The following is a 72,089-nucleotide window of genomic DNA, read 5'->3' as shown; positions in this document are numbered from 1 at the left end:
ACCTTTGTTTCAAAGGTTTCCTACATATCCTGGGCTAAACAGGAATCAGGTCAATGTAGTTCGGAAAATTTTGGTAGCTGGGACTACCGTGGGACTGCATTGTCACTGTTGTTGCATGTTATTACTACTGCTTACCGATCTCCTTGTTACACCGTGCTTAAAAAGAACAAGAAGCTAGGCTAGAGTACAATTTGTTTTTGTTGCCTTGCTTCCTTGTCTGCTTGCATTTCTTCCGGTGCTTTTCTTCTTTTGACACATGTACTTGAGTTTGTACTGTGACCTCTTGTTGCAACCTTCTGTTTCCCGGTGTTGGGGATTTTTATTGTTTCCTGCTGGGGATTCCTATTGTAACCCTCTGTTTTATTGTCCTCTGACTTGATCTTGAAATGTATGCCTCTGTTGTCTGGGCGGGCTCCCAACTTCAATACTTGAAAATTAAAGACTTGAAATGTAAAGACTGGAATGTATGCCTCTGTTGTCTGGGCGGGCTCCCAACTTCGACGCTTGAAATATAAAGACTGAAATGTATGCCTCTGTTATCTGGGCGGGCTCCCAATATCAATAACAACTTTAGAAATAAACGCCATTCCTCTCTTCAGGCGGGCTCCTGACTTCAACCAATACATTGTCATTCCTTTCTTTAGGTTGGCAAGATTTCAACAACTTTTATAAATGCCTTTCCTCTCTTCAGGCGGGCTCCTGACAACAACTTTGAAAATAATCGCCATTCCTCTCTTCAGGCGATCTCCTGACTTCAAACCATACATCGCCATTCCTTTCTTTAGGTTGGCAAGATTTCAACAACTTTTTTTTTTAAAAAAAACTCCTTTCCTCTCTTCAGGCGGGCTCCTGACTTCAACAACAACTTGAAAATAATCGCCATTCCTCTCTTCAGGCGGGCTCCTGATTTCAACCAATAAATCGCCATTCCTTTCTTTAGGTTGGCAAGATTTCAACAACTTTTAAAAATGCCTTTCCTCTCTTCAGGCGGGCTCCTGACTTCCATCAATAAATCGCCATTCTATTCTTCAGGGGGGCTCCTGACTTCAACAATAAATCGCCATTCTATTCTTTAGGGGGGCTCCTGATTTCAACCTCTTTTTTTCAATTCAATTCTTTTCAAATTATCCTAGGAGAAAATTCATCAGACTAGGATTTGATATCCTATCTTAGGAGAAAGATTCATCGGACTAAGATTTGATATCTTATCTTGGGAGAAAAATTTCATCAGACCAAGATTTTGACTCTAGGAGATAAATCGTCAGACTAGGTCCATTTTGTTGTGATCTTAGGAGAAAGATTCATCCGACTAAGATTTTATCTTGGGAGAACAATTTCATCAGACCAAGATTTTGACTCTAGGAGATAAATCGTCAGACTAGGTCCATTTTGTTGTGATCTTAGGAGAAAGATTCATCCGACTAAGATTTTATCTTGGGAGAACAATTTCATCAGACCAAGATTTTGACTCTAGGAGATAAATCGTCAGACTAGGTCCATTTTGTTGTGATCTTAGGAGAAAGATTCATCTGACTAAGATTTTATCTTGGGAGAACAATTTCATCAGACCAAGATTTTGACTCTAGGAGATAAATCGTCAGACTAGGTCCATTTGTTGTGATCTTAGGAGAAAGATTCATCCGACTAAGATTTTATCTTGGGAGAACAATTTCATCAGACCAAGATTTTGACTCTAGGAGATAAATCGTCAGACTAGGTCCATTTGTTGTGATCTTAGGAGAAAGATTCATCCGACTAAGATTTTATCTTGGGAGAACAATTTCATCAGACCAAGATTTTGACTCTAGGAGATAAATCGTCAGACTAGGTCCATTTGTTGTGATCTTAGGAAAAAGATTCATCCGACTAAGATTTTATCTTGGGAGAACAATTTCATCAGACCAAGATTTTGACTCTAGGAGATAAATCGTCAGACTAGGTCCATTTGTTGTGATCTTAGGAGAAAGATTCATCCGACTAAGATTTTATCTTGGGAGAACAATTTCATCAGACCAAGATTTTGACTCTAGGAGATAAATCGTCAGACTAGGTCCATTTTGTTGTGATCTTAGGAGAAAGATTCATCCGACTAAGATTTTATCTTGGGAGAACAATTTCATCATACCAAGATTTTGACTCTAGGAGATAAATCGTCAGACTAGGTCCATTTGTTGTGATCTTAGGAGAAAGATTCATCCGACTAAGATTTTATCTTGGGAGAACAATTTCATCATACCAAGATTTTGACTCTAGGAGATAAATCGTCAGACTAGGTCCATTTGTTGTGATCTTAGGAGAAAGATTCATCCGACTAAGATTTTATCTTGGGAGAACAATTTCATCAGACCAAGATTATGACTCTAGGAGATAAATCGTCAGACTAGGTCCATTTTGTTGTGATCTTAGGAGAAAGATTCATCCGACTAAGATTTGATATCTTATCTTGGGAGAAAAATTTCATCGGACCAAGATTGTATCGGGAGGTAAATTCATCAGACTAGGACTTTTTATCCTAGGAGAAAAATGTAGTAAAGATCAATGATTTGAGAAACTTACCTTCGTAATTTCTTCTTTTCTTTTCTCCTTCCTTTGCGCTGCTTTGTTCTTGCTTGCTGGGGATAATACCACTGCGGTAGTTTTCTTTCTTCCCCTCCTTCAAATTCAATTTTTTATTTTCAGAATTTATTTTCTCTCAACACTGCTGGGGATAAAAGTGTTATCTTCTTGGGATAACGTCGTTGAGGATAACGTTGCTGGGGAATTTTATCCCTTCAAATCGATGCTTCATTCTTCTGGAAGCTCCTAGGGATGATAATGGCTTTTGTTTTTCTGAGCACAAATGTCATCCCTTTGTTCTGTCTGCTGGGGATCAATTTCCTCCATTGGAAACTTATTATAATGGGGCAACACTGGTTCAAAGACCACTTCCCTTGAGACTGGTGTTATTTTTTATTCTTCCTCAAATGGGTACCTGACTTCCAGAAAATTTTCCAAATGAAAGGAAAATTTTCTGCCCCAGTTTTACAGTCTCCCTTATGGCATGCATTTCTGTCATCAATGCCATTTCTTTTACCCGTTTTAAACAAAATTTGTTAGTTTAAAACGCGGTGGTTGGTTGTGATACTCCTACTTGGGATGGCTTTCCCCTTTCTCCTTCCTTGCTCTGCATTCCACAAGGGACGATATTATTTGCTGAGGATAATCCTTTTCTGCTAGGGATATCCCTCTTCTTTCGTGGCATGGCTCGGAGACTTGCATTTTTCCGACCTTTTAGTCTCGCATGAATTTTCCAAGTCATGCTTATTGCTCTCCTTGATTTGTCCACGGGCTTTGAGGTTTAATAACCTTTGATTTCGGCAAGGATATCCCTCTTGACACTCGTCAATCCTTTTGTCAATTCCCTTTTGCTGGGGATATCTTTCTTGACACTGGCCTTGTGCTTGTTCCTTGCTGACTATACCACTTGGATGTACTAGCCAGATCTTATCTTGGAAAGCTGATGGCCTATTTTGAAGTCATTTCCCACTGGTTCTGACCAAACAGACTCTACTGGGGAAATTTCTATGAAAGGAAAATATAAAAGGAAACAGAATAAAAGACAACGGAAAAAGATGACTCTTTAATAAAAGAAACTATAAATAAAAACCTATCAAACGCAAATACCGACTCTAATGGTCATGACATGCATATGTGGCCTATCCTCTGCCATCAATCATTTTTCAAGACCTTCAATTGGCAATTCCCCATCTGATTCTCAATCTTATTCAACTTGTAGTGCCCAAAAGGTTTTCACTATCAAGTCTCTCTCATTTTGGTTTTTCTCTCAGCTTTCATCGCCTTATGGTGCCTGTGAAGGTTTTCACCGATAAGACTCTCTCATTTATATCACTTTCCAGCTGGGGATTTGGAATGTTGCCGGTATGACTCTCTCTGCTGGAGATTAGAGTCCTTTCTGCTGTGGAACAGAATGTTATGTTCGCCGGTAAGACTCTCATTTGTCTGACTTGGCATCTTTTGCAGACTGGTCAGAAGATCTTTCTTTGGACCGTAATGTGGGTTTTCTGGATAGGTTTAGAAAGAAAGGGTATTAAAGGCTCAAAAAACAAAATAAATTTGGGGTTTTAAAATTACAACCTTCGGAACCAATTTTGCTTACCACGAGCGCAACCCTTGCCCCAGTTTCTTGCTTGGGGATTATTTATTTATAATTTTTTTTTTACTTTTTAACACCATGCACACTATGCATACTATGCACCCTATGACCGAGCCGTGAAGCGCCTACGTATCCTCTTTGAGGAATCAGGTCAAACGTAGTTCCCAATTCCTCTTTTTGACTTTCTTTTGTTTTTTTTTCATTTTTTTGTTTTTGATTTTTTCTTTACCTTCCAGGCTCGTATTTCCTAGTCATTGCTATTGATTCCGAACGAGGGGTATGAAAGAAAATAAATAAGGCTCAAAAGGGGTAACGAAGGATAAAGTGTTTAGGTAGCAGAATAAAATGCCTTCGTCATTCCAGTCTTCAAAACATGCCAAGTGCAAACAACACAATTGAACATAGATTTATAGTCTCTTCCGATGGTGCTGGACTTGACAATTATGTTAAACACTTGCGTTTTCATTTGTCATTTCTAAAGCACTGCTGGGCGACACTCTCACTCTCATGCACGACCCTCATGCCAATTTGGTGAATCTTGCATTTAACGGTTTTCTTTATGTTTTACTTGCCCCAGTTCCACATGACTCGGGCTTCAAATAATCTCAAACCGTTCTTATTTCCTTTAAATGCTTTGATCACCTTCCTAGGGTTTTATGATTAACTTTATAGACTAGGCCCAAACTGTGTGCGCATGTCATGTCCCTAGAATCGGCATTGAACGAAAATGACAAAAGGACTAAATAAAAATATGACTGCAAATAATAAAAGATCGGCTTTTGTATTAGACTTCCGGCGAGATGGTTAGAAAAACAAATAAAACAACCAGAATAAAATCTTAACACACCCTTAAAAAAACTTAAACAAACTGATATGACAAACTGGAAAGATAAGAAGGTTTGACACAAGACAATATTCGAACTACAACCCTAAGGATAATCCGGACAACAGAAATGACAACAAAATAAGCCACCAAAAGCTTCTCTCTTGCTAACCAAGGAACGGAGCGTCCTCCCACTTTATCAAAATTGGCATCTTAGCCACTGAGCTTTGCATTAATATTGTCGAGACCATTGCCAACTTCAATATCATCAACCTCAGTCAACAAGTCCTAATAGGATTTGAGTGCTTCTGTTATCAGGCTTGATCCCCGCAAAGTGTGCTTCTGGGTCTTGTATTTACGGCTTACCACAAACCAACCACCTTAACTTTCTTTGTGATTCAAAGCGAAACAGGTTAGAATGGACTCCGTCGGTCCCCCATTATTAATAACATCTTTTTTTTTTCTTTTCTTTCTTTTTTTTCGATTTTTTTCTTCTTCTTTTTTTTTTATCATTTTTTTTTGTTGTGGTCGAATCTTATGGAGATTGCCTACGTATCATGACCCCGCATGAATCAGACCTTGCGTAGTTCGGACCAATAAAAGATAAACAATACTAATCATTTTTTTTTTCAATTTTTAAAATAAACTGGGTTTCAAAGGTTTGAAGATGACCTACGAACTCGAAAATCAAACAACCCACATATTCTAATTAAAGATCTATAACCTTGAAACAAAAAGGCCAGCTTCCTTTCCCCGTTTGACAAAATGCAACCAAACGACTATTTTTGCAAATGTGGCCCCTTCCAAATTTCACATGAATTTTGAGGTCGGGGAGGATTATTTTATGACACTTTACAAACTTGTCCGTTCTTTTACGAAAATAGCCTTTCGACAACTGAAAGATACTCTGAGGCTATTTCGGCAAGAACGGTTTAAGACGCAGCCAAAGCTGGCTCGGCTTATTTTGACCAAAAATCTAAACGGTATTCACCTGACCGTTGACTCTTTGTTTTTTTCTTCAAATTACAATAAAAACCAGGTGTTGCAACATGTCCCTTCAGTGCCTCGGGAACGAAGATTTTTAAGGCTGTGTGGGTCAACTGGACCAAAAATCCTAAATATGACCCAAAAGGTGGTTGTTTATGCAAAGTCAGCCTTCCGACGTCCTTTTCGGGAACATTCGGCTATGTCTTGATAAAACAGCGTCACACGACTTCTTAAAAATTTGACATATATATATATATTTGTTTTTTTTTTTTGCTATTTTTGCAAAAGGGGAGGTTAGACATCACCCGATTTATTTATGACAAAATTAAAATTTTGACATGTTTTTATTTATTTATTGGTTTTTGGCTATTTTAGCAATAAAGGGGGGTTGGACCCGATGAGGGTTGCCTACGTATCTCACATCCGGTGAGAATCAAACCCGCGTAGTTCGGGCAGGTCATGAATAAAGTAAGTAAACTAATTTTAAATTATTATTATTTTGAATTTGTAAAAGAACTGCTTTGAAAGAAGAAATGAAGTATATATATTTTTTTTGAATTTTTGATTGATTTTCTTTTTGAAAGATTCTAAGAATTCCTTTTCTTTTGATTTGAACTTTGACAATTTCAAAAGTAAAAGGAAGATTTTTTTTTGTTTTTTCTTATTCTAAGAAGAAAGAAAATATTTTTTTGGAATTTTACCTTTAATAAATGAAATGCTTTCTAAAAAAAATATTTTTTTTTTGAATTTTGAATTTTCTTTTCAATTTTTAAAGAAGAAGGAAAATATTTTCGAATTTGTTTTATTTTATTATATATATATATATATATATATATATATATTTAATAATTAAAAAGACTTTCTTAAAGAAGTCAATAATGGAAAATATTTTTGGATTTTTTGTTTTGAAAATTGGGAGTCTAAAAAAAACTTTTCTAGACTTTTTGGCAGGACAAATATTTTTGCAACAAATAAAGATATATATACATTTTTGGAAATAAAGAAAAACTTTTTGGATTTATATATATATATATATATATATATATATATATTTGCAACAAATAATAAAACCACTTTCAACGCGACTCTTTTTATTTTATTATTTTGAATTTTTCAGAAACGAATATAAAAAAACTATTTTAAAAGTAAGACTCTTTTTCATTGTCATTTTCAGGGGAAGATAAACTATTTTCCTTTATATATATTTATTTATTTTTTATTTTTTTGAAAAATAAGACAAAACAACGATTTTTTTTTTCTATTTTTTCTTTGGTTTTAATAAAACAAACTAATAAGACATTTTTTTTCATTTTCTCAAAATTTCGGCAGAGTTTTGACAGTATTTGGGCATTGGTTTTTTTTTCAAAAATAAACAGTCAATTCCCTAACCGCTATTTCTTTTTTTCAATTTTAAAATATTATTCATGATATTCAAAAGTCAGTCAACACACAAATCCGGATCAAATAAATGCGCAAGTAGCAGCAAGTAAGATGCATCAGGATGGTCATTTTATTTTGGTACACCTGTCCTAGACAGACCCAACCCCTGTATTGAGTCTCCAAAGTCAAATGTACGTGATGCAAACAATCGCTCCTACTAGGGATCCGGCATGAAGCTGAGTTATTCTAAGTGAAAAAACCTGAGGCATATTGATCTAGCCCTGGCTTACCCAAACGGACAGTTTGAGCCGAAGCGGGGGCAACATTCCGGGAGCACGAAAGTCTACCCGGCCTAGTTACTTGTCCCAACTTCGTCTTATTTGGTATGACTTTAACAGAAAGGTGGGCCACGCGCACGTGTGCACCATAAATTTAGAAGACTCAGAAAGAAGGGGGTTTCGTAGCAGTTGTATATATTCATAATTCAAATAATATTAAAGCGGTAAAAGTGTCATTTAGCACATTGGGCATATATCATGTAAAAAAATCAGATAATAAATAAAGCCAACTATAACAATTATTTTAAGCTCGAATTCTTGAACCCTGAACCAGTGGTTCTGGGTTAAGTCCCCAGCAGAGTCGCCAGAGCTGTCACACCTCCTTTTTCCGCGCCCGCGAGGGTGTGTGGGGAGTTTTTCCAATTAAAGGACAGTCGAAACGGGATTTATTTCTTTATTTCAGAGTCGCCACTTGGGAGATTTAGGGTGTCCCAAGTCACCTATTTTAATCCCGAATCGAGGAAAAAAATGACTCTGTATTACAGTCTGCGCACCAGAAATCCGGATGAGGAATTCTGTTAACCCGGGAGAAGGTGTTAGGCATTCCCGAGTTCCGTGGTTCTAGAACGGTCGCTCAACTATTATATTTGGCTTGATTATCTGATTTTATACAAATATGGACTCATGTGCAAGTTTTATCTTTTTACCGCTTTCATTATTATATTTTTTAAAGAATGTGAACATCGTTTAAAAACATGTCTTTGGATTGGGTCACATAAAATGTATCCACGATCCGGAACGTATTTTTATTCAATGTTTTGGGATTTGGATTTGGGTCGCATAAATGCATACCCGTGTTTAAGAATGTATTATTATTATATCGCGCCTAAAGCAATTAGCGATTTATTACTTTGGGGTAGGGCCGTGAAATTTGCTAAAACGACTCCTCCTTAATTCTAAGAAATTAAATGTACATTTATTGAGGGCCCCGCAATCTATACATTTTATTAAGCGAGGCTCATCTCATTTATTTTCCTAAATGGATAAATCTTAAAGCGACTACATTTTGCTATTTAAAAATAGTCTCTAAAATGAATAAAGAAAATCCTAATTAATTACGTTTTTTTTTATTATTATTTACGAAAACATGACACGCTAATTGCTTGATTCATACAAATATTGATGAAAAAGGAATTTTATTCTTAATTTCGAAAATTATAAGTTAAATAAAAATTCAACAACTAATATTTAAAATAAACAAATATAGCTAGATTAAAACTCAGCATTGTTATTTTTTTAAAAAAATATTATTGACATTAATTATTCACAATCATTTGAAACTAAATTTAACCATAATTACTAAAGCTTATTAGAAAGTTTATTAGACTTAAACGTTCTTCTAATCTTGCTTAAGCTCAAGTCATGCCTTAATGCCTAATTTACGATGTTTAATTTAAATTCGTGTCTTAGCTAAATTTAGCTACTTGTTCATGATCAACCTATAATCTTGAAGCCTTCATAACTAGTGAATTAACCTATTTTGCCGAACCAATTTATTACAGACTAACTTATGATATTATTTTCTTATTCCAGTTATTATTTAGTAATTCATGAAATAGCTTAAATACAATCAACAAAAGGAACAAAGAAAAAAAACGAAATTAAAACTTCAAATTTTCATTCTTCATATGTATTCACGCTTCATATTTCGGATTACAATAACCAGCTTTTCAGTTGTGTACCTGATATTGGAAGCAAAAGAAAATGAATATGAGAATCAGCAGCAGCAGTAAAATCAGTACAACACAGCAACAATAGCCCAGCAACAGTAACAACCCAGTAACAGACCGGTGGAGTAGTAATCCCAAAAAACAAAAGCTTCCAGCTTTGATGAAACAACAATTAATTCTAATTTCAAACAACAAAAGAAAGCAGAATGTTTTTTCTTAGGTTTTTTTTTATTTGAAAGCTTAAATATTTTTCGGAATTTTCTATCTCTTAAATGCTCAGCCTTTTTCTCTTTCTTATTTTCAGATTTGTTTCTCTCTCTCGTATCTGTGTATTTTTCTCTCTGTCTTTCTCTATTTTTTCTCTCTGTATTGTCTTGTGTTCAAGACTTCTTCTTATAACCCATCCGATAAACCTTTCAATTAATTAAAATTCATACTTTTTCTCTACCCAACCCATTATCTTTCCATTCATCCCCATTACATTAAATAAACATATCACACCACCCCATTATATTTTGTCCCCCATGCTTCATTTAAAATAATGCAAGATTCCCCCTTTAAATTAAATCTTGTCCCCCCTTTATATTAAACAACTATATCACAACCCACCCCATTTCATTTTGTCCCTCATGCTTCAAATAAACAATTTCAAAATGTACAATTCCTAAACTACCCCTCACGACCTTACTGAAATTACCAAACTACCCCTGAACGTACTACAAATTTACCAAACTACCCATCAGCTTTAACACATCAATTAATCAAACTTAACCAAAATATAGACAATATGATCAATTTTTAACAATGTTCAAACAACAATATGAACACGGATGAACATCATAACAACAATATCACATGAACACGATTTTAACAACATTTCAACAACAAATCACATGAACACAAATTGAACAACAAAGAACAACTAAAATTTGATAGAACAATATATTAGCAACAAACAATTCTATTTTCGGATTCAACAACTACAACAAACAAGTATATTTAGATTTCTAACTTCAATCATATTGAACTTAAAATCAATCCTAACAACATTACAACCAACAATTCCTATATTAAACTTTATGAGACAAATTCAAGAAATAATCACAAATGGTAAACAAGAAATCAAGCTATACAAATTTCGGATTCAAGAACAATCAAACAAAGTATGAACATGAATTAAATCTATTTTAAACAATAAACATGATGGATTTAAACGATTAAACCAACATATTTCTCTAACACAACTAAATTCTTTAAACAAATAACAAGATCGACGAAGAAACAATTATGAACTTAAACTTGAACTTAACAATATTAACAATTTCTAACAATACATAAACACATGAAACAAATTGAAGAAATAGTTAATTAAATTTCAATTTGAATCTAACAAACATCAAACTAACAAATACTTACTTAAACAATAATACAAACATGAAATAAACATGAAAACAACTAATTAAACTTCTATTTTGAAATCTGAAAATTAATTTAACAAACAACATGAACACACTAGAAAATTATTTCAACGACGAACAAATCAAACAAGAATTAAATTACTTCTTTATTTTGGATCTGAAAAATACCAAACAAAATATGGACAAAATTTGAAACATAAACCAACTAACCGATTCAAATACAACGACGAAGACGAAGATGATGGAGAGGCATGAAGCAGTAGGGAGCTGCTGCGACGAGCAGCAACAACATCACGGCAGCAGCTGGTCGAGGAGATGGAAGATGCAGCAGTGGAGTAGAAGAAGAAGCCGCGACAGCAGCGGCGTGGGCAGCGATGGGGTTTGTTTGCTCGATGATGGGGTGTTTGGCGATAATAGAAGCTTGACGAAGCATCACTAGCAACGTCCATGGTGGGTTGTGAAACTTCACGAGATGGAGAGCTGCTGGACATCAAGCAGCAGCATGAGGTGAAGGAAGAAGAAAAAAAAACAGCAACGTTTGGAGCTTTGACGAGGAAGAAGAAGGCGCAACGTTGTAACCATGGGAGCTCGAGTGACCGGAGGAGCTTGGGCGTTCATGGCTTGGGTAGGCGGACTGGAGGGTGGTCGATGTTGGGCAGCCATGGTTGGAAAGTTTGGAGCTTTGGGGAAGAAGAAGATAGGGAGGGGGGGTGGATGGGTTAGTATAATTTTAGGGTTTTCTTCTTCTTCTTTTTTTTGTTTTTGTTTTGTTTTTTTGTTTTGTAAAAAATGAAAGACAAAGGGGGTTTGGGTCTTTTGGGTTATGGACTGGGTCGACCCAGTTCGAAATGGACTGGGTCATAGGGAAGATTGGACCATTTTTTGGGCTTGTGGCTTAAATTTGAAGAAGAGGCCCAATTCCGACTTTCTTTATATTTCCGCTCTCTTTTCTTCTTTTATTTCTCTAAAACTAAATTATAAAAATACTTAAACTATTATTAAGAATTAAATTAAGTTATAAAAGCGCAAATTAACTCCCAATAACAATTAATGCACAATTAAATAATAATTAAGCATAAAATTGTATATTTGGTCATAAAATGCTAAAAATGCAAACGATGCCTATTTTTGTAATTTTTAAATTTTTGTAAAACAAATTTAATTACTAACAATTGTAGAATTAAATCCTACATGCAAAATGCGACATATTTTTGTATTTTTTATTAATTTAGCAAATAAACATGCACATACAAATACAAATAATTATTCAAAATATCACAAAATTGCACACCAAAGAAAAATTATTTTATTTTTGAATTTTTTGGGAGTAATTCTCATATAGGGCAAAACTCACGTGCTTACACTTCTCTGCTAGTTGCCATAATAACTTGCCCACAAATGCAATATTCCACTTGTTGCACTCTTTGATATTGAGCCCGCCATATTTCTTTGGAATACATAGTTTGTCCCATGCTATTAGAGGTATCTTCCTTTTCTCTACAGAACTTCCCCAAAGATAATCTCTACACTTTCTATCAATTTCCTTTAGTACACTTTGAGGTAGTATGAAAACAGTTCCCCAAAAGTTGTATATAGAGAAGAGTACTATATTAATCACCTGTAACCTCCCAGCATATGATAGTTGTTTTGAGCAGAGCACATTTATTCTATTGGTAATCTTGTTCACTAGTTGATGACACTTAATTTTGCTCCATTTCCTTGAGCTTAATGGTAGTACCAAGTATCTTATAGGAAGTTGTCGAGCAAAGAACCCTGTTCTGGCCAATAATGCATTTTTTGTTTCTTCATCCACACCAGCAATAAAAATATTAGATCTCTCCAGATTAGCCTCCAACCCCGTAGTGCCACTAAAATGGTGTAAAGCATCCATAGCCTTTCTCACAGATTCTATGTCGCCTTTACAGAATATCATAAGGTCGTCAGCAAAAATTAAGTGAGTGAGCTTTAATATTTTGCACATAGGATGAAATTTAAACTCCGGCAAGTTGTTCATACACTTCAAAATTATTGATAGGTATTCCATTACTAGGACAAACAATAGGGGTGAAATCGGATCCCCTTGTCTCAAACCTTTCTTTCCAGCAAAATAACCATGTCTTTCTCCATTTACTTTGACTGTAAACATAGTAGAAGAAATGCAGGTCATCACCAGTTGAACAAATTTTCCAGGAAATCCAAAACCACTGAGAGCTTCTTCAATGAACTCCCAATGCACCATGTCATAAGCCTTCCTTATATCAATCTTCATAAGACATCTAGGAGAGGTTTTCCTATCATAATGTCTTAATAAGTCATAGCAGATCAGTATATTATATATCATGGACCAACCTTACACTATGTAGCTTTCTTATTAGGTTGGAAATTGAAGAACCTTTAGATTCTTGCTACTAAAATAAGAAGGATTATTATAAAACGCAATCTTTAAGAATCCAAGACTCATAAATACGATAATATTCCGACAATATATCCGTAAAAGAAAATAATTGGGCAAATCTAAATATCACAAAAAACTTAAAAGTATGACACGAAATACATGTAAAGGAATACTTTATGCAATATGATATAGATCTAATTTTTAGTAAATCACATTTGATTGGTTGGAGTCAAATTAAGTATATGAAAGGAACTTCTTTTTCTCGGTGAAATACATAGGTAACCGCCAATTGTTTTTGTATAAAAAATTCTTTATAGACTAAAAATAGAATCAGTCAATACAACTGGTTCACAAAAATAAGCACAATAACGGAAAAATTGAAGAAATTAGTGTCAAGCATCTAGGGTTTAAACATATACACGAAAATTAATCAAACATGAAATGAAGCCATTAGTTTAACACTAAAAGGTTTAGAAAAAATCTTTGAAGAAAGGTCTGGTATGAACCCTAATTTCAGAAAGAGTAAACGAAGTCGAAACAATTAATTAAACTAAGAGATTTTTAAAGGAAAACACCCAATGATACTTGAATAACTTCAGATCTACAAAGATCTGAGAAGATTCGAATAGTAGTGAAACTAAGGTTTTAAGAAATAGTAGAAATGAAGAAATATCAGTCAGGAACCAAAGATTCGAACTAAAAATAGAAGGAGATTAGTACTCACAAATGAGAGTGGCCCTAGACAGGCCTGTAAACAAGTTTCAGGCAAGAACATGTTGGATTTCCATGAGATTTTCTCAAGGATCCATGTAATCAAACAACCAGGAGGCATAGCAGGCTAGTAATGATAGAAAAATGCACGAAAACTTCATAGATAGGAGCTTCTGGCTGATGACGGCAATTAGGGTTAGTAGCGAGTTGAGAGAGAGTTGGAGAGGTCAGGGAACGAAGGCCGGTGGAGCGTAACAAATTAATTAGGGTAGGGGGTCGTTTAGGTTAAAATGGTAAGAATGAATAGGGGTCGTTGATCTCAGAGATCAACGGCCAGGATGAGAAGGGGTCTGGATCGTGTAGGATTTAAATTGGGTTAGGGTTGTTTCGAATTGGGCTTGGGTTAATTAAATTGGATTGGGGGGGTCCGATTTTGGGTGTAAATTAGGGGCTATTTGTTAAATATCCATTTTACTAAATAAAATAATTTTAAAAATAGATAATTAAATGATAAAAAATAATTTTCAAGCATGAAGGTGATTTAAAATAATTATTCAATATTATAAAAATATAAAAAATTATTTTCTGTATAGATAATGTAGTTATGCACGTGTAGGGACTAATTTTGCAAAACATGCAATTATAGTCTAAAAATGAAAATATGATTATAAAAAATACCATTAAAATATTTGAACACTCATATGAACAAAAATGATGAATTTAGATGATTAAACCATCATAAAATAATATGAGCAATAGTTTTAAATATTTATGTAATTAAAAATGCAGAAATAAATGGATTTAGAGTCTTGAAAAATTGTAGAGAAATTGAAATACACCTGTGCATGTGTAAAATGCATGTACAATATTTTGAAGATATTTATGCGTATTTAAAATATATGAGGGAAAAGTTGGGTATCAACAATGATTTCCCCAATTGTCGGAATCTTTCCCGCTATGTTTTCTATAAATTTACCTAAGTATTTTCTACTGATCATGAGCGCTCTAACTGTCGTAACTCTCTCCCGAGTAATTACCACAATTTACTAAATATATTCTCCTGAATTACGCTAGTTGGCATTAAGTACGACTCACTCAGATCGCACCCAAGGTTTCGTTATCCCTAATCGCACCCTTCGTATTGATCTCTCATATACGTTAGGAGTGATGTTGTTCAACAACTACCTAAATATCTATTCTCTTCCGAGTAATACACACTAAATAGGCACAGTCGATTGAGAGCTCTTCAACCAACCACAATATAAACGTAGTTGAACAAATAGAGAAAAGCTACGGCTCAATTATATAAAAACATAGCAAGAAATTATCCTACAAAAGGTTCTATCAAAACTCTAGATAACAAATTAGCTATTCATAATAGTATGCATAACTACAATACTAGAATTCATAACCAATAATGAAAATAGGAAGAAGAAAGTGAAAAACTAGTAGAAGAATTCTCCGCCTTGCTCCTAGTGTGATCTTGCCTCCTTAGGTCGAATCTCCGGTCTCCTTAGCCTCCTTAGGTCTAAATTATATCAAAAGTATGCCCCTCTTTCTCAAAATAGCATTTTTACATGTATTTATACCAAATAGGGTCAAGTCCAGACGAAATACCTTTTCTTGCACGAAATAGGACTCTGGCTCTATAAAATTTGCACGGGCATGCCGCACGCTGCGCCGCATTGTGCGGTGTGCTTGTGGGGAAGTTCAGAGAGCTGATTCTGACAAACTGCAGGAAAATTCCAAAGGCGCGGCGCACATTGCGCCGTACTGTGCGGCGCAGTAGTAAGAATTTGAGAAAATTCAAAACTTGAAAGTTGTATCCCTTTCAAATAGCTTTCCAACGATATATTGTGGTGCCCAAACGGAGTTCTGAGAAAAACGTTATGTATATTTTACTAGACAATGCACCGTATACCCGCTCGATTCTCCGTTTCGTTCTTACTATCATCCGTTGATCCTCGAACACAATCCCGGTTTGATTCCTTGGACTTTTACTCATACTTTAAAGCTCCAAATCATTTGAATTCATTCCATAATATCTACATAGCTCAGAATCACTCCTACAAGGCATAAAATACACAATTAGTGCAAAACACTAGCGCTTAAAGCTCAAACTCAATTAAAGTGCAGTAAATTAGAGTGTAATAAGCGACTAAAATACGTAATTATAGCCTATCATCAACACTCCACACTTAAACTATTGCTCGTCCTCGAGCAATCAAACTACACTTTATGTAGACACGACCTTTTTAAACAATTCTCCTAACTCATCACACCAAGAATACTTAAAATAGACTAAACACAAAAGCGTAACATCTTCACCTCAAGATTGACTTACAAGTACCGTGCATTATTCATAACTCACCCACTTACTCTAACATAGAGGTCACTGACATTACCTTTCCTTCATGAATCAAGTACCCTCACACAACAAAAACGAGTAGTTCCACACAATAAAATTTAAGAGCACTTAGGAACTCAAGATAGAAAGAATTCACTCACTCTCAGAATATCATTCATATGCCACAAAAAATGTACCATAGGTTTTCCCGTAGTGTACTACTCTACTAATCGAGCTCATTCAGTGTAAGATCAAGTAGGACTTTATTTGGTTGTAATATAGGCTGCGGGACGGGTATGATACGTTTAGATATAAGAGTGAGTACACCTCCCTAAGCACTTTAATACATACACTTTAACATTTAAAACACCATACTTATGTCAAACCATAACTCCACCTTAATATCAATATATATTAAATCCATATTTTTTTAAGCACAATTACATCAAGAGTCACCACTACAAGGAATATTCTTCACAACAATACAACTATCTTTTTTCTTTATTTTTTTCCGCTTCAAGTGGCTCTTATTTATTTTCAACACAATGCACCTTTCTCATTATTTCATTAGTTCCACTCAATAGCCAAACCAACCACCCCACACTTTAACTTTTACACAGTTCATAACAATTCAAGTACTCATGAGAGGTGAAAAGATTCAAATATATGGTTAATTCAAACACATGGGTAAGGCTTGTAATGTGGTTGCCAAAGAAACAAAATTACAGGCTCAAAAGGTTAACTACGATGCATAACAATTAGGCGGGTAAAATATGCATATCTAGCTTAACAAAAAAACGCTTATATCACTTCCAAGACTGAACAAAACTACTATTTCGCTTTGCAAACACACTAGGCAAGTTCTAGATATCAAATGCAATGCACTGAATACATACAAACCTTACACACACATGGCATATAACTCACTCGAGATTGGACTCATCAATACACTCTAGTCAAAGCAGTTAAACAAAGTTAAGATCATACAAATTAAGGTACTTCTACAAGAGTCAAAAACTGAGCCTAAGTGTTACAGCCAAAGTACTCACTGTTCTCAAGGCATAACAAAGTCAAGAGATATTGCTTCAATTCAAAACCAACACAATGGATCCTATTCCTAAAAAAACTAATTACACCCGGTTCAACAAAACCCTTGAAAAAGAACCGCGACACAAGGAAAAATCAAGGGGTAATTGCTACACTACCTAACAAAAGAAAATCTTTTTGTCTTTTTTTCCTTAGATTTAAATCCCTCAAGAAAATTTTCTAATAGATCCATCGTCGGAAAAATTCCAATCTTTTTTAAAAAAAATATTATTTAATTAAACTAACACAGCTAAAGTAGCATGAAAGTCATCCAGGTAATCTCCTCACTCCACATTTAAAACTGTGCACATCATAAATATAAGAAGGTAAAAGAAACTCCTTGGTAGGCCAAAGGTCTAAGCACTAGAAGCTCATGGGGAACTAAGACTTCTCCCAGGCTTGGTCATTCGTGCGGGTACCTCACACTTAGTTCAAACCGTCTGGTTTGTTGTTGCATCCTTCCAATAGCTTTGCTTTCCATGCTCCTAGAAAATAAAAAATTGACACTACAAAAATAATATAATTAAAAAAATAATAATGAAAAATAAAAAAACAATAAAGTTGGGTTGCCTCCCAACAAGCGCTTGATTTAACGTCGCGGCACGACGCGAATCACTTTTTGCCTCCAACTCGAGCTTATGAATTGAACCCCCAATTTGGCATCAAGTTTCCGGCTATGCTCCAGGGGTAGAGTAACAAATCTAATTGGCCCAAGCAACCATTGTACTATTCTACACTTCTTAGCTTTTAGATGAGGTATATAGTCCTGTCTTTCTGGCAAGAAAAATTCCAGAATGTAGGCATCTTGTTCCTCATTCCTTGACTTCTTAATCGGCTCGGATGACTTTGTTTCCATATCGTCATCCCAGCACAATGTAGAAAAATATTTGGAGTGAGGACCAATGCGCTCACACATATGAACTTCAGGACTTTCAGTATCCTCAACGTCAATGATACTAGAGTCAACAAGATTTATATCCTCAATGTCCTTGGCTGACTCTAGTCTCACTTCTACAACATCGACATCCTCAAATTGTAGTTGGCTAGGTTGTTGATGTTCTACTCTGACCTCCTCAATTAGCAAGTCAAATTCACGCTCTTCTTGGCTCCTATCCTCAAAATTGGCTTGCTGAGCATTAAAAGCTTCAACCACTTGACTCACTTGAGCCTCCAAGTTGCGAATAGTTGCCTCTTGCCTTTCTATCTGCAATTGTTTCCCATTGTTTTGTTCCAGAAGGCACTTTAGCATATCCTTGATCTCCTTCAGGTCTGCATTCCCAGATTCTTTGTTCCTATTAACTTCACAAGAAAATATAGAACCATCATAGTAAGGGGTTGGAGGAAGATAAGAAATAAAAGCACAACCATGAAAGTGACCATTTTTATCACCACACACATCACACACATTCCACAAATAAAATTGAGTTGATGCACATAACTCGCTCTCGGGAATATTTTAATAATTTGATACGGGTGGTTTCCTTTACAATATTTATGAGGATTAATAGTAGAATTATCTACACCTAAATTTTCATAATTCAAAAATTTCATGTTTCTCAAATTAACGGTTATAATAAAAAATACAAAAAACAAAACAAAACAAAATAAAATAAACGTTCAAACTCGAAACCTAGCAATATATATAGCTACAACTACACCATAAGTTCCCCAGCTACGACGCCAAAATTTGATCACGCCCAATTATGCCTTATAAAAAGGACTAAGCGGTCGTTGCAAATATAATCCGGTTTACAAGTCCGGAGTCGAATTCCATAGAGAACTAAGGCTTAGCTACAGCTGTTCACTATCACCAAGAAAACAAGCTTGCATAATTCCTAACTTATAGATATTAATATTCCTATGTTTAACTAATTAAATAACAAATTAAAATAGTAAATACAACTAAATATACTAAGGGTTAGAGACAAGATTAAGGAGGTCTAGAGTTATGATTTTCCTAATTGTCGGAATCTTTTCCACTACATTTTCTATAAATTCACCTAAGTATTCTCTATCGATCATGAGCACTCTGACTGTTGTAACTCTCTTCCGAGTAATTACCATAATTTACTAGATATATTCTCCCGAATTACGCTTGCTGGCATTAAGTGCGGCTCATTCGGATCACACCCAAGGTTTCGTTATCCCTAATCCCACCTTTAAACCCTCCGTATTGATCCCTCATTTACGTTAGGAGTGATGTTGTTCAACAACTACCTAAATATGCACTCTCTCTCGAGTAATACACACTAAATAGGCACAGTCGATTGAGAGCTCTTCAACCAACCACAATATAAATGCAGTTGAAAAATAGAGAAAAGCTACGGCTCAATTATATAAAAACATAACAAGAATTTATCCTACAAAAGGTTCTATCAAAACTCTAGATAACAAATTAGCTATTCATAATAGTATGCATAACTACAATACTAATTCATAACCAATAATGGAAATAGGAAGAAGGAATTGAAAAACTCGTAGAAGAATTCTCCGCCTTGCTCCTAGTGTGTTCTTGCCTCCTTAGGTCGAGACTCCGGTCTCCTTAGCCTCCTTAGGTCTAAATTATGTCAAAAGTATGTCCCTCTTTCTCAAAATAGCATTTTTACATGTATTTATACCAAATAGGGTCGGGCCTAGATGAAACACCTTTTCCTGCACCAAATAGGACTCTGGCTCTGTAAAATTTGTACAGGCGTGTCGTACGCTGTGCCGCACTATGCGGTGTGCTTGTGGGGAAGTTCAGAGAGCTGATTCTGACAGACTGCAGGAAAATTCCAAAGGCACGGCGCATATTGCGCCGCACTGTGCAGCACAATAGTGAGAATTTGCGGAAATGCAAAACATAAAAGTTGTATCCCTTTCAAATAGCCTTCCAATGATATATTGTGGAGCCCAAACGGAGTTCTGAGCGAAAAGTTATGTACATTTTACTAGACAATGCGTCGTATGCCCGCTCGATTCTCCGTTTCGTTCTTACTATCATCTGTTGATCCCCGAACACGATCCCGACTTGATTTCTTAGGATTTTACTCAGACTTTAAAGCTCCAAATCACTTGAATTTATTCCATAATATCTACATAGCTCGGAATCACTCCTACAAGACATAAAATACACAATTAGTGCAAAACACTAGCGCTTAAAGCTCAAACTCAATTAAAGTGCAGTAAATTAGAGTGTAATAAGTGACTAAAATACGTAATATAGCCTATCATCAGGGATCAAACCCTTTGAGGGACAAAAAGGGCACTTAATCACCAATGCACCATAACAATCACTTTAACATGGGTGGCCACAAATATATTTAAGTACATAATTTGAAAAATAGTATGCAAAACTAGGGAGGGGAGCATCGGTGCATGTACCCCATCCCCTTCCACATAAATACGCCCATGTTTCAGACATAAGTTTTACAGCTTGATTGGAAGGTTTTTATATATATATATATATTTCATAATATATGGTTGTATTGTATTGTATTGCTTTGATGTATATAATGTTTGGATAGATTGTATTGTTTGTAGGGGTTGAGCTAGAGGTCGAAGTGCGGGTTCGATTGAATCCAGTAACTTTGGTCCAAATATTTGTCTTAGAAATTTATTTAATATGTACAAATTATTAATTTAGAATCCAGTAACTTAAAAGTTCTAAAATTCTAATCCCATAAGTTTCAAATCATGACTTCGCCGCTAATTGTTTGATATTGTTTTATGATGTCATGCACCAACAATATGCAGAATAAACTTCCAATATTACAAAGAAGAAATAAGTTACGAGGTAAAATTATTATATAAAAGTGTAGGATAAAACATAAAATATAATTATTTAATAATAATGAAGGGCAAGATGAGAGAAAAAAATAAGATAACGACACGACCACATCAAATCAATCATTACATATATAAAATGGCATTTTTCATTGTTACGTAACGGATGGTTTTAATGATACGATACAATAAACATTTTGTAACAATCAAAACAAATATTATATTCAAAGTACAAAATAAGTTGTTAAACAATTGGTTGTTGCTTTTCATATATTAATATGAAGTATGGAAATTCCAACTGAATAGTAGTATATGAAAATGGTCGCGATTTAACTTAGCGAAATTTCAATTATTTTTGGATTTCCTAAAACTAGACCCAATCTTTATTTTCGTATAGAGGAATCAGGGTTCAACTTTAACCATGAAAACGACCGCAAATAATAGATTGATATTGCAATTGAATGAAATATTCTTTATTGATAAGCACAAATTACCCATAGGGTAGTGGAAAATAGGCTAACAACTGGAATAGTATTTCGTTTTCTTAAAGAGGAAGGCTTTTCAAATACAAAAGGATGTTTGTTGAGCTGATACATTACTACTATTATAGAAGCCGCTAAGGAGAGGAGCTTGGGGTCGTTCATGGGTATTTTGGTAAATTTGATGGTAAATTTTGTTTGGGCACGTGCTACTTCTTTTGACACGTTTAGGAACAAAAAGTAAAATTGCTGGGTTCTTTTAAATATTCATATCCACGAACGCCTTCGTCTAAAGTGTTCTTTGTCCAGATTTTGATACTTTCTTCAGTTTTACTCTTCTCTCTCGGTGATATTGCCTCTACAGTTATTAGGTGAGGTCTGTCTTCTTTTTTCCCCTCTGTTTATCCAACCTTTTCTGACTATAAATTTTATTTAGAGTTAAGAATTAAGATAGTATTCTTATGATGTTTTGAATCTTTCATGGAAGATTAAGCTTGCTTTCGCCTAAAATTCTAACCTAATTGATGATATATTGTTGCGCCTCTGTTTTTGTGCACTTCATTTCGCGCTTTTCTGGATTTAATCCTACTTTTCATCTCTTTCAACTCTTTCAACTCTTTTAAAGTGCAGTTTGACGTTTGTGGACTGCGTTAATTTGATTTTGACTGAGCAAAATAAGGTTCAACTATGATGTTTCACAATTTGGGGTAGCTGTGTAATCCAACAGATGTACCTTTTAATTTCAGTGACCTTATTTGTTTTTCTTCTTCCTCTCATGGGTTATAAAAAGCATGAATTTGTTTAGAAAATTCATGTCTAATTTCATATTTTTGTGCCTTAGATGTGAGGATGGATGAGATGCCCACAGATTGATATCATATCCTTCAATCAGTTCTATTTAGTGTTCAATCTGATAAGAAATAGATAAACGATGTTGAAATGGCATAATATAAGCAACTTATAGAATGGGGCGAAAATTCAATGTGCATATCAATTCTGAAGCAGAGAAAGATGTGAATTAATGTTAACTTCACAAACACATATATATTTACAGATTATTGAAAAGAAACTGCAACTTGAAGCAGACTCATTCATAACTTTGCTCAAATAATGATGAAGTTGATTAAAAGGGGACATAAAGGAACACAAATAGTGTCTACAGTTACTGAAATTAGAAAGATCTGAAATTTGGATATAGAATAACAATTTAAAAAATCTTATACAATTTATTACATCTGCGAACTGACTGTATAATTTGAACTTCATCGGCCTTCCTACTGTTAGGGATATAGTAGATATGCCATAGATCCAATATCACATTTGATGTTTTGAACATATTTTTATAAAATATATATGGCATTTGATATTCTTTTATCATTGTTATTAATTGCTTGATTAATTTGATAAGGTCCTTGATTAAATTTTGAGACGTGACATTGTGATGGAGATCATGATAATGAGAGTGAAGTTTCTTATAATTTAATCTAAATTTGTTCTTGATCGTAGGATTATTAATTTGGACATTAGTAATCCGATTAGATCAATATTTATGTGAGCGTCTTTATGGGATAAAGATTAGTTGATATCATTAACTAAATTACATAGATAGATGATGCATATAGAGATATGATCATTGAACCGACTCATTGGATAATTCCTAATGGTTAGAATTACCATAAACTGTCAATAGGATATTCTCTTGAAGAATGTGATGTAACCGTTTCCTTTGACCTGAGATCGTCATAGTAATTGACAAGTTATTTATTGTGCTTTGATACTAGACACCTATGGCCCTAGGGCGATAGTTGAAAGTATATTGGGTATGATTAAATGCTTGTAGAATTAGTGATTGATCAAGATGAAATCTGTCAACTCTTGGTAATGAGTTTAAGCTCCATGTTGTCATGAATTATAAACGACCAAACTAAGACCTTGGCTAGGGCAATTGAATGAAAGAAGAAAAGAGTTTCTTAGGTCATTCAATGGTCGAATATATTTGACATGGACACATAGTTGGTCGCCTATTAGGATTTGACAGTTGAACCATATCCTAGGGTGATCCAGAGCTATAAGGACAGAAGGAATTACTACATTATTCTTCTACTGGTTCTTGAGAGTAAATTGTATACTTCATGCTATCCGGTCATTAAGGAGTGTTGCTAGACGCCACCTTTGATTAGTATATTGATGTGGTCAATTTACTACCGGTTTAGTATTGAACCTATGGGGTCGCGCACTAACGAGTGTTCTGATCTTTGCTAAAGGATTAATTAACTTATTATTTGATAATTAAATTAAAGAATTTAATTAGTTAAATAAATTTAGTTAGTTAGCCCAAATGAAATATTATTATATTCTTTGCTAGCACAGAGGATATAATTAATATTGTGAACAAATTGAAGTTTTCTATTTGGAATAGAAAATTAATTTATATCTCTTGGTTGAAATATATATACATACATACACACACACACACACACACACACACACACACACACACACACATATATATATATATATATATATATATATATATATATATATATATATATATATATATATATATATATATATATATATTAATATTGATTTATATAAAAGTTATATATATAATATTAATTAATTTACCAATTTGGAATTGGAAATATAAAGTCCACAAAGGACGTATAGAATGAATCCAACATTAAGTTGGATTGGCGAGAATCCAATTTTAAGTTGGAGGGATGGATTCGGTAGTCACTCTCTCATGAAGACGTGATTTATCAATTTTCCATAAAATTCGATTGAAGTTTATTTTTGGAATAAACCTTTACCCTAAGTAAATCATTAGCTCAACCAAATACGAAAAGGATTTATAAGTAATATTATATAAAGGGTGATGGAGAAAATTTGCCGGCATATTATTATTCTTGAGAAGAAAAACACTTTGTGAAAGTGAGAGTGCAATACAAAGCCAAGAGAGAAAATACAATTACAAGAAAAGTGTTTCTTGTTCTTCTATCTTTGAGTTGAGATTTTTGAGAAAAATTTCAGCACAAGTTTTCCGTTCAATTTGTTCGCGGGTTTCATTGATCAAAGAGTTGATAGCAAGGATCAGTCTCGGTGTGGATACGCATAGAGTCTTCGCACTATCGAAGAATTTGAAACAAGACTTTCTTCACCAGGTACGTCTTAGATCCGATCTATTGATATGTAAATATCTTTTAAACATGAAAAGATCTGCCTAGGATTGTTATTGTCTTCCGCTGCGTGTTACGAACACCTATACGCAATCCTTCAGTGGTATCAGAGCCGTGATTTATTGTGTCTAAAATTTATTTACGAAATATTTTAATATTATATTTGAAGAGTTCAAACCATAATACATGTGTTTTGTGCAATAGTCAAATCGTTTGAATGTTGATATTATTTTATTGTGGATAAAATATGTATTCATATGACTATTGAGATAGTTCATAACTTGAATTTAAAATTTTGTATTAGATACGATGGGAATCTATAATAGGTTATATGATTCTATTGTTATTAGTTCATGATATGTTAATTAATAATAATATTCTGGCATGGATTATATTTTTGTGATATATGTGATATATAAGATAAACATGTTAGAAGATGTTGAATTTCGTTTTTATATCACGTACTTGTTCATTATATAATTTTGAATTATTTATTACATGTGATGTAAATTATTTTAGGACCAAGCACGTAGACAACTTGAACTAAATTCACATGCTATAAAAGATTTGATCTTCATGTTATTAAAAATTGTTTTAGTAACAATTCCCTCTTACTAAAATTTGAGTTCTTAAATAATAAAATATAAGATATTTTATTATAGAGCTATCCATCAAGGTAATTAATTTTACTTATTTCTTGTTTATAAGGAGCGGCCTGATTACCAGGAGACTTATAGTTCGAGAATATGTTAAAATTATTTATTGCATTAGATGTATGGATTGAAAGAATTATTCAATTTTACACTAGACGCCTGGACTACCCGGGGGAGTATAAAATTTAATAAGTTCTTTGCTATCATGATGGTTGAACTCAACTATGCCAATAGGATCGACCTGACTACCAGGGGACTATTTGACATAGAGCTATTTAAGAAAATTGTATGGGGATACAATTGGTAAGAGTACCTACCTTTAAAATATATGTGAGAAACGACTTGACTTCCAAGGGGCTCATACATATTGTTAAAGGATTCCGTTACTACACTAACAGAAATAAAGATTTCATAAACTATAATGAGGGTAAATAGTTTAAAATAATTAGTGAAAATATCATTTAGATAAAAGTCCATGTCTTTATGATATATGCAAATATGTTCTTATATTATTGCCTTTTTTTTTTTTTTATATTTTAGATTTCTCAGTATGTCTGTTATATCACTGTGTGAAATACTTGAGACCAACAAATTGGTAGGACCAAACTTTGATGACTGGTATAGAAATTTGAGAATTATTCTCATGCATGAAAAGCTTATTGATGTGATCGATAAGCCTGCAAAGATAATCCCACCAGAGAATGATGTTCAAGGCACCAAGTTTATCAGAAGTACTTGGAAGAATGTCTTGCTATTAAACACATCATTCTCGCTTCTATGAGTTCTGAACTCCAGAGGAAACATCAGAATATGGATCTAACTGCAATCATTGAATATCTTAAGAAGATGATTGATACACAGTTGGACATTGAAAACTCTCCAGTTGGACCCCTTGTCAATCATATGACCGTTCTTACTGAAGAACATGAGAAGTTGGGGTACAAGCTTGGTAAAGAGCTTTCTGAAGATTTGATCTTGCAGCCAGTATATGATGCTGAATGTTTTTACTGTAAGAAGAAATGGCATTGGAAGAGAAACTGCAAGGAGTATCTTGCAACACTAAAGGACAAGAAACAAGGTGAGACATTAATGAAAAATGTTTTCAAGGTTTCTTTAGCTACTAATAATTCTTCACTGTGGGTATTAGATACTGGCAGTGGTTATAGCATCTGTAATATGTTGCAAAGGTTCAAGGTAAGTAGGAGGCTAAAGAAAGGAGAAGTTAATCTACAAGTTGGAAATGGTGCAAAAGTTGCGGCCGTAGCTGTAGGATCAATTTCTTTAATAATGCCTACGGGCAAAGTACTTATGTTGGATGATTGTTATTACGTTCCTAAATTTGTTTCGAACATAATTTCAGCTTCTATGTTAGACAAACGTGGTTTTCGCATTAATATAGGCAATGGTATTTGCTCTATTTATTATAGTGATAATTTATATGTGAATGACTATCTCCAACATGACGTTTATGTCTTACCTAATGTGAATGCTAATTCGATTATGCATGTTTCAAGTCTTAAGAGGAAAAGAGATGATCATGTAAATCAAACATACCTTTGGCATTGTAGGCTTGGTCATATTGGAGAGAAAAGAATTAATAAGTTATACAAGGAAGGGTACCTTGACAAGTATGATTTTGAATCATATCCAACTTGTGAATCTTGTCTCAAAGGAAAAATGACCAAATCTCCATTTACTGGAAGTGGAGAAAGAGCTTCTGAATTATTGGGACTAATTCATACAGATGTTTTTGGGCCCATGAAAATTCAAGCTAGAGGTGGATATTCTTACTTCATCACCTTCACTGATGATATGTAAAGATATGGATTTGTGTATCTTATGAAACACAAGTCTGAATCTTTTGAAATGTTCAAAAGGTTCCGTAGTGAAGTTGAGAAGCAGACTGGTAAAAGTATCAAATTACTAAGGTCTGATAGAGGTGGAGAATATCTTAGTAAACATTTTACCAGATATCTCAAAGAGAATGGGATTCTCTCACAGTGGACACCTCCAGGAATACCACAACACAATGGTGTGTCTGAAAGGAGAAATCGAACCTTATTAGATATGGTGAGATCTATGATGGGGTTCAGTGATCTTCCAATAAATTTATGGGGATATGCTCTGGAAACAACAACATACTTACTTAATAAAGTTCCCACTAAGTCAGTCTCTACAACATCATATGAGATATGGAAAGGATGTAAGCCTAACCTTAAACATATTAAAGTTTGGGGTTGTCCAACTTATGTTAAGAGACTACAGTTTGATAAACTTGACTCAAGATCAGATAAGTGTAGGTTCATTGGGTATCCCAAGGAAACAATGGGATATTATTCCTATCACCCCTCTGACCATAAAGTGTTTGTGGCCAGAGGAGCAACCTTTTTGGAAAGGGAATTTCTTTTAGAAGGAAATTATAATGGAGAAATAGAACTTGATGAAGTTCAAGAAACTAATGAATCAACACAATATAAAGATCATGAGACCCAAGTTGAAGAACCTTTATTGGATGTTTTGAAGTTGCCAAGGAAGTTGCCATCTTCAACGATTGAAGTTCAAGAACTAACTGAAGTTCAAGAACAGGTTAATGAACCAGTTCTAAACCAAATTGAACAACAATCAAATCCAGCACAAGGTGAAGAGGTTGTAAAAGTACCTCTTAGAAGGTCTACACGAGAACGTCATGTACCAACTAGATTAAATTTATTGGTACAAGATGATGTATCAAATGAGGTTGATCATAATGATGATGACCCTAAGACCTATGAAGAGGCTATACAAAGTTCTGATTATGAGAAGTGGCAAAAGACAATGGAATCCGAAATGGAATCTATGAAGGAAAATAAAGCATGGACTTTAGTTGAACCTTCAAAGGATATAAAACCTATAGGTTGTAAATGGGTTTTTAAGAAAAAGATTGGAGCAGACGGAAAGGTGGAGACCTATAAAGCCCGTCTTGTTGCCAAGGGATATCGTCAGAAAGAAGGAGTCGACTATGACGAGACTTTCTCTCCCGTGGCAATGCTCAAATCAATTCGGATTTTGCTTGCTATAGCAACATACTATGATTATGAAATATGGCAAATGGATGTGAAAACAACTTTCCTTAATGGTGATCTAGAAGAGGATGTGTACATGACATAACCTGAAGGTTTCACATCTCCGTCTGATCATAATAAAATTTGTAAGCTACAAAGATCCATTTATGGATTAAAGCAAGCTTCTCAAAGTTGGACTATTCGATTTAACAAGACAATTGAAAAGTTCAATTTTGTTAGATGCGAAGAAGAACCTTGTGTGTACAAAAAGGTTAGTGGGAGCACAATTATATTCTTAGTGTTGTATGTTGATGATATATTGCTCATAGGGAATGATATACCGGCATTGCAAAGTACCAAGATTTGGCTATCTGAACAGTTCTCCATGAAAGACTTGGGAGAAGTAGCTTATATATTAGGAATAAAGATCTATAGAGATAGATCTAGGAAGCTTCTTGGACTTTTCCAGTCTTTGTACATTGATACCATCTTAAAGAGGTATAATATGGATAATTCCAAAAGAGGCTATCTACCGATAGGCACTGGAATTACTCTCAGTAGGGAGGATTGTCCTAAAACACCTGAAGAGAGAGAACGCATGAGTAGGATCTCATACGCTAGTGCAGTAGGAGCTATCATGTATACCATGACATGTACACGTCCTGATGTGGCTTATGCACTTGGAGTGACTAGCCACTATCAGGCAAATTCTGGTGAGGATCATTGGAAGGTGGTGAAGACCATTCTTAAGTACTTAAGAAGGACTAAAGACCAATTCCTCTTCTATGGAGATTCTGAGTTGAAACTTGAAGGTTATACTGATGCAAGTTTCTCTTCAGATAGAGATGATAGCAAATCTATTTCTGGTTATGTATTCACCTTAAATGGTGGTGCAGTGAGTTGGAAAAGTTCCAAACAAGCTACAGTAGCTGATTCAGTGACTGAAGCAGAATATATAGCAGCTAGTGAAGCTGCTAAGGAAGCTGTATGGATGAAAAAGTTCTTAACTGAACTTGGTGTAGTTCCTTCAATAGAAGGTGTGGTTCCACTGTTGTGTGACAATACTGGAGCCATTGCTCAAGCAAAAGAACCAAGATCACACCAAAAGTCCAAACACGTTCTGCGAAGGTATCACTTGATAAGAGAGATCATTGAACGTGGAGAAGTCGAGATTCAAAAGGTTGATGGAAAAGAAAATGCTGCAGACCCATTCACTAAAGCTCTTGGCGCAAAGGAGTTTGACAAGCACAAGTGGAAATTGGGAATGAAGTACAAGAGCGATTGGCTCTAGTGCAAGTGAGAGATTGTTAGGGATATAGTAGATTTGATGTTTTGAACATATTTTTATAAAATATATATGGCATTTGATATTCTTTTATCATTGTTATTAATTGCTTGATTAATTTGATAAGGTCCTTGATTAAATTTTGAGATTTGACATTGTGATGGAGATTATGATAATGAGAGTGAAGTTTCTTATAATTTAATCTAAATTTGTTCTTGATCGTAGGATTATTAATTTGGACATTAGTAATCCGATTAGATCAATATTTATGTGAGCGTCTTTATGGGATAAAGATTAGTTGATCTCATTAACTAAATTACATAGATAGATGATGCATATAGAGATATGATCATTGAACCGACTCATTGGATAATTCCTAATGGTTAGAATTACCATAAACTGTCAATAGGATATTCTCTTGAAGAATGTGATGTAACCGTTTCCTTTGACCTGAGATCGTCATAGTAATTGACAAGTTATTTATTGTGCTTTGATACTAGACACCTATGGCCCTAGGGCGATAGTTGAAAGGATATTGGGTATGATTAAATGCTTGTAGAATTAGTGATTGATCAAGATGGAATCTGTCAACTCTTGGTAATGAGTTTAAGCTCCATGTTGTCATGAATTATAAACGACCAAACTAAGACCTTGGCCAGGGCAATTGAATGAAAGAAGAAAAGAGTTTCTTAGGTCATTCAATGGTCGAATATATTTGACATGGACACATAGTTGGTCGCCTATTAGGATTTGACAGTTGAACCATATCCTAGGGTGATCCAGAGCTATAAGGACAGAAGGAATTACTACATTATTCTTCTACTGGTTCTTGAGAGTAAATTGTATACTTCATGCTATCCGGTCATTAAGGAGTGTTGCTAGACGCCACCTTTGATTAGTATATTGATGTGGTCAATTTACTACCGATTTAGTATTGAACCTATGGGGTCGCACACTAACGAGTGTTCTGATCTTTGCTAAAGGATTAATTAACTTATTATTTGATAATTAAATTAAAGAATTTATTTAGTCAAATAAATTTAGTTAGTTAGCCCAAATGAAATATTATTATATTCTTTGCTAGCACAGAGGATATAATTAATATTGTGAACAAATTGAAGTTTTCTATTTGGAATAGAAAATTAATTTATATCTCTTGGTTGAAATATATATATATATAAAGTTTTTATTTGGAATAGAAAATAAATTATTTTTCTTGGTTGAAATATATATAATATGAATTAATATTGATTTATATAAAAGTTATATATATAATATTAATTAATTTACCAATTTGGAATTGGAAATATAAAGTCCACAAAGGACGTATAGAATGAATCCAACATTAAGTTGGATTGGCGAGAATCCAATTTTAAGTTGGAGGGATGGATTCGGTAGTCACTCTCTCATGAAGACGTGATTTATCAATTTTCCATAAAATTCGATTGAAGTTTATTTTTGGAATAAACTTTTACCCTAAGTAAATCATTAGCTCAACCAAATACGAAAAGGATTTATAAGTAATACTATATAAAGGGTGATGGAGAATATTTGTCGTATTATTAATTCTTGAGAAGAAAAACACTTTGTGAAAGTGAGAGTGCAATACAAAGCCAAGAGAGAAATTACAATTACAAGAAAAGTGTTTCTTGTTCTTCTATCTTTGAGTTGAGATTTTTGAGAAAACTTTCAGCACAAGTTTTCCGTTCAATTTGTTCGCGGGTTTCATTGATCAAAGAGTTGATAGCAAAGATCAGTCTCGGTGTGGATACGCATAGAGTCTTCGTACTATCGAAGAATTTGAAACAAGACTTTCTTCACCAGGTACGTCTTAGATCCGATCTATTGATATGTAAATATCTTTTAAACATGAAAAGATCTGCCTAGGATTGTTATTGTCTTCCGCTGCGTGTTACGAACACCTATACGCAATCCTTCAGTGGTATCAGAGCCGAAAACATGCTATCCATGACAGCAGAAGATATATTTGACACAACATGTGCCAAGGTATATAGAAAAATTATTTATTTGTAATTATTTCAGATGAAGTTGTACATGCCGACTGAATCATTTCTACTATACAAAATGCCGTCTATACTTATTAGCTTCCTTTTACTGAGTATTTTAGACCTAATGATTGACTTCTTCTACTTCCAGAAACAACTCCTGCCCATTAAGCATGTCCAACACATGCTTTCAGACAAAATCTTTCGCGTTCAATTGAGAAAATCATCCTGGAAAGGTTACAGCAGCATGCATGCAAATCTATCCGTTTTGTCCTATGTTGAAAAAGAGCACATCTTTCAACCCAGTATTGGTGAGAGGAACAAAAAGAAAGTCAAACCTCTTGGGTCAACTGTAATAGAAACGGAAACAACAATTGTGGTATCCGACTATTCCCATGCCGGGCTGAAATTAGAACCATCCACACCATCAAAAAGAAAGTAAAAGGCATGTCTTCTTGCGTATCTGTACTTGAGATTTGATTCTTTCCTCTAGATTCTAAATTGCTTTGATTCAAACATAATGTAGCTTACATTTGCTTATTTCCTCCCACTTCTAACCGCAAATAGGAAGTAGCAGCTTATTTTGGGATTTTTGGGCTTTTGGATCACTGCACAAAATACTTTTTGGCATCCTGAGGTGAATGGTACCGCCTCCCTGGATAGTAGTGAACGATCATGCACTGGTTATACAAGTTTTTTGCTGCCTCAATGTTCCAGATTTAACAGGTAGAACAGTCTACCACTTTCTGATAAATTACTTGAAATAACTTTCGCCTTAGCCACATAAGATTAATTGATCTTAGTAGATATTTCCATCTACTTAAATTCGACGTTTCTTATTTCTATGAATTGTTAGATTTACAAAATGTTATTATTTGAAGAGCTTCTCTGTAGTGCCGTTATGGTAGATGAGATAGTGTTATTTCGATAATGTGCTTTGTATTTCGCCCTGTGCAGTCACATGTGAATGCCAATGTTGATTTGGGTATCGCTGATGTGTACTTCATATTCTGGAATTTGGTAAAGGAACTACTGCAACAGGTTCCTAAGATCACGCAGATTATTCCATGCCGCCTTTTAAAATGAAGAAAGATGAAATCTTTAGTATACATGCTAAATCAACTGTCATTTTTATGTGCTTTCATATTCCTGATAATTCAAGCATTTAGGAACTCTTTAAAAAGTTTATCATCTTTCACAAGTTTCTGCACAAATATTTTACCAAAGAAGATTCTTATATGTTCTTTTGTAGTTCCCTTTTACCACAAGGCATATATGTTCTTGATTGTTTGGAATATGTGATTTTATTGGGCCTGCCAATCCTTAGCCATTTGGAGTCTAGGTAAATAATTCTCCCACTTAGACCAATTAACAAATTCTAACTGTAACATCCATCTACTCTACTGCATGCATCTTTCTATTTGCTTATCTTTTTATTTGCTTCCAATATCTTCTGCTACGCTACTTATGTTTAGCGTAACTCTTGTGACTTTTCACCACAGTGTGATACTTTGTAGGTCTTAGAAAATGCCCTGTCATATAGTATAGCATTGACCTCCACAAATGTCAATTGTACTACGTTGGCAATCTCCAGCCAAATTTATGCTAATGGCAATATTTTAGAAATGTGTTTTCTCAATTTTCACCAACTCTATATATGCACTACTCTTTTGAATATAAACTAACATTCTGTTGAAGGAACTGATTTTGAAGATACCTGTGAATGTCTATCCTCGCTAAAGATCTTGCTCTGAGCTTCGACTCTATTTTTCTGCTTCTCTCAACTCCATTTTCTTTAATTGACTGTTGTTTACCTTCTATTTCAGGGTACATCAAAATCTCCCTATTCTCTGGTTTTTGAAATACAGAAAAATGACTACTAAGCTTGGGAGTTCAACTCTATCTCATTGCTGAAGATAGGTTAGGATATGCTTGTGTTGTACTTAAAGATACAAACAATGCTTATATTTTGAGGTACTATGTGTCTACTGCTTGAAGATGGTTTTTACCAGATAATGTATTTGTGCCTTCTGCACATGTTGGAAATATATTAAAGTATGCTACTACATCTTGCGCTCAATCAACTTAGATGCTTAATGTGGGTAATAAGGTAACTTAAGCAAGTAACTGTTAGTGTTATGCGATGAAAATAACTTGAAATAAATGGACTTGAACTATTTCATGAAAGTGCCTCTCTTGGTTTATGGACATCTTTAACTAAAAGGCCAAAAGAGTTGTGTGCGTCATGTTGGCAAGTTTTTCTTCAACCTTTTCTCATATTGACTATTGATCTTCTAGCTAAAAATATGGTTCACTGTCAGCTATTTTGTGAAGTAAGTAAAGAAGAATTGTTTCCTTCGGTAGAAATGATGGAGAAGAACCAGAACGCCTTTCGAGTGTGCTTCGCCTAATGATCTGACATTTAGAGAAGCAGGAAGGGGTTGTGTAGTTTTTGATGCTTTTGCACATAATGATGTAACAGTGGTTGGGCGATGCTAGGATTGGTCTCTGTTATACTTCAGCATTTCAAAGCTACTGGATTAGTATCTATGATGGATTGATTACCATTGGCAAGGGAAGGTATCCTTTTCAGAATCTTTGCTTTCAGTGGCTTGATTCGAATCCCAATTGCAGCGTTGATCTTAGCAATTGAGATAAAAGTTGGATACAGGAATGTTAATGTACTTCTTTGTGGAAACGTGTGAATTATGTTGAGCATGATTTAGGTGATGATGAACAACTGAACAACATGCCCTCAGCTATCAAACATGTCTTGTGTGTACGTGTTATTAGATAAAACGGAAAAAACCCAGCAACTTGATCAGGAAGGCCAAAAGGACTAGGTCTATGATAACCGCTAGATAGCACAATCTTTAAGGGAGAGTGTAAGAGATATTGTACTAGCTGCTTTACGTGCCAAAAGTTGATTCCTTTAACAGTCAAAATAAAATGAAACTGCTTAAATACCTGTTCCGAATAGCGTTGGGTCCAGTAGACGCTGTTGTTTCGCTGGCATAATTGAGATTTGAATTATTGTGAAGACAATGCGTTTCAGTTTGTGTTGTCTTCCAAACATCTGAATGATTGATTATTTTGGTGGTAACTGTTGCCTGCTAAACTAAGTAAAAGAAGAACTCCCAAGAAAGCCTTCATACCATTAATTAAGTTCTCAAGGCATGGTACAGTTCTGCGGTGTATGTGTCCACAATTTTTATGTAATGTCATCACCTCCTTTGCCTATCATCTCTTAAAATAATTTGATCTGTGAGCGCATCAAGTTTAACTGCGATGGATATTATTAGCAACTGCTATTTTGAGTGGTATGTTGTTGAGTGGTAATGTCTAGGAGAAGTAAACAGTGTACCTTCTGAGTTGTTGACTGATGAATTAGAATGTTGTTGTAAACCTGTTGAAATCAAGCATACGATGAAACATATTAGAAGTGCATAGTGCGGCAGTAGTAAAAGTCATTATATGAACTTGATCCTGCACAAAAGTACATCATTTACCATATATGTTATGCATCGATAAAGTTGTAGTTATAACTACGTAAAGTAATCTCAATACTCAATTACCGGGTAATTTGGAGATTAGTATAATTAGGCACATTGTGATTAAAAATGTTTTGTGTATGAAGTGCAATTAAGTGATTTTTGCAGTGCCATTAGAAATGGAGACTAAATTGGTCTTCATTCACCAAAAAAGACTAAATACACAACCAAAATGCGCAAATGTCACCTGAGAGAAAACAATTATTTTTGTCCCAACTGCGAGATAAAAGAATTGAAAAAACAAAGAGTCCTTCAACATTCAAGTAATACAGTCTCATCTCTGGAAGTTGATATCCGACCTCAAAAGCGAAGCGGTCTTACAATTACCAATCCTTTGTCGCACCTTCAAGAAGGTTAGTAAATTGTATTGATATCTTCCTTTTATGAAATATTTTTGTATAAATTATAATTTTTGTCATACATACATGTTAAAATTAATCTACTCTCATTGAAGTTATTTCGCATATAGGTCACGTTTCTGTAGCTACAAATACGTTACTTGCTTCGAACAGAGGAAAACGTATACTTGATTATTTCTCTATCTTTGAAATAGGTCAGTCCATAAATATTACTTTAAATATTCCAACATTATTACTTTTCTAATTATTTAATCATATGTAAACATTGGCTATTCCAATACCAGGATCAACATCAGGTACATATGATGATGATGCTGCGGCAAACACTTTAACTTCCAGAGTTACTTCAAAGAGAGGTATGTATCTATCTACTAAAGTAATAATTTATATATTAATACTTCTATATGTGACATAATTGTTATTTACCATGTACAGGTAGAAAAAATTTAGAAGTCAATTTACAAAATGATAATCTAATGCCAAAAAGTTACATACATTTAAAGAAAATTCCAAATTGTAAATTTTGTGGAGCAAAACGATTTCAATATGAACCACTAACTTTTTGTTGTGATAATGGATCAATTAAATTGATCTCACATCAAATGCCTGAAGAGTTACGAAATTTGTTTTTAGGTGACACTGATGAATCTAGATATTTTCGCACTTATAGTAGAACCTACAATAATATGTTTGCATTTACTTCACTTGAAGTAAATTATGATAGAGAATTAGCAAAAAGAAATCGTGGCATCTATACATTTAGAGTTCAGGGACAAATGTACCACTTCATCGATGATTTGGTACCTTCAAGAGCAACAGGAAAATTTTTACAGTTATATTTCTACGACAATGAAAATGAGCTAACAAATCGAATGGCCTTATCGGATAAAATTAATGAAACAGTTATCAAGAAACTCATGGATATACTAAAGGTCAATCCTTATTCCTCTTTTCTGAGATCATTAAGAGATGTTCCAAATTTATCTGAATTTTACATTGCACTTAAATCAAATTCTAGCTTAGACCAACGAACATATAATTTACCAACTGCATCTAAAGTTGGTGCAATAATATGGATAGAAGACCAAACAAATGACAGAATTTCCACACCACATATTCGAATATACACTCACAGCAATAGAAGCCAGTTGGTAAATTATTATTATGGATATTATGATCCATTACAATACCCATTGTTATTCCCATATGGTCAAAATGGATAACATTGTGGTATTAAAAAAATTTAAAAAACATATAATTATTCAAATTACCAAGTATACTGTGAATGTGAACAACTGCCAAGTATAAGGAACATGACTTCAATCGATGGGCTGCTTGATATGGAATCTGAAGTTGTATCAAAAGGAAAAAAGAAAAGAGAAACAGTTTCTTGTCGTGAATATTATTGTTACAAAATTCAAACAAGAGACAATTAACCGAATGAAACTTTACAGAGGGTATTTCAATAGTATATTGTTGACCAATATATAAAACTTGAGACACAAAGATTAGATTTTATTTTATTTAATCGAGATTTATTTAGAGTTGAAGTACTACAAGGGATTATTGATCTTTTAAGACAAGGAGAAAGAGATGCTTCAAATATTGGAAAAAAAATATTTCTTCCTGGTAGTTTTATAGGAGGTCCAAGAGACATGCGTCGAAGATATATGGATGCTATTGTATTGGTACAACGTTTTGGAAAGCCCGACATACTTTTAACAATGACTTGCAATCCTTCTTGGCCTGAAATACAAGAACATTTATTGCCAACAGATGAGGTCCAAAATAGACCCGATTTAATAGGTAGAGTATTTAGAGCAAAAGTAGAAGAACTTAAAGCAGATATTAAGAAAAAGAATATTTTTGGAAAGGTTGCAGCTTTTATGTATACTATCGAGTTTCAGAAACGCCGTCTTCCACATGTTCATTTCCTTATTATACTCAAAGATAGATACAAATTACTCACTCCACAAGCTTATGATAAAATTGTTCGTGCTGAATTACCTGATCGCAACACAGACCCTGATCTATATAAACTTGTAATTAAATACATGATTCATGGACCTTGTGGCTATTTAAATCCTACAAATTCTTTCATGGAAAAGAATATCCAAAAGAAATTATTGAACAAACAACAAAGGGAAAAAACTTATATCCATTTTACCGAAGACGAAAAATTACACCAGTCGAAGTTAAAGGACGCAAAATTGATAATTCTTGGGTTGTTCCATACAATCCATATTTACTCTGTAAGTTCAATTGTCATATCAATGTTGAAATATGTTCTGATATAAAAGTTGTCAAATATATTTACAAATATATTTGTAAAGGACATGACAAAATTGCTTTTTCTGTGCATGGTAATGGTACAAATGTAGAAATAAATGAAATTAAAGAATACCAATCCGCAAGATGGGTTTCCCCACCAGAGGCCGCATGGCGTTTGTTTAGATTTTCCATAAGTGAAATGGCTCCAACTGTTTGTCAACTTCAGCTACATCTTGAAGGACAACAATTTATATCTTTCAAAAGTAACCAAAGTGTGAATCAAATAATAAACAATCCAATGGTTAACAAAACAATGTTAACTGAATTTTTTACAATGTACAGGACTAACAAAGATGCTATAAATCTCAATTTACTGTATAAAGAGTTTCCTGAATATTTTGTGTGGTCATCAACTGACAAAATGTGGTCACGTCCAAAACAACGTCCAGCTATTGGACGTATTGTAACATGTCATCCGACAGAAGGAGAAAGATATTATCTTACATTACTTCTAATGAACGTAAGAGGACCCAAATCATATGAAGATCTTCTTAAAGTGAATGAGAAATGTTGCAGTACATTTAGAGAAGCTGCGGAAAAAAGGGGCTTATTACATTCTGATAACAGTTTAATTGAGTGTATGTCTGAAGCAATGACCTATCAAATGCCTTGCAGTTTGAGACGCTTATTTGCGACATTATTAGTTTACTGCAGTCCTGCTAATACAAAAGAACTTTGGGAAAAGTTTGAAGATTCTATGTCAGAAGATTTTAGAAAAATTCCAAATATGAAAAACAAAAGATATCCAGTATTCAGTTTTAAATCACATCAACGAAATTTTATTTTCAATGGGGCATAACATAAATCAATTCAAATTTATTACTGAGAATATTACACCTTCAAGAAAAATAACGGAGGCAAAAGATGTTCATTTTGAAAAAAAATATAATAGTTAGTGAAGAAGATGCACTATTACAAAGAAAATTAAATACTGAACAAAAAAAAGCATACAATATAATTCTTGATAGAATCTTCTCTAATAAACCAGGAGCCTTCTTCATTGACGGTCCTGGTGGAACTGGAAAAACTTTCCTATATCGAGCGTTGTTAGCTACTGTAAGAACAAAAGGATTTATAGCTTTAGCAACTGCAAGTTCTGGTGTCGCCGCTTCAATTCTTCCTGGGGAAGGACTGCTCATTCACGTTTTAAAATTCCCATTGACATTGATGAAAATTTCACTTGCAATATTAGTAAACAAAGTTCATTAGCATCTCTTATTCGAGATTCAAAGTTAATTGTTTGGGATGAAGTCTCAATGGCTAAAAAAAATTGATTGAATCTTTTGATACACTTTTAAAAGATCTCATGGATACAAATATACTCTTTGGTGGGAAAGTCGTAGTTTTCGGAGGAGACTTTAGACAAACACTTCCTGTTGTTCGTAGTGGTAAGAAAGAAGACTTTATTTCTGAAAGCCTATTGTACTCTGATATTTGGAATCATCTGGAAAAATTATGTTTATCTGAGAACATGCGTGCCAAAAGAGATCCTGCATTTTGTAAATATTTAATGAGAATTGGAAATGGACAAGAAAGAACTATTCACTACAACAGAATTGAAATTCCACATAATTTTATCATTCCTTTTACTAATGAAAGCATAATCTTTGGATCTTTTATTCAAAGTAACTTATCCTAATATACATACATTCTTTTCTGATATGTCTTCCATAACTTCCCGTGTTATTTTGACTACAAAAAATAATTTTTTTGATGAAATAAATGATATGCTTATACATCGACTTCCCAACGATGCTAAAGTGTATACTGCTACTGATGAAACTATAGAACCAAATGATCAATCCCAATTTGAAGATTTTTTACATACATTACTTCCTGCTAACTTACCACCTTATAGATTAACCTTAAAAACAAGTTGTCCAGTTATATTATTAAGAAACATAAATCCTTCTGAAGGATTATGTAATGGTACACGATTAATATGTCATGATTTTAAAACGCATGTCATTAGTGCTACTATTGGCGGTGGTGATTTAAAAAATAAACATGTATTTATCCCAAAGATACTATTAGTAGCATCACAAGATGAGAACTTACCAGTTCCTTTTAAAAGAACACAATTTCCAGTTAGATTATGTTTCGCTATGACTATTAACAAAGCTCAAGGTCAAACATTAGATTTTGTTGGAATTTATTTTTCGTGAACCAGTTTTTTCACATGGTCAACTTTATGTTGCTTTATCTAGGGCAAAAAGTTCAGAAAACGTAAAAATACTAATATGTCCGCCCACAACAGACGACACAGATGACCACTCTACCTATAACGTAGTTTATGAAGAAATCATCCGAAAAGCATTCCTATCTTGATCATTATTCCCTTAATAAATACCATGTTAGTCCTTTCCAGAATATTATTTAGAAAGCCCATTTCACATCGTCTGCTTCTTCATTGGATTGAATTAGAATGCGCAAGCTGTAATTTCTCCGAAAGGTTTGTGACTTATTCTGTATAAAGATTGGGCTGAGATTTTCCGTTTCTTTTTCCGAATATGATATGCTAATATTACTACATTTCACTTACTCTTGTAGGTTGTTGTTTACACTGGAAAGCTAAAATTTTTGTTTACTCTACTGACTTAGCTCTTGTGAAGCTACACATAATGCTTGGTTAGATCTAAGCTCCCAAAAACAGGTGCTCTACAATTGCTACTCTTGCCCCGATTGGAAGTGCCTTCTCTCTGTTTAATGAGTTTTTTTAAACTTTTTTCTGCACTTCTCTTTCTTCTCCCGTCTTCGATGTCAGAACCACATGATCTAAGTTCACCTGAAGATTAGATGAAAGAAAAAAAAAAAGGCACAAAGGTGAGAGTGTAATACTCCTTTTGTCCAAATATTTCTGAAATAACAACATTTCATTTATCTACTCAGAACTGGTGTCTTGAAGATTAGAACACTAACAGGAATGCAATGAGTACATATTAAGGAAGATGGATAGGATTCCGTAAACTTACTCCAATCAAGATTATGTATATATATATATATATATATATATATATATATATATATATATATATATAGAGAGAGAGAGAGAGAGAGAGAGAGAGAGAGAGAGAGAGAGAGAGAGAGAGAGAGAGAGAGAGAGAGAGAGAGATATCCTCTGCATTGGAAGATTGATTTTATATATATTCCCAGATGCTCCTCGAGTTTCATTGGTGTTATTCTATTTGATAAATGCATACTGTATATCTGCCAGAGGGATTCTAACTGAGGTTTTGAGTTGCTATTGCAAAACATCAATAGCATAGAGCTTTTAGGAGTGAAGAAATAGGCTCAATTAGATTGATTTAGGCAAAATTATTGACAAGGAAAGGATCAGTCAATTTGCCTTTCAAAGTTCAACAATCCGATAACATTCAAATAAAATTATTCTAATTGAAAGTCCTTTCAAATTCTTTATATAATAAGATTCTGACATAATTTTTTCATCTATTTTACGTTGTTACATTTATTACATGTTATTGTTATGTTCGCTCAATGTATTTTGGCTGTTTCCGTGATGTTATATGGACTAACATCATTTTTTTTTTTTGCACCAGGTATTTATATACCCATATTGTTAAAAAATTGCCAGATATCTGTCACAACTCACAACCCAAAATCCCACCGTATGAGTCGTGATGACACTTAGTATCTAAGACTAAGTAAGTCGGTTATAATAACAATTCAAGCCATTTTTATTTTTAAAATAGATAATCGAAACCAACAGCAAAAATAAAGATACAACCTCCCAAGACTGGTAGTACTGAGTCACGAACTCTAACTGAATACATGAAATGATCGGAAGGAAATTAAATATACAATATTGCTCGAATAATATATGATAGTACGATAAAAGAGAAAGACTCCAAGGGACTACGACGACCAAACAGCTCTACCTTGAATCCTTGCGATCACTCTCTAACTCTTTCCGAGTCCTATATCTCCAATACCTGGCTCTGTACATAAAAAAATGTACAGAAGTATAGTAAGAGTACACCACAGCGGTACCCAGTAAGTATCAAGACTAACCTCGGTGGAGTAGTGACGAGGTACAGTCAAGACACATCTAATAACCTATGCAATATAGCATACCACAATAATAGGAAACAAATAGCAATGATACCAACAATTATCAACTAGTGATATAAACAACAGGACAACAGGAACACCATAAATATCGCTCAACAAACTATGATTACAAGTACAACCATTTAATCAAGTCCTTCAATTACACATATTTCATCTAAAAGTTTTCCAAATAATAATCTTTAGAATATAATACTTACCAATAAATATATTTCGAATATACTTCCTTCAAATAAATATCCTTCAAATCTAATTCTTTGAAATAATATTTTGAATATAATTCTTTCAAATAAAAGTCACATTGTGACACCTCATTTCACAATCATAAAAATACGGGTCTCAGCCCACCTTCATATTTTTCGTAATACGGGCCTCACCCCACTTTCATATTTCCACGGCACCTCGTGCCCATATTTCTATCACAACTGCACGGACAACTCACATGCCAAAAATATCAATATATAAAAAAATATGCACGACCAATTTACTTTACAAATAGTTTGAGTGGAGAAAATGACATTGCACTTAAATTAAAGCATCATATAAACTATTGATTTGGATGTAAAACTTATTAATTTAAAACATAATAGTAATTTCTTTTATTTAAAACAATTCAATCATTGAAAATCGTTAAAACCCAAAAATATAAATCTTCAAAGTCTCGTACTAAAAAGTTAAAGTGAACACAATGCAACAAGGAGCAAAATCGCTAAAAACCAAAAATATAAATGTTCAAAGTCTAGTACTAAAAAGTCAAAGTGAACACAATGCAACAAGGAGCACAAAACACATAATAATAATAATAATGTCAACTAGTACATCACGGAAGAAGATAAGAATTTACATATTAATGAAACAAAATCACCAAAGACAAGAACATAAATAAAGATATATCAACAGGGCACTACCGAGGTACCGCCTCGTAGTCCTAAATCATAAATAAATTCACAATATCTCATTTTCTTATATCACCGCGGGAGCCTTCACATATAATTTTAAATAAAACAATTTTCCCCGAAATAGCATCCCGCGTTTTAGCCACCCTTATCACACCGCATGACTTCTAGTAGTTCCCCTACTAGCCACGCGTTTCAAGTCACCCTTATCTCACCGCATGCGTTTCAACACCCTGGCCTTATATCACCGCATGCGTATCAATATCACAATATTTCACAAATCGCACCTCAAGTGCCTAAATATCACAACATAATACAACTTGCACCTCAAGTGCCCAATTATCGCAGCATAATACAACTTGCACCTCAAGTGATCACATATCAAAGCATATCACAAATTGCACATCAAGTGCTCAAATATTACAACATATCACAAATTTCACATCCAGTGCTCAAATCTTACAGCATATCACAAATTTCACGTCAAGTGCTCAAATATTACAACATATCATAAATTTCACATCCAGTGCTCAAATCCTACAACAAATCACAAATTTCACGTCATGTGCTCAAATATTACAACATATCATAAATTTCACATCAGGTGCCCAAATATTACAACTTGTCACATGAATCAACAATACATTATTTTTCCATAATAAGAAGCCAACGACTCGGTCATAATGCGCACACAAATTCTAACAAAATATCTGGGAGTGAAAACTCAACAAAATAATATTTCACAATTTAACACTTCGCCTCAATATGATTTACAACCTTTATAACTCAATATCAATTTCAACAACATGAATTGAAAAGAAATTCATCAAGGGACTACACATTTTTTTTTAATTCACAACTTCATGAAATAGATAGATTTATTCATCTTATTAACTAAATTTCTCATTTAAATTGTATGTAGATAAAATCAATAATGAAAATTATTTTCATAAAAATAGCAACTCAAACAAACACAGAATTCACATAAAAGTCAAGTAGCAATCGCACCAAATTATCATATAAAAATAATCTAGACAAATAAGAGATTTAATAAATCCAAACAATTTTCTAATTTAATACATAAGGTTGTCTACGAATTTTAACCGATATAGTTTGCACATATAAACCAAGTACGTACTCGTCACCTCGCGAACATGGTTTTCAATCACACAATTTTCACATAAGACTCAATGCCTAAGGGGAAATTCCCCCACACAAGGTTAGACAAGATACTTACCTCAAATCACGCCATCTCAATCCAATAATTGACATTTTCCTCGATTATCCAACTCTGAATGGTTCGTATCTAGCCAAAAATAATTCAATACAATCAACACAGATTATTGGAATCAATCCCATGTGAAAATACCAAATTTCCCAATAAAATCCGAAATTAGATAAAAAATCACCCGTGGGGCCCACGTCTCGGAATCCGACGAAAGTTACAAAATATGAACGCCCATTCAACCACGAGTCCAACCATACCAAAATTACTAAATTCCAACAACAAATCGACCTCCAAATCTTAAATCTAAGGTATAGAGAATTTCTACCATTTTCAACCCAATTCACTAATTTCATGATAAAAACAACAATAGATTCATGTATTTTAACCAAAATCGAGTTAGAATCACTTACCCCAATCCATATGGTGAAAATCGCCTAAAAAATCGCTTTAATCCGAGCTCCATAGCTCCAAATGTGTTAAAAATGGATGAAACTCGCGTTTTGTAATTTGTCCAAGTAAGTCGCAAGTGTCGAATACGATTTATAAATCGCATTGGGTAACTGCGATTTGCCTGTGCCCTAGAACACAGCATTACCCGCCTTCAGTAAATCCATCATAACTTTTTGTACAAATGTCCAAATGATGAACGGTTTGAAGCGTTAGTAACTAGACTCAAAGACCTTTAATTTGATAGGTTGTGCATCACATAACACCTTATATATATATGTAGATGTGCTCGTCCAAAGTGTGATCTTGTGCTTGCTCATTTAGAATTTTAGTCTATCTTGAAATTTTCCAATTTGGCTTAGACTTAGGCTTCTCCTTAGACCCCAAATCACTTATAATATACTTCGTACGCTTATTATCATATCCAATTGATATCCATCATATTAATAGTCCGTCATTGCGCACAAAATAATATAATTAGCGCACATCAACTTTCTTAATAGCTTAAGTACTTCAAAAAATTTCTGAGGTGTTACAATATTCCTCCATAAGTTTCCTTATACTACAGTTGGAGCCTCAAAACTGTTACATCTTTGCGTAAATTAGCTCTTCATAGCATATTTAAGTTTGAACATTAACCAAATTATGTTGTTGATTCTCTGTAATTTTTGTTGGGCCCGGGCATAGCACGGGCTTCCCCTACTAGTAATAGAATAAGAGCTAGTTTTGCCTTTTTGTGTATATATGTTTCGTTTTCCCCGCTATGAATACAAATTCTTTTATTTGTAGCTCAATTCAGGGGGAGAAGATCCCCAAATCAAGCTCTTTTTTGTTATGATTCTATGAATAAAATTCCTCTTGATGGCTGCATAACGGTTGGGTATTAATGCAAAAATTCTTTATAACAGCTGCTCATTGAATACTATTTTTTCCAATCGATATCTTCCTTTCAGATCTCTGTCCTTGGTTCCAATTTCTTCAAAATATATTCAGCATCGGTCACATGTTTGTAACCGGTGCCAAGCTGCCAGCTATTTGCTGACTCATATTTTACTTGTCTTTTCTTCCACGTGTCAACTCGTCGATCATCCACCCGTCGTTCATCAATTTTGCCCCATACACTTATAGGAAATAATTAGATTTTCGTGGGTTATAAACTGGAATATAACTTTTCTCTTAAAGAAGAAGCGTCCTTTTCAATTACTAAAGGAAATTTATTTCGACGATACATCCATATTTCAAAATGCTTATTTGGAAAAGATTTCTTTTTCCTTCTTCAATTTTACACTCCAGACATATCATCTTTGAAATGTTGTAGAATCAAAGTACATCACAGTCGCAATAATTCGGCATCTCGTGTGCGTTACATTATTATCTTAGACAGATAAACGATTGTGGATTTTGTAGCCATTTGCTCGCCCACTTTGCTAGTGTAAACATACATATTTTTTCATTTCTTTCTTAGAATAAGCCATCACCAATTATTGTCATATATAGTGGTCCTCAACAGAAATATAAAAGGGTTGGTTAAAGTTTGAGACAGAAGTTGTAAATATAAAAAGAATAATTGGTTGTTGCTTTTCGCATATTAATATGAAGTATGGAAATTCCAACTGAATAGTAGTATATGAAAATTCGCAATTTAACTTAGCGAAATACGTCAAAAATGGCCGAGTAGAACTCAATTCAATCGTTTTTTGGAATTACCAAACCTAGACCCAATCTTTTCATGTATAGAGGAATCATGGCCCAACTTTAACCATGAAAACGATTGCAAATAATAGATTGATATTGCAATTGAATGGAATATTCTTTAATGATAAGCACAAATTACCCATAGGGTAGTGGAAAATAGGCTAACAACTGGAATAGTATTTCTTTTTCTTAAAGAGGAAAGCTTTTCAAATACAAAAGGATGTTTGTTGAGCTGATACATGAATTTATAGAAAAAGCTATTTGAGAAAAGATTCTTTATTTTTCACCCTTAATTTTTACGCACCAAAGATATAATAATACTGAAGATGTTATAGAACCAAAGCAAGTACGTAATAGTCTGTGATTATGCGGCATCTCGTGTGCGTTATCTTTATCATCTTTGGCATACATAGCAAGAAGACTTTGGAATTTTACAGCCAAATTGTCGTAGACCTATTTTGGTAGTGTGAACACTTAGACAAATGTTTTTTATTCTCTCTTGGACCAGCCATCACCCATTATTGGACTGTACTGGGCCTCAACGGGGATAGAAAAGGGTTTTTTTTTTCCACTTTTAGCCCGCACTAGAAACTATTCACATTCGACAATCGAATAAGTGTATAAAATTTGTATAATTTTTTTATATAATATACAAAATATATATATATAGACAAAAATATACATTGTTTCGATTATTAGTTTGAGAGCGACTATACAGTGTCAGTTCCTTTAAAAAAAGGGTTAGGGAGGTTTTAGACAGAAGATTAAAACGAAACAACCACAAACGTAATATAGTTATACAGGGTATAAAAGATCAAATGGGCTAACACTAGAGGCATATCTAGTGTAGAAACTATGGGTTCAGTGCTCATACCATAGGGCTTTTTGCCCCAAAAATTATTAAATATGTACAAATAATAAATTTTGAACCCATTAAATTAGATGAGACATGGTAGAATTGCGAATCTGAACCCATAAAATTATAGTAACACTTACGCGAGACAATTGAGAATCGAACTCGTAAAACTACAATTTAAATTAAAGCGTCTTAGTCGTTGTATGCTTTTATTTTGCGTCGTTGTTGTTCTAGACTATCTAAGAATTTAGTGCCTAGATGATTAAATAAAACGATTCAACAACTTGTTTGTGTATTCAAAAGTCGAAACTGGCTACAAATTAAAGATCATGCTGAAATGGCTTCATTTTCAAAAATCTCAGGCTCTAAATGCAATGATTATTAAAGAAGCTAACTGTCTAGAATTTAAAATCCAAATCACCAATCCATTTTCTAAGTTGCAATTTCACTTTAGCAGATTTTCATTTTGGAAGTTATATAACCCTTTTCTGAGTTGTTCCAACTTGCTTTACTTTATCAACTAGTTCATTATTTAAGATATATTTTGTACAACAGGTCAAGTGTGAAAGTGTCCTTGAAATTTGTCCTTGTTCAAATAGCGTGGCGTGGACAAGACAGCCTAACCTATGCAGTCACACACCTTTGACAAGTACGCTGTAAATGATTTACTAGATTGGGCACTGACTAAATGTTTACCAAATTATTGTCCGACAATAACATATGGCTAAAAACCTAACTAAAAGTCTAAACCACACAAGAATTTGTTCTTCTCTAGCGATATATATTCTTCAAATAATGTGAGCTGAAGTACAAGAAAGGAATGGAATCTTTCCTTAAAAAATAAAAAGAATAAACTGAGTCATAAATCTGTGGTAGTTATTATTTGCACAAAATCCAGACAATGACCAGAGTCCTCCTCTTATTTAGTTTATTACATAGTGAAATCCTAAATTCGGACTGCTCCTTTGGGGACATACGATGAATGATAATAAAGAAAATTCTTAATTCAAACTCGTGTAGTATATTAAACCTCTCAACCATTAGATATTACCTCAGTTTTAGGCAACGCCGGTGTAAAACACTCTTAATATAGCAAATACCGCTCATTTTGGATTAAACTCGTACGGTTTTTTCCAAACAACCTTACATCATTAACAATATATATTACTATACTTCATATGTTTTTGTTTTTATTATCAAATGAATATGTGAAAACATTATCCAACTCTCAACGCACACTCTCACAGTTCAGCTTCTAAATATAGTTTTACTATTAGAAATTGTGTTATAGGAAATAGTTAGTGACAGGTATGGTCTAGTCTCATTTCTCCCCAAAAGTCATGGACTGGTCATGAAAAGTGGGCTTGGAAGTAGTGGGAGAGTGGGTGGAGCTCAAGAACCCGTGACCTCAAATAGAAAAATTAGTACTCCATTTATTTGTCATATTTTTCTTATTCTGTTCCAAAAATAATGTCATACTTTCTTATTTTGTAACAATTTAACTTTAATTTTTTTTATTTTATCCTAAAGTGTTCAGTTCTTTCTTAAACTCCGTAAACATCACCACATCAATTGAGACGGAGGGAATAGTACTATTTTGTGAAGTCAATTTATGCAGCAATATTCGTGCTTTGGACCAAGACACGACCACTTGAACAACCCCATGTTACGAATTTTTGTCTGTCTCTTGAAGGTCACAAATGGTTACTCATATAGATCCTCTATTCCTCTCCTTAAGGATGTAAAGTGAAGTACTATTTGTTTGAACGTTTCCTTTCTTTATCATATGCTTCACTAATCTAAAATTGTCAATGGCATGGGTCATGCTACTGTGCTGCTGTTTCTTTTGATGGCAACATGACCATTTCTCTTTCCTCTTCGCCATTTATTGTTTGTTTTTGTCTTTTGATCTTTCTCTCTTTCCTTTCATCTTCTTGTCTCCGGTCATTGGCAATTCATTTCCAATCACATGTTTACGGATTTAAAATTTAGAGTTACTTGGTTCAAAATCATCACGATGTAGGTTTGATACTTTATATACATACATACACAAACATATTTCCATTTCTTTTTCACTTTTAATAGTACTATAGTTTTCCGAACTACTGTTGTCTTTTTCAACTTGTGCATAACGGGTAATAAGTCGCAAAGAGAAACTTTAGGAATTGGACTGTAGAAAACCTGCTTGAGAAAATTCTGGCAGAAGAGAGGGACTTGCACTAATTCAGCAAAGTCCCCTATCGACTTTTGACCAGGGTAGTTATTGAACAATCTTTTTGGAAGTTGGAAACCGTAGTATTTTAACGAACAACAAACATGAAAACAGACGACAGAAAATGACTTAATTGTGAAGATTAAAATTATATGCACGGATAATGTAAAGATATTTGCATTAAAAATCTCACCAAATACAGAATCATTTTTGGGATAAGTGAAGAACCACTCTTAATTAATCTAACAACTTGAGATAAACAACTTATTAAGGGGATGCAAATATACACGAACTACGGATATGTTCGCTGTTAAATTGATATATGTACTATATTATTAGTAATTATGGTTAAAAATGATAAAACAAGAAATAAGAAGTTTCAATTTCCGATATTTTCTATTTGCAAAATATTGCTCATTTTACAGTTAGAAACGAGCCTTCTTGCAATACTGTTTAATTGTCAAAAATTTCAGCCCTCACTTTTTCACCCGCCACTTTTTGGTACCACTCCTATTTTTATCCTTAATTTACTACTTCTAGTTTGCTTTCAATCGGTCTAAGGTATCATTTGGCAAGTTATGATTAGATAGGATAACATTATATATTCTATCCATTCACGCACTCGGTTTGTTTCAGAGTTACCTCAAAAATTCACACTATCTTATCTAGGAGGGAAGCCAAAATAGCTATTCAAGAATAACAATTAAAAAAACAAAATGAAAAATTTCAGATAAAGGGCAAAACGGTCGACATATCCGTTTATAGAAGAGTTCGATCTTTCTCCTTTTGGTTAGTTACACTATCTTGCAGCTTGGACTAGGGGCTTATAATATAGGAGAAAAACTTAAACCATAAATACATTAATCTTTCATACCAACATGGGACTTGGGATTAATTGATTCTAACCCAATCATATATCCCAATTTGAATAGACTAGAGATATTCTACCTTATATATGTATGGATAAAATATATTTATATTAAATGATCGCATGAGAAAGTGACACGTGGAGCCGAAGATAGAAGGCAGTCGGATCCGGAGGCAACGATCTCATCTATTACCGGAGAGAATGATGCTCATAAAGGTAAAATAAATGCCTGCCTCCCGGTAGCATCTAATGAAGAATATTCTACAACATTAAGTATACTGCCCGTTATAAAGAATATGGCATTCACTGCCTGTCGTTACACATCCTTCAATGGACCTCATAATTGTCATTAAAGAGGGGCTTGATCCTAAGACCTTGTTCCCTAGGTGCAACTATAGTGAACTCTATTATCATTGTAACACACAAATTTTCTGACAAACATATGCTACACTCTGTTCAAAGCTCAATATAATTTTATCTTCTTGCTCATTTATATCGTTACTATTGTCCCCGGAAGCCCTGCTCTCGGAATTATGACTTCTGCTATTTTATGTCCCCGGAAGCCCTGCTCTCGGAATTATGACTTCTGCTATTTTATCTCCATTTCAAGGCTAAGTATTATATTTTTATCTAATTTAATTATCATTTTGGGATGAAGTTATTTCACTTGTCTATAAACCACACACAAATTCAATTGTACCATTTCACGGGTAAACAATTTGGCGCCCACCATGGGGCTTAGACAATTGTGTAATTGAGTTGATTCTTGCATCTATTACTAACTCGTTTAATTATTTGTTCTTAGAAAAAAATTATAAAAAATGGGAGATAACGGTGTCAACATCGCACACAACGTTGAGGTCTAAGGAAATCAGCCTCAGCACGAGGTTTCAATCCGTGATACCCGTAACAAGGGGAATGAGGCCACGCTAGTCCACGACAGACGGTATCCGCGACATGTTTGAGAAGCAACTCCTGATGATGCTGAAGAAGAGCACGTCGTCGAAGCAGTAAGGATCTTGCTGGAGCAACAAGAGGCCATTATAGGCCATCTCACACGACAAGATAAGGTCATGACAGAGCTGAAACAGGCATTGTCGAGTGTTTCCAACAACATGAATGGACGAGGTCCAGTTCCTCTAGGTACTCTCGCAAATCAAACAACACATAGGATCAACAACAACATTGTCATGACCTAAACGATAGGCCGTGACGGGCACCCAGTACCTTACTCAACCGAATACCAACGTAACGTATCTTTTCGTATCATACTCTTATAGGTAAAGGAGATGGAAAGGCTATCGTGAGATAAGTAGAATAAAACATGAGGAAATACTCAACTTGATATGCCGACTTATACATATGACGTACGGGCCTATAAGGCTAGCATGATCCTTTATATACTCAAAACATAAGCAGACAAGGACATGCAAGTATCTGTATGCATGACATATGTCTACAAGCCTCTAAGATTAATAATATCATATAGGTCGGGACAGGTCCCCGCCATACTAATCAATACACGTCCTAGTCATACCGACCAAATAAGCAACTTCGGAGCAAATAGAGCGCACCAACATCTTCCACTGAGCTGATAGCCTACTTGGAGGACTCTCAACCTGTCTATTGGGACCTGCGGGAATGACATGTAACATCCCCGGGAAAAAGAAACGTCAGTACAAATAATGTACCGAGTATGTAAGGAATGAAAATCAGTAAACAATAGACATAAGAGAAACATGGAGTAAAAGTCTAAAAGACTCAATATGTAAGTCTGGATAACTCTGTAAATCATGAAATACTTATAGTGTCATGCATATGCGTATGAATGTCATGTCGTGCATAGATACATGTGTTCATAACATCATCAAACATTTGAGGGCATCCCATCATATCATCTCAGCCACTGTAGGTAAAATCATCAATGTATACCAGCTGATCAGGTGGTGGTGCGTGTATAATGCCGTAACTTTTTTTATATTCCATATACATATATATACACATATAACGCCATGTTGTCATGGGTCAATGTACATGTATAAATGAATGCAATGCATGAGAAGTATGTTAATAAAATCTTTTGGAATGTCATAAGACCATTATGTCTTTGAGTAATATCATGAAGTAAGCTTTTTTCAACTTACGTATTTTTCTGAGACCCATGAACAGAAGATGTAATAATAAGATACATGAAAATTCAAGAACATAGGCACCTCTAATACTTCTATGAATAAAGTTATTTATAAAAGTTGTGCATTTGCTCGTTTTATTTGTGTCGTATAGATCATGCCAAAAGGAAGAAGGGATAGCCTTAACATACCTGAGCCGATTCTCTTGAAAATCCCTCTAACACACGTCTTTTGCGAAAAATACGTAATGACGGATTGAATTAGGGAAATATCCGTATGATATTCTTGAGAAAGATTGCACCGTACTCCCTTAGTATCGCAAATTCCCATATTGTTAACTAGTCTCATATGAATTTTTGTAGCAAATCACATTCCTATTATTCACATTCCTATTATTTTGAATGAGTTTGCTGAAGCTTTCCATTGTTTTATAGAGATACAAATGAATTAAAATGGTTTTTAAGTCTTTGGGTGTGGGCCCCACACTTTTGATGACTTGGCCAACAAATTTCCTTAAACGTGACACCTTGCTACTTGGAGTAAGAGTCACTTATTTGGGCTAGTGTGCTGCCATGTCGGGTGGGGGGTTTGGTTTATCCAAAATTATCCACTCATTTCCTTAATTAACTTGTTAAACCCCCACTAATCCAATAATTAACCAATTATCCATATAATTAAGAATTATCTCAAATTGTCAAACTTCGATGAAACTTATTTTCTTCGATTCATTTACCCTCTCACCTTTATGAATTACTTATCACTTGTTTGAAATAGAATAATACTTATAATCTCCAAATAATCTTGTCCTTGAATTGATGTCAATTATCTTACGACAATTTCAACGTACAATACTATGAGGTGTAATATCGCCGTAATATAATAATGCGGAGTGTAACATCGACGTAATACTGTAGGGCGTAACATGATCGTAATATAATACTACGGAGCGTAACATCGACGTAATAATGAGGGGCGTAACATCATTGTAATGTAATACTGCGGAGCGTGACATCTCATTTCCGAGATTATATCAATTTACTTATGGCGTACTTCCACGTACGAAAACATGGGGTGTAACATCATTCCTCCCTTTGGAACATTCGTCGTCGAATGTTGACTGATGCACTTATCATTCTCCTAATCCATAGCTCTTGCAAATACTTTAATACTCTCCTTGCCATTCGCAACTATTCCTTGAATAAATCCAAAGGCCAAGACATTTCCCCCTTTAGGCCTCTTTCTCACACTATGACTTGTGATCGGAATCATTCCAATATTGTAACTGTTGTTATCTTCCATCATGTAGCATGTACGACTATGACCTTGTAAGTGCGCCTACGCAACTCTTCTCTCTTTTTTCCTCCTGTTTTTAGCCATTACTGAAGTTCTTCGCATGGTACTTTGTCGAACTTATGAATATTGCTATATCTTATTTTATATACCCAGTTATCTATCCGCACATTTTACTCTGATTTATCGTTGCTGAGGTCTGCTACCAAACTCTAGGTTACTCTTGTTGCTTATCCGATATGTATAAATCTAAGTCCTTAATGCTTATTCATTACTGTTCATCTTAATAATGATGGCCTATTCTTATCTCATACTTTGTAACTTTTATCCATCCATTGTTGACTCACCTTAATGTTGATCAATACTGTAACGACCCGGTCGGTCGTTTTAAGAATTTATGCCCCGATCCCCTATTAACTGCTTCCCCAATATCTTTTTCTGCTATTGTGATTTGCTGGGATGGTTCACTTTGAGTTTCGGAGTGTTTTGAGACACTTAGTCTTTAAATGAAAGTTTAAGTCTTAGATTTTAGACCGTAGTCGGAGCAGTATATAGATGGCTCCGAAATGGAATTCTGTATATTCTATTAGCTCCGTTGTGTGATTTCAGGCTTAGAGGCATGTCCGGATCGTGTTTTTGAGGTCGGTTGAAATGGCGAAAGTTGAATTTTTGGAGTTTCGGGCCACTATTGGAATTTTTTATATCAGGCCAGAATCCGATTCTGGAAGTTGGAGTAGGTTCGTAGTGTTGAATATGACTTGTGTGCAAAATTTAAGGTCAATCAGATGTGGTTTGGTCAGTTTCGGTTTAGATTGAAGGGTGATTCGTGGTTTAAGCATTGTCTGATGTGATTTGAGGGCTTGACTAAGTTCGTATGATATTTTACGATTGATTGATATGTTTTGTTGAGGTACTGGGGGCCTCGGGTGAGTTTCAGATGCTTAACGGATTGGTTTGGGACTTAGACATTTGGCTGAAGTTTGCTGCACCTGCAGATTTTAGACCGCAGGTGCGGTGCCGAAGAAGCGGTTGGGAAGCCGCAAAAACAAAGATGGACCTTGGCAGCTGAGACCGCAGGTGCAGCTGGGGGACCGCAGAAACGGGCTCGCAGATACGGCCCCAGCCAAGTTAAGTGGCTTTCACACCTGTGATAATTTTTCCGTAGGTGCGGGATCGCAGCTGCGGCCCCATGAGCGCAAAAGAGGAAATCGCTAGGCAAAAAAGGGGATTTTCCAGGGTTTGAAATTTTATAACATAAAATTCGATTTGAAACTCAGTGGGAGGCGATTTCTCGAGGGATTTTGAAGGAGAACTATTGGGTAACTAATTCTAACTCGATTTTGATCATATTACATTAATCTGTTGTTAAATTCTTCATCTAATTAAGTAATTTGAGGGTTGAAGTTTGGAAAATGGAGGAAAAGTTTCCCAATCAAAAATCTGAGATTTGAGTGGGAATTAGGAGTTGGTTTTGGATGATTTTTGTATGAGTGATCTCGTGATTGAATGGGTATTCATAATTTGCGTCTTTTACCCGATTCAGAGACGTGGGCCCGGGAAGGATTTTTGGGCGTTTTTCTATTTTATTGCCTTAGCTTCGATTTCATTAGTTAAATTAGTTGTTTGTAGTTATATTTACGTTATGTAATTGATCTGATTAGATTTGGGCCACTCGGAGTTAGATACTCGTGGCAAGAGCGTGATTTCGGATTGATTTGAGCTTGGTTAGAGGTAAGTGTCTTGCCTAACCTTGTGTGGGGGAACTCCCCTTAGGATTTTGGTATTGTTGATATATGAGTGCCGTGTACGTGAGGTGATGAGTGCGTACATGGGCTATTTGTTGTAAAACTCCGTTTTTCACTAAGTCTTAACCTGTTTTTTCTTTGTTTGAACTACATTAGCATATGTTATTACCTTGATTAGGTTAGAAAAGTATGTTTACATGTTAAACTGTCTATATGAACTCTATGCAACATGTTCTAGTGAAATTTCCTATTTTCCTTAAATGCAAGCTTAGTTTAAGCTGCAAATTCCTTGATATAACTATTGTTTGTATTGACTGTGCTACATATTTACTTTGAGACTACGGAACAGTATTTCGGGAGACCCCCCTGTACTGCATATTTACTTTGGGACTACGGATCAGTATTATGAGAGATCCCCCAGCACTGCATATTTACTTTGGGACTACGGATCGATATTCCGGGAGATCCCCAGCACTACATATTTACTTTGGGACTACGGAATGGTATTCCGGGAGATCCCCTTGCATATTTACGTTTGGGACTACGTGATGGTATCCAGGGAGATCCCCTGTAACTATTGCTGTGTTTTGAGTTGTTGTTCTTCTGTGCTTATTTCCTGGTTAAAAACTTCAGTATTTACTTCTTTGTTGCGACATTTCTTTCTTTTAAATTTTATTATATTAAAACCAGTAGGTCCCTGACTTGATCTCGTCACTACTTGATCGAGGTTAGGCTTGGGACTTACTGGGTACTATTGTGGTGTACTCATGCCCTTTCCTACACATGTTTTCCGTATGCAGATCCAGGTACCAGCTATCAGCCTCGAGTCTGGCTGTGTGGTTGCTGCTTCAAGAGACTTCAAGTTATATCTGCCGCGTCCGTAGACCTAGGAGTCCCTCTCTACTCTTCCTTAAGATAAAGACTTTTCGTGTAGTTTCTTCGTTGATAGTTTCCAGAGTTTAGGAGCATTATTTACTTTTGTAGCTTGTGACTTATGACATTCCGGATTTTGGGAGAGTTATTGTATTTACCTTTGAAGTGTTATGTATATGGCGAGAGGCATCTCACTTCCTTATCTAAATTTAATTATTAGTTGATAGTTTTCAGGTTTCCATTTGTTATACCGCAAAATATTAGGCTTACCTAGTCATAGAGATTAGGTGTCGTCACAACAGTTCACGGGTGGAGAACTGGGTCGTGACAAGTTGGTATCATAGCTCTAGGTTCGTAGGAGTCGTGAGTCAGAAGCCGTTTTATTAGAGTCTCGCGGATCGATACAGAGACATCTGTACTTATCTTCGAGAGGCTATGGAACTATTAGGAAAATTCCATTTCATTTGATTCCTTGTCGTGCGAGATTATTGACTTCAAAATTCTAAACTTCTGTCTTTTATTCTCTCACAAATGGTGAAGACATGTGCTACAGGAGATGACCAGGCACCCACGACCCCTGCTAGAGCCGCCCGAGGCCGAGGGTGTGCATGCGGTGCGGCTAGAGCACCCGCACGAGTTGCTACAGAGGAGCCACCGGTAGTTCCAGCCAGAGCACAGGCACCTGATATGCATACTACTACTACTCCAGCTCTCTAGGAGACCCTTGCACAGTTCATGAGCATACATAACACCTTAGCTCAGGTAGGGTTGATTCCCCTTGCTGCAGCAACATCTCAGGCCAGGGGAGAAGCACAAACTCACGCTGCCCGTACTCTAGAGCAGAGGGTTCAGGTTGATCAGATCCTAGAGGTTATATCGGTACCGCTTGTAGCTCCAGTCAGCCCGAGGGTAAGGCAACAACTTTAGAGAAGGAGTAGCAGAGGCTTGAGAGGTATAAGAAGTACAAACCTCCTACATTCAGTGGTCTAGCCTCAAAGGATGCTCAGGGATTTTTGGAGGAGTGCCACCGTATTCTCCGCACTATGGGCATAGCAGAGTCGAGTGGGGTTCCTTTCATTGCCTTTCAACTTCGAGGGGCAGCCTATCAGTGGTGGCGGACTTTTGAGTTGGACAGTCTAGCTAAGGCAGCTTCCCTTTCATGGGCTCAGTTCTCTAACATGTTTTTGAGAGAGTATGTCCCTTAGAGCCTCAGGGACGCTTGGCGCACAGAGTTTGAGCAGTTGCGCCAGGGTACCATGACTGTTTCAGAGTATGTAGTCCACTTCAGGGACTTGGCTAGACATGTACCAGCATTGGTTTCTATAGATCGAGAGAGGGTTCGCCAGTTTTATTGAGGGACTCATTCCCATCATCAGGACTAGCATGGTCCGTGAGCTTGAGATGGACATCTCGTATCAGCAAGTGGTGAGTATTTCTAGGAGAGTAGAGGGCATGCTTACTCAAGATAGGGAGGAGAGAGAGGCCAAGAGGTCTCGAGAGTCGGGCCATTATTCTGGTGTCTGTGCCCTAGCTACAGTTCGTTACGGTAGGGGTTATATGAGTCGCCCCTTTCATTCAGATCTTCCAACAGCTAGTGGTATTCCAGCTCCGCCTAGACCTCAAGAGCCTTATTATGCACCTCCAGTATCTAGTGTGCCTCCTGCACGAGGTGCCATCAGTGGTCAGTCCAACATACTTGGCCCAAGTCAGTCATAGCTGCCGTGTCCTCCTAGAGCTTATTTTGAGTGTGGCAACACTCGCCATATGGTAAGGGATTGTCCAGATTTAGGAAGGGTGAACCTCCACAGACTTCTCATCCATAGCGTGATCCACCAGGTCCTCAGGCTATGATTACAGCACCAGCTGCCACCCTACCTACTCAGCCAGCCCGAGGTAGAGGTTGGGGTGGTAGGGGTTGCCCTAGAGGGGGAGGTCAGGCCAAATACTATGCCCTTCCTGCTCGTACCGAGGCTGTTACTTCAGATTCTGTCATTACAGGTATTGTTCTGGTCTATCATAAAGATGCATCGGTTCTATTTGATCCAGGCTCCACTTATTCTTATGTGTCTTCTTATTTTGCCTCGCATTTGGGCGTCTCTCGGGATTCCTTGATTACCCCTATGTATGTGTCTATTCCTGTGGGAGATTCTCTTGTTTTGGACTATGCGCATCGATCATGTTTGATCGTCCTTAGTGGTTTTGAGACCAGAGCCAATTTATTATTGCTCAGCATGGTAGATTTTGATGTTATCTTGGGCATGGACTGGTTATCAACCCATTATGTTATTCTTGATTGTCACGCCAAAATCGTGACATTGGCTATCCCAGGTTTACCGCGATTAGAGTGGAAGGGTACCTTAGATTACACTCCCAGTAGGGTTATTTCATTTCTTAAGGCTCGGCGAATGGTTGAGAATGGGTGTGACACGTATTTAGCCAATGTGAGAGATGTCATTATTGATACCCCTATGGTTGATTCAGTCCTAGTAGTGAGGGATTTTCCTAATGTGTTTCCAGTTGATCTTCCGGGCATGCCACCCGACAAAGATATTGATTTGTCATTGACCTGTTTTCGGACACTCAACCCATCTCTATTCCTCCTTACCATATGGCCCCTTCTGAGTTGAAAGAATTGAAGGAACAGTTACAAGAATTGCTTGATAAGGGTTTTATCTAGCCTAGTGTGTCACCTTGGGGTGCTCCTGTCTTGTTTGTGAAGAAAAATGATGGTTCTATGCGTATGTGCATTGATTATCACTAGTTGAACAAAGTTACAGTGAAGAACCGGTATCTTTTGCCTCGTATTGATAACCTGTTTGATCAGTTATAGGGTTCCTAAGTGTTTTCCAAGATCAATTTGCGTTCAGGTTATCATCAGTCGAAGATTTAGGAGCCAGATATCCCCAAAACGGCATTCAGGACTCGATATGGTCATTACGAGTTCCTGGTTATGTCATTTGGGTTGACCAACGCCCCATCAACATTTATGCATTTGATGCACAGTGTATTTCGGCCTTATCTTGACTCGTTCGTCATTTTCTTTATTGATGACATTCTAGTGTACTCCCGGAGTTGGGAAGATCATGAGCACCACCTGAGGATAGTGCTTCAGACCTTGAGAGAAAAGAAATTATATGCGAAATTCTCAAGATGTGAGTTCTGGTTGGATTCTATGGCATTCTTGGGTCACGTAGTATCGAGTGAAGGGATCAAGGTGTATCTGAATAAAGTGGAAGCGGTGCAGAGTTGGATTAGACCATCCTCAGCCACAACGATCCGTAGTTTTCTTAGTTTGGCGGGTTTTTACCGTTGATTTGTTGAGGGGTTCTCATCTATTGTAGAACCTATGACCAGATTGACCCAGAAGGGTGCTCCGTTTAGGTGGACGGAAGAGTGTGAAGAGAGCTTTCAGAAGCTCAAAACAGATTTGACTACAGCCCCAATATTGGTATTGCCTTCAGGTTCGTGGTCTTATACAATTTATTGTGATGCATCGCGAGTTGGCCTCAGCATGGTACTGATGGAGGACCGTAGGGTGATTGCCTATGTGTCCAGATTGTTGAAGGTGTATGAAAAGAACTATCTTGTCCACGACCTTGAGTTAGCTGCTATTGTTCATACCTTAAAGATTTGGAGGCACTATTTGTATGATGTCCCTTGTGAGATCTACACTAACCACCAAAGTTTACAACATCTGTTCAAGCAGAAGGACCTTAATTTGTGTCAGAGGATGTGGTTAGAGCTACTTAAGGATTATGATATCACTATATTGTACTACCTGGGGAAGGTCAATTTGGTGGCCGATGCTTTGAGTCGCCGGGTAGAGTTTGGGGAGTTTGGCTTATCTACCAGCAGCAGAGAGGCCCATGGCGATGGATGTTCAGGCCTTAGCCAGCCAGTTTGTAAGATTGGATATTTCGGAAGCCTAGCCGAGTATTGGCTTGTATGGTCTCTCGGTCTTCTCTTTATGATCGTATAAGGGAGCGTCAGTATGATTACCCCCATTTGCTTGTCCTCAAGGACAAAATTCTGCATGGTGATGCTAGAGATGTGACCATTGGTGATAGCGGGGTATTGAGGATACATGGTCGGATATGTGTGCCCCATGTTGATGGGCTTCGGGAGTTGATTCTAGAGGAGGCCCACAGTTTGCGGTATTCCATCCATCCGGGTGCTGCAAAGATTTACTAGGATTTTAGGCAGCACTATTGGTGGAGGAGGACGAAGAAAGATATAGTTGGGTTTGTAGCTCGGTGCCTCAATTGTCAACAGGTAAAATATGAACATCAGAGATCGGTGGCTTGCTCAATAGATAGAGATTTCGGAGTGGAAGTGGGAGCGGATCACCATGGATTTCGTAGTTGGACTCCCACGGACTTTGAGAAAGTTCTATGCTATTTGGGTAGTTGTGGATTGGCTAACCAAATCCGCGCACTTCATTCCTGTGTGTACTACCTATTCTTTAGAGCGTTTGGCTGAGATTATATTCGAAAGATTGTTCTCCTGCATTGTATTCTAGTTTCCATCATTTCAGATATAGGTACTAAGTTTACATCACGATTCTGGAGAGCCGTATAGCATGAGTTAGGTACTCGGGTGGAGTTGAGCACAACATTTCACCCCCAGATGGACGGACAGTCTGAGCTTACTATTCAGATTCTTGAGGATATGCTCCGTGCATGTGTGATGGAGCTTGGAGGTTCTTGGGATTAGTTCTTGCCACTTACAGAGTTTGCCTATAATAACAGTTATCAGTCCAGTATTCAGATGGCACCATATGAGGCTCTGTATGGTAGGCGGTGTAGATCCCCGGTGGGTTGGTTTGAGTCGGGAGAGGTTAGATTATTGGGCACAGACTTGGTTCAGGATGCTTTAGATAAGGTTAAGGTGATTCAGGATAGATTTCGCACTGCCCAGTCCAGACAGAAGAGTTATGCGGACCACAAGGTTCGCAATGTTTCATTTATGGTTGGAGAGCGAGTCTTGCTTCCAGTTTTGCCTATGAAGGGCGTTATGAGATTCGGAAAGAGGGACAAATTGAGCCCAAGGTTTATTGGCCCCTTTGAGGTGTTGCAGCGTGTTGGGGAGGTTGCTTATGAGCTTGTCTTACCTCCTAGCTTAGCAGAAGTTCATTCGGTATTTCATGTTTCGATGCTCCAAAGGTGTCACGGTGATCCATCGCATGTGTTGGATTTTAGCTCAGTCTAATTGGACAAGGATCTATCTTATGTTGAGGAGCCAGTGGCTATATTAGACAGACAAGTTCGAAAGTTGAGGTCAAAGAGCATTGCATCAGTAAAGGTTCAGTGGCGGGGTCAACCGGTCGAGGAGATGACTTAAGAGACAAAGTAGGATATGCGCAGCCGGTATCCTCATCTTTTCACCACTTCAGGTCTCTATGTTTGTTCGAGGGCGAACAAATGTTTTAAGAGGGGGAGGATGTAACGACATGGCCAGTCATTTTGAGAATTTATGCCTGATCCCCTATTAAATGCTTCCCCCGTGTCTTTTTCTGCTATTGTGATTTTCCGGGATGGTTCATTTTGAGTTTCAGAGGGTTTTGGGATAATTAGTCCCTAAATGAGAGTTAAAGTCTTAGAATTTGGACCATAGTCAAAGTAGTGTATAGACGGATCTGGAATGAAATTTCGTCGATTCCGTTAGCTCCATTGGGTGATTTCGGTCTTAGGGGCGTGTCCGGATCGTATTTTTGAGGTCAGTAACTCATTTAGGTTGGAAATGGCGAAAGTTAAGTTTTTAGAGTTTGGGCCAATAGTGGAATATTGATATCTGGGTCGGAATCCGATTTTGTAAGTTGGAGTAGGTCCATAGTGTTGAATATGACTTGTGTGCAAAATTTGGGGTCAATCGGATGTGGTTTGGTCGGTTTTAGCATCAACTGTAGAATTTTGAAATTTTAAGTTCATTAAGTTTGGATTGGAGGGTGATTCGTGGTTTTAGCTTTGTCTGATGTGATTTGAGGGTTCATCTAAGTTCGTATGATGTTTTAGGATTGGTTGGTATGTTTCGTTGAGGTCCCGGGGGCCTTGGGTGAGTTTCGGGTGCTTAACGGGTTGGTTTGGGACTTAGGCATTTGGCTGAAGTTTGTTGCACCTGTTATTTTCGCACCTGAGGATTTTGGACCGCAAGTGCGGTGCCGCAGAAGCGGTTGGGAAGCCGTAGAAGCGGAGATGGACCTTGGCATCTGAGACCGCAGGTGCGGCTGGGGGACCGCAGAAGCGGGCTCGCTGATGCGACGTAGTGCCCGTAGATGCGGCCCCAGCCAAGTGTCACGATTTAGATTTCCACCCTCGGAAGTCATGATGGCGCCTACTCATGAAAGCTAGGCAAGCCGAGCATTATAGATTCATTACCCCTTTTTACTTAGCCCTTTTCAGTAGATCAATACAATAGGTGATCAACAACGGAATCATTAAAAATAACCAGAAATGCGGAGGACACAAACTTAATAGTTTAACCAAACACTGATACATAAATCCGAGATACAACCCTACCCAGAATTTGGTGTCACAATATCACAAGCTGTCTAGGAATACTACAAATAAGGGTTCGAAAGATAACTACAAGCTGAAGAAACAGTATGGAAAGATAGAAGGAGACTCCAGGGCCTGCGGATGCCTACAGGGTTACCTCGGGTCGCCTAAATGGACTGAAGACAGCACCCTCACTGCGGTCCAAAAGCTGCAGCACCGGGATCTGCACACAGTGCAGAGTGTAGTATCAGCACAACTGACCCCATGTGCTGGTAAATGCCTAGCCTAACCTTGGCGAAGTAGTGACGAGGCTAGGACCAGACTACTAAATAACCTTGTGCAGTTAAATCATATACAACGGAAAATAAAAGCAGATATTCACAGTTAAAGATGGGGAGGGGAAAGCATGCTACAGGGAGTATAAGATAACAACAAAATACCAACGAGGAATGTAAAGAAACCAGAATTTAATTTCCAACAATAATGAGGAAAACAAACACAATATTCACTTTCATTTCTTTCTTGTTGCAGGCGTGCAACCCGATCCCATTTCATATATCTTGTTGTAGGCGTGCAACCTGCTCCCATTTCATATATCTTGTTGCAGGCGTGCAACCCGCTCCCATTTCATATTTCTTGTTGTAGGCGTGCAACCCGCTCCCATTTCATATATCTCGTTACAGACGTGTAACCTGCTCCCATCTCATATATCTCTTTGCAGGCGTGCAACCCGCTCCCATTACATATATCTTGTTGTAGGCGTGCAACCCGCTCCCATTTCATATATCTTGTTGCAGGCGTGCAACCCGCTCCCATTTCATATTTCTTGTTGTAGGCGTGCAACCCGCTCCCATTTCATATATCTCGTTACAGACGTGTAACCTGCTCCCATTTTATATATCTCTTTGCAGGCGTGCAACCCGCTCCCATTTCATATATCTTGTTGCAGGCGTGTAACACGCTCCCATTTCATATCAACATCAATCACACAAGAATCCCGGCAAGGGAACAAGAGTATAACAACAACATCCCGACAAGGGAAACAATATCGTAAACAATAACATCCCGGCAAGGGAGACAATATCATAAACAATAACATCCCGGCAAGGGAACCAACAATGATAATCAACATATTAAGCATGAATAAATCTCAACGGAGTCACAACAATTACAACACTATACCCACGGGCATGCTCGACACCGACGTATAGATACTCGTCACCATGCCTATACACCGTGCTCCACAATTAACACGTAGCAAATAAGACACAACTCCTAATCCCTCAAGCTAAGGTTAGACCAAACACTTACCTCGATCCACGAACACAATTCAAGCCTCAACTTTACTTTACCTCTTGTTTCCACCACCAATTCTCTTGTATCTAGCCACAATTTACTTAACGATATCAATAAATGCTAAATGAATCAATTCTAATGCAAGAAAATAAGGTTTCCAATGATTTCCCAAAATGTCAAAAATCGACCCCGGACCCACATGGTCAAAACCCGAGGTTCGAATAAAAACCCGATTACCCATTCACCCACAAACCCAAATATATAATTTTTTTTAAATCGGACCTCAAATCGAGGTCCAAATCCCCAAAATTTGAAAAACCTAGGTTCTACTCAAAACACCCAATTTCTCCCATGAAAACCCTTGATTTTGAGTTGAAATCATGTGAAAAGCTGTTAAAGATTGAAGAGAATGAGTTAGAAATGACTTACAATCGATTTGGAGAAGAATATTTCTTTGGAAAATTGCCCAAGAGAGTTTATGTTTTGAAAGAGTTTGAAAAATGGGAAATTTTCGGCTAAGTTAGGATTTAGCAGGTTGCAGATGTCGCAATTGCGACAGAAGCTTCGCAATTGCAAAGCTCGCAAATGCGAACAAGGTTTCTCATTTGCAAACCTGGACACTTTCTACTAACCTCGCAATTGCGGACGAATAGTCGCAATTGCGAAACTGGGCACTTACTGATGGCTTCGCATTTGCGAAGTGTAGATCGCAAATGTGATCATAGACTGGCTAGACGTCTTCGCAATTGCAATGAAGTCCTCACAATTCCCAGGCCTGACAGGCTTACAATTTCGACATCTGGCCTCGCAATTGCGAGATCAGAGCCTGCAACACATGCCAGATGAAAACTTGCAACTTCCTAAGTTCAACTCCGCTTCGTGGCCTATCTAAAACTCACCCGAGCCCTCGGGGCTCCAAACCAAACATGCACACCAACCTAAAACATCGTACGGACTTGCTCGTGCAACCAAATCATCAAAATAACATTAACAACTATGAATTAAACCCCAAATTCATGAAATTATTCAAGAACGCCAAAATTTCCAATTTCTCAGCTTTAAGTCCATTTTATACCAAACCAATTCCGATCTTTACCAAATTTTACAGATTCAACCTAATTATTATTTCAAACTTGTACCGGGCTCCAGAACCAAAATACGGGCTCGATATCATAAATTTCAAACATCTTTAATTTCCAAAAACTATTATATATTTGAGAAAATAATTTCCTTTAAAAATTCATTTCTCGGGCTTGGGACCTCAGAATTCGATTCCGGGCATATGCCCAAGTCCCAAATTTTACTACGGACCCTACGAGACCGCCAAATAACAGGTCTGGATCCGTTTACTAAGAATATTGATCAAAGTCAACTTAAATTTATTTTAAAAGCAAAATTTATCATTTTTCACAATTTTTCACATAGTGGCTTTTCCGGATACATGCCTGGACTGCACACGCAAATCGAGGTGAGACAAAAATAGGTTTTTAAGGCCTCGGATCACACAATTTACTTGTAAACAAGTGATAACCTTTTGGGTCATCACACCAAGTTGATCGGCTTTTGCACTTGCGATGATTTTTCCGCAGGTGGGGGATTGCAGATGCGTCCCCATGAGCGCAGAAGCAGAAATCGCTGGGCAGAAAAGGGGATTTCGACGGTTTGAAATTTCATAACACAAAATTCGATTTGAAGCTCGGTGAGAGGCGATTTCTCGATGGATTTTGAAAGAGAACTATTGGGTAACTAATTCTAACTCGATTTTGATCATATTACATTAATCTATTGTTAAATTCTTCATCTAATTAAGTAATTTGAAGGTGGAAGTTTGGAAAATGGGGAAAAAGTTCTCCAATCAAAAATCTGAGGTTTGAGTGGGAATTAGGCGTCGATTTTGGATGATTTTTGCATGAGTGAACTCATGAGTAAATTGTATTCATAATTTATGACTTTTAACCGATTCCGAGAGGTGGGCCCGGGGAGGATTTTTTGGCGTTTTTCTATTTTCTTGCCTTAGCTTCGATTTCATTAGTTAAATTAGTTGTGTGTAAATATATTTACGTTATGTAATTGATTTGATTTGATTTGGACCACTCGGAGTTGGATCCTCGTACCAAGAACGTGATTTCAGATTGATTTGAGCTTGATTCTAGGTAAGTGGCTTGCCTAACCTTGTGTGGGGGAACTCTCCTTAGGATTTTGGTATCATTGATATATGAGCGTCGTGTACGTGAGGTGACGAATGCGTACACAGGATATTTGTTGTAAAACTCCGTTTTCACTAAGTCTTAACTTGTTTTTTCTTTGTTTGAACTACATTAGCATATGTTATTACCTTGATTAGGTTTGAAAAGCATGTTTATGTGTTAAACTGTCTATTTGAACTCTGTGCAGCATATTCTAGTGAAATTTCCTATTTTCCTTAAATGCAAACTTAGTTTAAACTGCAAATTCATTGATACAACTGCTGTTTGTATTGACTATGTTGCATATTTACTTTGGGACTACGGAACGGTATTCCGGGAGATCCCCATATACTACATATTTACTTTGGGACTATGGATCGGTATTCTGGAAGATCCCTTAGCATTGCATATTTACTTTGAGACTACGGATCGGTATTCTGGGAGATCCCCCAACACTGCATATTTACTTTAGGACTACGGAATGATATTCCGAGAGATCCTCATGCATATTTACATTTGGGACTACGGGACGGTATCCCGGGAGATCCCCATTTCTATTGCTGTGTTTTGAGCTGTTGTTCTTCTGTGCTTATTTCCTGGTTAAAAACTTTAGTATTTACTTCTTTGCTGCGACATTTCTTTCTGTTATATTTGTTATATTAAAACCAATAGGGCCCTGACCTGATCTCGTTACTACTCGACCGAGGTTAGGCTTGGCACATACTAGGTACTGCTGTGGTGTACTCATGCCCTTTCCTGCACATGTTTTCCATGTGCAGATCTAGGTACTAGCTATCATCCTCGAGTCTAGCTGTGCGGTTGCTGCTTTGAGAGACTTCAAGGTATATTTGTCGCGGCCGCAGACCTAAGAGTCCCTCTCTACTCTTCCTTAAGATAAAGACTTTTCTTGTATTTTCTTCGTTGATAGTTTCCGGAGTTTAGGAGCACTATTTACTTCTGTATCTTATGACTTATGACATTCCGGATTTTGGGAAAGTTATTGTATTTGCCTTTGAAGTGTTAATGTATATGCCGTGCGGCATCTCAGTTCCTTGTCTAAATTTACTTATTAGTTGATAGTTTTCAGGTTTTCATCTGTTATTCCGCAAAATGTTAGGTTTATCTAGTCATAGAGACTAGGTGCCGTCACGACAGTTTACGGAGGGAGAACTGGTCGTGAGAGATGCTCTACCACTATAACCCGACCTCTTTTGTAACACAACCACTAGGGCTCACGTCGCATCGAGGAACATTTGAAGTGATTTTCCTGATCCCTGGGGCAATACTATACTTCCATAATCATATTTCATAGCGTACCAATATGATTCACCTTACATGGGTATTTTAATCCTGTATAATTCATGAAATCCCTTTTTTCCAAATCATTACTCAATCGAAGGCCCTTATTCTACTACTAGGGCAACATTCCCTCTCTTCTAAATGCTATTAGTCTTAGACTCCTTGGAGTTCATTCAGGCTATACTGAGCTTTCTATAACTTAGAGAAATCAGTAGCTTTCTTGTTTTCATGGGCTTAATCTTGAGGACTTATCCATTCTCGTCACCTTTTCACTCGCCCTTTCTTATCCTTACTCATGTCTTCCTAAAACCTTGTTGCTTTACCATACTTTAGCTTGCGACCTACACATATCTATTTATATTACTCGCAATCTTCCTTCAACTTGCTTGCACCATTCATTTCCATGTGTTACTCTGGAATATCAAGCGACACATCACATCGTCTCTAACTCTTCTTTACTCTCTTAACTAGACCTCTCAGTACCTAGAAATAATAGGCTGGAAGATATGCCACTGACGCCGCCGTTATCATTCTAGGACACTGAATCCCCGCGCTTCTAGCCTTCTATCCGAAGTATGGACTATTCACAACCTTCTGGACTTGAGTATCTCATACATTGTTCACCTTTACCTTACTTACCTTAAAATATCACCTCATATTCTTCTATATCTTTCATAACCTCCCTTTCACATAGGTATGATTCACATCCACAACTTGAAGCTCTATTATAATACTTGCATCTCTAGCACATACATAATCTGGTGGGAGTTTCATACTGACTTCTTATGAGGCTGGTACTTCTTCTAACTGGCTTTATTGTATAACGTTATAGAATATGGCCACTGTACTATCTCTCTTGTACCTCTGATATTAAGAGTGATTCTGCAATGTTCTCAATCACGATTTTTATAATTTTCTAGGTCCAATAATCAGACTCCTGATTTACTTAGTTGATGTAACTCTTTAGTTTCCTCTTCCCTCTTATCGGCCTTTATGTAGGCTTAAGCTATCTTCCGATTTGCAGCTCATGGTGTTAGTTATTACTTTAGCTTTTCATGGGTGCTATGGAATATCCATGATACAATCTTCTAATGATTCAATCCTTTGTCGATGACCTGGACGCAGTTCTTTCTTTTAACTTATACCGGAGTCTTCTATAGCTATATGATTGTCAACATATATGCTGCATTGATAGTACTTCAAAATCTTAATTGCGTTCATAATGTAACTAACTCTGGATCATTGATTGAATAATTCCTTTCGTTCCATCCCAGCTTTCTTTAAATGTAGGCAATTACTTTTCCCGATTTTTCTACCCCCTTATTGCGTGCATGCTTAGCTTATCTTAGTGCCCACGCATGCCGGAATTATCGTGCAACTTATTACACCCCATGTTTTTGTACGTGGAAGTACGCCATAAATAAATTGATATAAGCTTGGAAATGAGATGTTACATTCTGCATTTTCGCACATTAAAGTTTCATCGTAAGTTAATCGACGTAAGTTCGGGAATGAGATTTATTTTGGGATTATAAGTATTACATTATTTCAAACAAGTGATAAGTAAATTCGTGAAGGTGAGAGGGTAAGCAAATCGAAGAAGATGAGTTTCGTCGAAGTTTGATATTTTGGGATAAATACGGCCCGGGCTATAATATCCGATATTTATGGAGTAGTACCTGACAAGGTACCACATGACCATGATAGTAAGGTGTATAAAGTGTATTAAAAGTGAGTAGTATTTTAAGTAAATTAAGATAATTCTTAATTATGTGGATAATTGGTTAATGGGGGATTAGTAAATTAATTAACACATTTTTGGATAATCTTTTGTTTTGGCATGATACAAATAATACAAAAGAAACGAGCAAATGCACAGCTTTCATAAACGTCTCTATTTATAGAATACTAGGGGTCTCTATGTTCTTGATTCCCCTTGTGACATATTATATCTTTTGTTCATGAGTCTCAAAATAATACGCAGTTGATAAAGTTTATCCGAAAGGAATATTGAGATTATTAACATATTTTCATGCATTTCATGCACTTATACATGTACATCGACCCATGACCAGATGTCTCTATATATATATATATATATATATATATATATATATATATATATATATATATATATATATATATATATATATATACGCGTATATAATGCCATCTGGTCATGGGTCAATGATTTTGTCCACATTGGCCGAGATGATATGATGGGATGCCCTCAGAGGCCTGATGAGGTCATGAAACATGTACCTATGCACGACATGACATTCATACACATATGCATGACACTATAAGTATTTCGTGATATACAGATTTATCCAGACTTACAGGTTGAGTCATTTACTCTATATTTCTTCCATGTCTGTTATGTACTTATTTATGTGCCTTACATACTCGGTACATTATTTGTACTGACATCCCTTTTGCCTGGGGACACTGCATTTCATGCCCGCAGGTCTCGATAGACAGGTCAAGAGTCCTCCAAGTAGGCTATCAGCTCAGCGGAAGATGTTGGTGTGCTCCATTTGCTCCGGAGTTGACTGTTTGGTCAGTATGATTTAAACGTGTATTTTTTGGTATGGCAGGGCCCTGTCCTGACCTTTATGTTAAGTGTGTACTCTTAGAGGCTTGTAGACAGATGTCATGTATATGGATTCTTGTACGGCCTTGCCGGCCTATGATTTGAGTTTACAAATGATCATGTTGGCCTTATAGGCCTGTATATTACATGTATAAGTTTTTATATCAGGTTGGGTCGTTCCACATTGAGTATTCCCTATGTTTATTCTAGTTAGACCATGATGGCCCGTTTGGCCCATTTGCCAATGAAAGTACAATAAGGAAGATATGTTATACTGGTACTCAGTTAAGTAAGGTACCAGGTGCTCGTTGCGGCCCATAGGTTTGGGTCATGACAAAAGTGGTATCAAAGCAGTTTTGTCCTAGGGAGTCTATAAGCCGTGTTTAGTAGAGTCTTGTTTATGGGTGTGTCGTGCATCACACTTATAAGTAGGAGGCTACAGTAATTTAGGACTATCACTCTTTATTCTTACTCTAGATCGTGTCATAGAGCTCAATTGTAAGAACTCAATTTTCTAACTCTATCTTATTCATAATATGATGATGCCTACATACAGAAAGACGGTTGATAAGAGATATAGCTGGGGAAGAGTTGAGTCAGAGGAACTCGATTTTTGAATCAAGCTTATGATGGATAAATATGAGGTATTCAGCAGATCATGTATGTACTAATACATGTAAGTTTCTTGATAATGATCCCTAAGACAAGAATGTCTTGTTCGAGTTTTCAGAATAAAGTGATAGACATAAATGTTAGCAGGATATAAGAAAAAAGTTAATAAAGAATTATGAGCAAGATATGATACATAGATGACAACGGTAGATCAAAAAGATGATAGTATTACAGAGTCAATAGTCAAGTGAAGGAAAGGACGAGAGGTGACGGGCCTTGAGACAACAAAAGAGTATAGGCCATAAAGTCACATCTTCATTTCGAGAAATAAATTCGTAACTCTAACGTAATTAACAGAAGGAAAAATTAGACCCTAGAGTAATAGAAATTAGTATGGGCTGGTGAACAAGATAAATTAAAAATGAATTAGGGACTAAGTAATTTGATAATAGGCAGCATCATGAGAATTTCAGATTGCGTTCCAGCAATAATAGAATAGACAACATAAGGAGATCCATGATGAATTCAGAGAATGGTCACTCAGGAAGACGCTTCCCTAAAGCAAGCAAAGTGAGCAAACTTAAGCTTAAGGGAATGTATGTGCTAGTTACACTAAGTGTTACCATCACAAGTAAGGACTTTTGTTATCCTTGGTAACGTAAGGATTACCGCAAGGCTTGTAAGAATCATTGATGATGTGAAAGTACGTCAAAGATGAAGAGGAAAAATATCTATAGGCAGGTTGTCGTAGCTCCAACTCTTAGTACTCTCCTAAGGGGAGAATATGGAGTGATGTGGCATTAAGTCAGAATTAAGCGGTTCTAGTAACTATGAAATGGTAAAAAAATGCAATAAAAATGAGAATATGAATGAGATTGCACTGATTCAAATCCTACAAATATGCTACGATTCCAAAACATTATGCAAACACGATGTCAAGGAAAGGAAGTAAGGGTTCCTACCCCAGATGTTATTAATAAATAAGGAGCCAATGCAAGACGTAAGTTAAAACAAAGGGAATAATCCAAGAGGATTATAAGGAATATAAATATGAGAATGGACCAACGAGCAGTTAGTAGTTGATTCAGGAAGAGTCTGGTTATGGCTAGATAAGAGGTTACAGACAAATCAACAGATCGTGCAAGATAAACATAGTGAACTCAACATGGGAATTCAGTCTCGCAGACATGACATCGTGATCCTTGAGATATATTCAGATAGGAGTTCGGGTAGTTAAAGGTAAAGAAAAGAGAGTGCCACTGGAAAGACAATCAAAATATCAACTCAGAAACAACACTACAAGTACAAGGGCGTGGAGGTAAGTAAC

The 72,089-nt window shown here is 36.0% G+C and overlaps 1 protein-coding gene and 1 long non-coding RNA gene across 2 annotated transcripts; one reads left to right on the top strand and one right to left on the bottom strand.

Moving 5' to 3' along the window:
• Positions 1–36,312: 36,312 nt before the first annotated feature.
• On the top strand, positions 36,313–37,923 carry LOC142170181 (uncharacterized). Its single transcript, XM_075232019.1, has 2 exons — positions 36,313–36,773; positions 37,170–37,923. The coding sequence occupies exons 1-2, from the start codon at positions 36,313–36,315 to the stop codon at positions 37,921–37,923; spliced, it is 1,215 nt and encodes a 404-aa protein (XP_075088120.1).
• A 3,728-nt stretch (positions 37,924–41,651) lies between these two features.
• On the bottom strand, positions 41,652–44,706 carry LOC107784229 (uncharacterized). Its single transcript, XR_001647651.2, has 3 exons — positions 44,578–44,706; positions 44,177–44,245; positions 41,652–41,913 (listed from the first exon to the last, which is right to left on the bottom strand). It is a non-coding gene; the product is annotated as an uncharacterized LOC107784229 (long non-coding RNA).
• Between the last annotated feature and the right edge of the window lie 27,383 nt (positions 44,707–72,089).

This window comes from Nicotiana tabacum, chromosome 16, assembly GCF_000715075.1.
Source record: "Nicotiana tabacum cultivar K326 chromosome 16, ASM71507v2, whole genome shotgun sequence".
Classification (NCBI taxonomy): Eukaryota; Viridiplantae; Streptophyta; class Magnoliopsida; order Solanales; family Solanaceae; genus Nicotiana; species Nicotiana tabacum.
The sequence above is the reverse complement of the archived record's forward strand: the minus strand, read 5'-3'. Positions and strand labels throughout refer to the sequence as shown.

Coding starts and splice junctions, on each gene's coding strand:
- LOC142170181 (XM_075232019.1), top strand. CDS start 36,313: ATGTTTGCATTTACTTCACTTGAAGTAAATTATGATAGAGAATTAGCA. Junction 36,774..37,169: donor ACTCACAGCAATAGAAGCCA/GTTGGTAAATTA, acceptor AGATTTATTTAG/AGTTGAAGTACTACAAGGGA.